At 40.3% G+C, this 72089-nt stretch overlaps 1 protein-coding gene and 1 pseudogene across 8 annotated transcripts; both read left to right on the top strand.

The window, feature by feature from the left end:
* The first annotated feature begins 5395 nt into the window (after window positions 1-5395).
* On the top strand, window positions 5396-6322 carry LOC308610864 (olfactory receptor 1f45-like; annotated as a pseudogene). Its single transcript has one exon. The product of its transcript is annotated as an olfactory receptor 1f45-like (transcript).
* A 20081-nt stretch (window positions 6323-26403) lies between these two features.
* Window positions 26404-48132, top strand: LOC308610866 (uncharacterized protein). Of its 7 annotated transcripts, none has more exons than XM_081259865.1 (5): window positions 26846-26975; window positions 28030-28117; window positions 32007-32133; window positions 33072-33206; window positions 45672-48132. In XM_081259865.1, the coding sequence occupies exons 2-5, from the start codon at window positions 28085-28087 to the stop codon at window positions 46955-46957; spliced, it is 1581 nt and encodes a 526-aa protein (XP_081115991.1). In that variant the 5' UTR covers window positions 26846-26975; window positions 28030-28084; the 3' UTR covers window positions 46958-48132. The 7 variants fall into 7 exon arrangements, with proteins under 7 accessions (XP_081115988.1, XP_081115987.1, XP_081115989.1 ...); XM_081259867.1 differs by lacking the exon at window positions 26846-26975 and adding an exon at window positions 27349-27365; XM_081259862.1 differs by lacking the exon at window positions 28030-28117 and having other exon boundaries at window positions 26404-26975; window positions 33075-33206.
* The last annotated feature ends 23957 nt before the right edge of the window (window positions 48133-72089 follow it).

Genomic DNA, 72089 nt, shown 5'->3' with positions numbered 1-72089 from the left:
TTCTTGATTGTGGTGGTGGTAACATGACAACATGATTTTAAAATTCATCGAAGTGTAACGTAAATGGGTAATGTTTATTATCTATCAATTATAACTCAACCCCCCCAAAATTAATTTCAAAATATGGAAAGAAAAGAGGCATAAAAATTAAACAAATGATGGCCTCCCTGGTGGTGCAGTGGTTGAGAGTCCGCCTGCCAATGCAGGGGATACGGGTTCGTGCCCGGGTCCGGGAGGATCACATATGCCGCGGAGCGGCTGGGCCCGTGAGCCATGGCCGCTGAGCCTGCACGTCCGGAGCCTGTGCTCCACAACGGGAGAGGACACAACAGTGAGAGGCCCACATGCCGAAAAAAAAAAATTAAGCAAATGAAAAAAATAGGCAATTATTAACTTCAGGAACATTCAAAATTTGTGCCAGGATAAACAAAAGGATTAGTACACAAACAGTGTATAACAGAGTCAGAAAGTCAATAATAGATATTGACATACCTCCAAATTGTGATGTGCCTATAATAGGAGCATTTGAGGAAGAGGAAAAGGGATGGTGAAGTGGTATTAACTCATCACCTGTCAAAATGGGAAGACAACATATTGTAAGTCAATGATCAAAAATAGCATTATAAACATATTATTTAGAAATATGTAAAAGTATTTATATTGGGAAGTTGGATCATGGAGTGGAAAGACAGGTAGGGAACTACGTTTCTATTTAAAGAATTGTTTAACTTTTAAAGCTATGCTAATATATTTATTTGACTAAAATAATTTTAAAATAAAAATTCTTGATTAAATACTTGATTTATTCAGTTTTTATATTCCTTTATTATTAATAAGAGCATTTAAGGCTATTTTCCCATAGCTTTTTATATTTTTTCTCTAATTTATGAATCATTTGGTTTAAACTTTCTTTTTGATATGGGGATTATGAAGAACACTGTTTTAAATTTTATCAAATGAACATTTCTTTTTACATTTTGATTTGTGGTTTCTAATTTTTGGCTTTGTGGTGAAGGCCATAAGAGAATATATCCTATGAAATCAATGTTTGATTTCATTGATTCAGTTTTCATTTCAAAAACTCTATTATAAAGTTTTTGTTGTAGTAAAGAAAATGGCCAACATTTGTAATTATTCCCTGGGCTTAAAATAGGAATATATATTCTCTATTTTCAAGGTGGAAATATGTGTATTTTATATGTGTATATATATATACATATATATATATATATTTTTTTATTTTTTTATTTTTTTTTGCGGTACACTGGCCTCTCACTGCCGTGGCCTCTCCCGTTGCGGAGCACAGGCTCCAGACATGCAGGCTCCGCGGCCATGGCTCACGGGCCCAGCTGCTTCGCGGCATGTGGGATCATCCCGGACCAGGGCACGAACCCATGTCCCCTGCATTGGCAGGCGGACTCTCAACAACTGCGCCACCAGGGGAGCCCTATATATATATTTTTAACTGATGTATAGTTGATTTACAATGTGATAATTTCTGCTGTACAGCAAAGTGGTTCAGTTATATATGCATTTTTTAAATATTCTTTTCCATTATGGTATATCACAGAATATTGAATATATTTCCCTGTGTACAAATCAAATTTCTTTGTTGTTTATACAAAATCTCTGTCATATTTTTTAATTAACTACTTGATCTTTCAAATTCTGGGAATCTTATATTAAAGTCCATCATTAAGACATGAATCAACTTCTTTAAAATTTTTTTTAAACCTTTGCCTAACCTATTCCTATTCTACATTGCTTACATTGCTATTGCAAACAGTTGCTACATTGTTTTGTTTGATTTCATAAGTGTGATTAAGTTTTATGAATTTGTCCTTTGTTATCATAAAATATTCCTCTTTTGTGATTTATGCTTTCAGTTGACTTAATTATTGCTTTATCTGTAATTAATAACACCACCAATGTTCTCTAATTTTTGCACTTGCCTAACACATCTTTGCCAAATTTCATATTTGTGTTCTTTCTTTTTTTAAAATTAGTTTTAAAACTCACCTTGTAAAAATTTTGCTATGTATATGCACACAAATAGAAACTTAAAAATACACATCCAAGTTCCAATAGCCCACAGATATTATTTAGATGACCACATATATAACCCACACCCAGTATTCCCTACCCCCGTCCACAGGCCAGCATTTCTAAGTGGTACGTCTGGTTTCCTATGTCAGGGACACAGCAACTATTACAGAGATTAACTGAGACAGAATTGAGGGTCTGTTCTTAGACCTTACTTTCTTACTATAAATTGACAAACCTTTTATTTGAAAGAAGAAAGAGTGCAGAGTCCTAAAGACTTAAGGATTATACAAAAGGGAGTCAGTGTAGAGCAAAGAATGGAGCTACCATGAATATCTGTGGGCCAAGTTCACTGGCTTCACAATTTTTCTTCAGATCCATTATGAGCACAGAGCAAGGGACCAAGTATATTTTGTCTGTGACATGGGTGTGAGATGTACTTGAGGCAATGGGAAGCAACAAGTCTGAACACTAAACTGATTTCCTCTCAGGCTGAGATATCTGTGTCCAGAGAGGATAGGAACAAAGAACCCTTAGTATGTGTGCCTTTAATGAGGAGCTGTGGGGAATCCACCTTAGAGGCACCTGTCTGAATCTAAGTGTTCTCCTCCAGGGAGAAAATCTTTCTGACTCCCCCACTAGCTGTGACTTTCTCATGATTCAGGGTCAGGCAAGCAGCCAGTGGAGACAGGGGTCCCATGATAGCCTCTCACAGCAGCAGAGCAGCCAGGTAAGAAAATCTGGGAAAGCAGGTGAGGACACAGTTATCTCCCACAGAGACAGATTCACACAGACAAAAACACATACATTTACATTTGGAGAAACACACACTAAATGCTTCAGCATCTCACCAAGTTCAAACGGGAAACATCACCTGGTCTAACATGTACAAGCCTTTCCTCTTTCAGGATGTACTACCCATTGCAGAATAGAGCAAGCATGTTTCCAAGGTGGAAATAGAAAATTAAGCAGTGGGAAACGAAAGAGGTAATAACTAAGGGCAGCAGTGCTAAGATCAGTGACGGCCGGCTCTTAGAAATTCTGGCCAAAAGCTCAGAGCCAAGAGCCACCCTCTTTCCTCACAAAGGAGACTCTTCTGTCAGACATTCAAGACCCTCCTATTCTGCCCTTAAGCTCCACCGTTTTATTAGTTGCTTCCTTGTGTACCTTCACTGTGGTCTATGACCACATTAGAGAAGTGTCTCAGAGGGAGGTTGCTTGGATGCCACATGGAACCCCACAGAGGGGGTCAGCTTGAGCTGCGGTCCAAGCACTAAGCATCCTCAGTTTTAAGGTCCAGGAACACAAACACTCAATGCTGCAAAACACGAGATGTCTCAGGGACAGTCACAAACTAAAGAGATTCACAAGGGACTGATGTATGAAACCAGGCCCTCTTACCATATTGACTTGGGGGTTGGGACCAACGTTGCTTGTACTCCTGGTAGGACTATCCCAGCAAACATTGACAGGAAGTGGCTAACCTTAATGCTGGCAGGTCTCTCGACATAGAGTCTGGGTTATTTAGAGCCTCTACACCTGTTTTTGCCTTTGCCAGTTCCCAGACAATAGGAAAAACCCTACACCATCCTGCTATACTTCTTTCACCTTCTACTACCATTTCCATTATGGGAAATAGCTTACAATTAAGACCCTAATATCAACATCTACTCTTTGGAGCACAATGAAAACGTCTGCACAAATATTGTTTTGGTTTTTCCTTGATGCAACCCCTGTACCCCCACTTCTACATTCTACATCCTTTCCCTGAAGTACTTTCTTTCAATAGCTCTGGGTACTGCCAACTTCTGCCTTTCTACCTTTTAATTCTGTGATATAATTTACGAGAAAATGGCTTCAGATCTCAGAATTTTACATTGGTTTTACTAATTTAACTCTCAAAATGCTGGATATTTTATAGTCACCATACTATATACATCCTGCAACCACTCTCCTAAAAGTATTGCCTGTGACACCCTTTATCCCAGTCAGTCAAGACATTTAACCTGTAAATCTCCTCCCCTGAAATGCCATCTCCTCTCCTCTTTACTATTCGAATACTGTGTATTCTTACATATTCAAAATTCTCTATCTGACTCTTTCTGCCTGCATTAATTCCTTAAGGCTGGGATTATCACTTGGATATGCCCCCATAACTTGACTTTCTCTATGAATCTCCTTTTCCTCTTCAAAAATAATACCAAATACCAGTGATCCTGTTTTGGCCAGCACAGGGAGAAAAGTAGTCTCTTCACAGAATGTCGTACATAGCAAACTCACTAGCACGCTTAGCTCATCCAAGCCAACATTTGTGAGCTACTGCAATGACATTTTGATGCTATCCAGTTACAACGTTGAGGGAAAACTGCCAGGCAGATGCTTCAGTGCCTAGAATTAGTATAATCCTGAGAAAATAAGAGAGATCCAGAATGAATTTGAGTGAGTTGTATAAAGTTATTCGGGTAAAAGAACTTATGACTTTAAACAAATAGCTAAATCTCATTGCTTCATTTTTCCCTTCTGCTTAATGAAGCTTGTTATTTTTTAAATTTACATATTTTAAATCTGTAAGAAATGTATGTAAAGCAGGAAGACACTGCCTGGCACTTGGTTATAGTCTCAGTAAATGGTTGATAATTGAAACTTGGAAGTAAAACTAGGGAGGAATATAAAGAAAAGGGCATTTCAGCTGTTTCAAGACTATAAATGTTATGCTTTCTTTCAATCTAATCTGTCATCACCTTAATTTCTCTGAATCCCAGGTTCTTCATCTCTGATTCTTCTTCTCAGGGTCCTCACTTATGAATGATGGATGACAGAAGTTCCTGGTGGCCTAGTGGTTCGGATTCTAGGCTTTTACTGCTGTGGCCCAGGTTCAGTACCTGGTCAGGGAACTGAGATCCCACAAGCCATGTGAGGCGGCCAAAACATATATATATATATATATATATATATGAATGATATGGATTAAAAGAAATTGTGTATGTGAAAATAACTTGTATATACCAGATATTCATTAACTGTTAGTGAAGTATGAATTAAGCTGCATGAAACCAAAGATAATTAAACACAAATTAAAATTATAGAAATTAACCAGCTATTTATTTCATTAAAACTCGCTTCATAGAATTATCTAATGTGAATTAATTCTCAATGACACAACAGTATCATAAAAATTTGCTCAAATGATGACATTATCAATCTCATCTACTTTTATGTTTGAAGTGTTATTAATTAAGAAATACATTTTGGATCTGGTATCATTAAAAACTTGTACTCTCTAAACAATATATGGAGGCTAATTAAATAAATATTTCCTTTTACTTTTGACCACATTTTCTCCCCTGCAGACATGGGCAGAGACAACCAGACTGGAGTCACAGAATTCATTCTCCTGGGACTCTCTGGGCAGTCAGAGCAGGAGGAGGTTCTCTTTGGGCTGTTCTTGTGGATGTACCTGGTCACCCTCATTGGGAACTTTCTCATTGTCTTGGCTATCAGCTGTGACCGTCATCTCCAAACACCCATGTCCTTATTCTTGGCCAACCTCTCCTGTGTCAACATCTGCTTTTCATCAGTCACAATCCTCAAAAAGCTGGTGAATCACATACTGTGAAGCAAGTCTTTCTCTTACATGGTATGTACGACCCAGATTTACTTCATCATTTTCATCAACAGAGATGGGTTCCTCCACTGTGTGATGGCCTATGATGATTATACTGCCATCTGTTGCCCACTCCACTACACCATGATCATGAGGCCCAAACTCTGTGTCCTTCTGGTGGCTGCATCTTGGGTCAGTACAAATCTGCATGCTCTCCTACAGACTCTTCTCATGGTGCAACTCACATTTTGTTCCAACAATGCTGTGTATAACTTTTTCTGTGACCCTTATCCTATTCTAAAACTCTCTTGTTTGAATACCTTTATCAATGACCTGATGGTATTCACTGTGGGTGAACTGGTATTTATGACACCATTTGCATGTATCATCATTTTATATGATTACATCTTCTGTAATGTACTGAAGTTGCCATCTGCCCATGGAATAAGGAAAGCCCTGTCCACGTGTGGATCCCACCTCACTGTGGTCTCCCTGTTCTATGGGGCAATCCTGGGAGTCTATAAGCACCCTTCATCCTCGTACTCAGTGCAAGATGTGGTGACTATTGTCATCTTCACAGTGGTGACTCCTCTCATCAATCTCTTCATCTACAGCTTGAGAAATCATGACATGAAGGGAGCTTTAAGGAAACTAATTTCATATTCTATAATTTAAAACTTTTAGAACTGAGAGGACTCTTGGATAGCATACATTTTTTCATTTTACAAACCAAGAAACTGAGTCCCTATAGGTGTAAATTTAACCATGACTATTCCTGTAATTAATGATATGTGATCATGGTCATGCTTTTAAATATGAGGCTGATAGGTGCTCATAAGTCATAAAACCATTAGTTATGTATAAAAGGTGTGATTTTAAAACACTTATTTTACAGACAATAAAAATTCAGGAAAACACAGGATTGGGTCCAGCAACCCTATGAGACAGTGGCTACTATATGGTCTGAGAGTTTCAGAAAACTTTAGAGTTGGCTCTCCTCAGTGTCACCTGTCCTCTATGGCCTCACATTAGGAGATGTTAAATTATCCCCAATTTACTGAGTCACAGAAAAGTTACCTTTTCCAGGGCTGTACAACGAGCAATTATTGGTTACAAGTGGTGCTGTTACTTTCAGGGTCTTTGGTCATTACTGAATTAGTTAACTTTTCCTCTGTCTTAGGCTCAATTCCTACCTTCTCCTCTCACAGCTCAGAACCTAGCCCTGCACTATTCTTCTTCCCCCACAACCAATCTAACTTTTTGGTGCTTTATTGCCTTGCATGGGTGTCAGGGATGGGTATCAGAGGGTGGCGAGCCTCAGACAGTAGCTAGAATTCCTCATATAAATCTCGGTATCCCTTCAAATTTAGATGGGCTAAGAGAAGCAGAGGTTCCCTTAATGCTAAACTGTCCAGAGTTCCTATAACACCTTAGGAACATGAAAACATGAATTAATTACAGGATTTGGATTAGAACCCAGAACTTCTGACTCCAAGTCCAGAGTTTGTTCCAATCCATGGGGATAGTTTCCAGGAGTCCTTGCCTCTTTTCCTACTCTACACGTGAGGGTTCCCACCTCGTCTTCCCTGGTGTCCAGGGAGCACTCACCTAAATCTCCAGTGGTCATTCTTCAGAAGCCTTCAATTCCTCATTGGACTTCTCTCCTTTCTCAATCTTCTCTACTCTCGTGAAAAATCAGTACTCATTGTCCTCACTATCACCTCCTTTCCCACTTGGTCCCAACACTGACCAGCTCTTACCATGAGCACAGCAACAGGCTTATCGTGGTTCTGACTGCCTCCTGCTTCCCCCTACACATATCTGTCCTGCACACAGGATCAGTTTAATCCTCCTAAAACATTGATGACATCCTGTCAGCCACTCCTTATAGAAATATTGAAGAGGCCAGGATAAATCCAAGTATTACCTTCAAATACAAGCCCAAGATGACTCGGCCCCGAGCCATACTTACAACTTTGTTTGTCATCAACTCACATAATTATATGTTCCATGACTTTCTCCTAATTCTCTTCCTCTTTCTTTCATTCGTCTGCTGAAAAACTCCCTTGATTTTTTTTTTTTTTTGTGGTACACGGACCGCTCACAGTTGTGGCCTCTCCCATTGTGGAGCACAGGCTCTGGACGTGCAGGCTCAGCAGCCATGGCTCACGGGCCCAGCCGCTCTGCGGCATATGGGATCCTCCCGGACCCGGGCATGAAACCATATCCCCTGCATCAGCAGGTGGACTCCCAAACACTGTGCCACCAGGAAAGCCCTCCCTTGATTTTTAAAGACTCTAATAATTGTGCATTCCCCTTAAATCCTTTACTAATTACATCTCACAGACATGTACTGAGCACACAACACAGTTCTTCTTGGTTGTAGTAAATGAACTCCCAAATGTATGTTGGTGCCAGTGGGAACCTGACTACATGTGACAAAATCAATGTAGTGTTCTGAACTGTTAAGTTTTATTTTAGAAGTACTTTAGTGCAAATATTTGAGATATAATAACATGGACTAATGTTGGTGTTTAAGGTTACATGACTCATTTTTGTCTCATCATATTCTTCCTTGCATTACCCATATCTGCATACATGTCTCCTCTGGTTATTACATTACATATTCACTTTGATAAAATACCATAGATTATGCATGGGCACATCCCATACAATGCTCAGTAGAGTTTTGTTCATCCCAAATAATCATGTATTGAAAAATCACTGATGATGTGGTAGGCAAGTCTAAAGGTAACCTGGGAAGTGAACATTCCTAGACACACAAAAAATCAGAAGGGTAAAAATTTAAATCTAGGGAACTAAAGTACTGAGAAGGTTACTCCAGAACACAGAAAGGTTTCACTGCATACTGGACCCAAAGAAGCAGCAGGGTTGAATGAAAAGAGCCATGTTTGGGATATAGTTTTATTGCTCATCCATCTCTCCCTCAACTGTCAGTCAAAAGTTGGCTGTGAGAAGGAGCATGAGGATAGAGAGAAATCAGTGAACTTACAATAGGGTACAAAGTCAAAGGGAAAATCACTCTCTATCTACATGGTCCCCACTCGTTCATCTCAAGGGAGAAATCATCATTCACCAGACAGAAGATCCTGTCTGAAGGGGAAAAGAAATCTCAGCAGTGTGGTGTTAGCAGAAAGAGGAAAGGCCTCTGTCTTGCTCAGACTGGCTGTGGTGTGAGGTTATATGCTGTTTAATTCTACCAGAGCCTCAACTCTTTAAACCTCCTACTTCTGAGGACCACCTTCAACTCCATCTTCACTGGCTCCTTGCATTACTTCAACCACTTAAGGGGAATGAAGGGGAAATAAGAAAAGGGGTTTACTCTAAGGTCCAGGTAGAATCAGCCTCTGTTGTGGTTTCCTGCATGTGAGAGTCACACATGACATGAAGTGGTCATAAATTAAAGCTCAGCCTCATGCAGGGCTTCGAGGGACCTCTGCCCATAGAAGCAAAGCAGTGCCAGGCTGGCACAGTCCCCCCTGGGAGCAGCCAGGAAATCAGGATTGTGTCTGGGAGTTCACCCTCCAGAGCCGGAGTTAGCAGATGCCAGGCCTCTGCCAGGAGCCTCTTCTCTGCAGCTGGGACTCCCTAAAGGCACCACCCCCACTTCCCCACAGGCAACTTCCATCTAGCACTAGTTAGCCAACAGGAACAGCTCTTTGTGAGCCAATTAAAACCATTTGGACACAAACCACCTAGAGGGGTGGGATAGGGTGGGTGGGAGGGAGGGAGATTAAAGAGGGAAGAGATATGGGATCATATGTATATGTATAACTGATTCACTTTGTTATAATGCAGAAACTAACACACTATTGTAAAGGAGTTATACTCCAATAAAGATGTTTAAAAAAACAACAAAAACAAACAAACAAAAAACATATGGAGGGAAAAGTTTGGCTTCACCTCAATGATGTTGGAATAAAGGCTCATCCTTCTTCCTGGCACATTTCCCCAGATACTGTTCTCCCTGGAGGGAGCAAGGATTGTTCCATGTCACGGCCATTGGAGGTCTTTTCAAGTTTCATGGAATCATTTTCCTCTAACTTGTCCTTCAAGTGTCTGTTCCAAGGCCACGGTTTCCATCAGAGTCCAGCACCATCTCTCATGAGCTGAAGAAGCCCTTCCTGCTATTCCCTGGATATTGTAGCCTAGTAGATATTCTTAGTGTTCTGCCTGTAATATCTTGTCTCCTTGTGCTTGAGGGCAGAAAGCTAGGCTTTATATGAACTTTCTATCACATTGTCAATTGGCCTTCAAGTAGATGACTTTGTTCTCGGCATTGACCTTTTGTCACTTGAATATTGAAAGCTGGCTATGTCTAACTTATAAACTCTGATTCCAAATGAATCTGGTTTTCTAGATTAACTTTTCATTTGTGAGCCACACAGAGGTACCCAGTGTATTGCCAAGCCCACCGTCAAAACAGGCCAACTTTTATTCATTCTAAACTTCAGGCATATCGTGTTGCTCATCAAAAACTACTGGTTCAGGTTCATCATGATTTCTAAATGTGAGATACAACTGATATAAAGGCACAAACTTGCCCCTGTATTGTGGATGGATATATTTGCCAAGAAGGATGTGAGGTTATCTTTGTTGCATGAAAGTAGCTGCAGATGTCCCTTAAGAATTCAGACTTGATGATGCAGATCAAATCCCACAATACAAAGCCATGATTACAACACAAACTCCCTATAGAACCTAAAAAGACCAAAGAACTGCCTAGTGATCCAGTTGTTTCAAGAAATTTCTATCGTAAACAAATTCAGCTTATATCCTTAAAAATTGTCATAATGAAGCCAAAAGTAGTCTCAAGAAATCATATCTAATATAATATTTTGGTAAAGAAGTTATTCAAAGCCAAATAGGTAAATAAATTACTCTGACTTTACTACATGAAGTGGGGAGGAGAGGATCAGGAAGGAGGGAACAGGGACATGGTATAATACTGATGACATTTATATGGTCAGGCCACTCAGGATAGGGGTTCTCTTCCTCTCTGAACATCCCCTGCTCAACCACTGCCTGCTTCCCCTATACCCTACTCACACGACTGAACTTCCTACATGCTTGCCCCAGGCCCAGGCTACTGATTGTCCTTATCAAAGGGGTAGTATGGGTCCTGGTAACTAATGCGCCAAACTGATGTAATTCCCTCTATAACTGGCAATCTACACCCCCTACCATCCATTAAGCCACTGATGTCTCTGTTGCTGACTCCAGGCTTCTTCTTTGGTCTTAAACTGGGCAAATGTAGGCCTTATAGGCCTGCTGGGTGCAGCCCAACATTTGGCAGAGCCAGCCAGGAGAACAAGGAAACTCCAGTGAGCACTGAGATGTTGGGAAATACAGGATGGGGAATGGAATGTTGCAGGGGTTGTCCACTAGCTTGTGGGGCCTGAAGGTTGTGGGTTTTATCCCGGGGTGGCCGGCCATTCACACGTGGGGTCCAAAAGTTGAGGGGGTAATCCTGAAAGTTGCAGGGGTAGTACAGCAGTGGATGTCTACTAGTATGTGGGACCCTGTAGTGGCTGTGCATGATGAATGGGGGCTGCCAAGAGATCTGGAGAACAATGGCCCCTCATGGCTCTGCTATTGTATCAAAGTGAGCCTTCTGTAATTGGTTAAGCTAGCTCTCTGGAAGGAATTGGTATTTCTCTTCCTGTACCTTTGAGATGTATATGATCTACCTGGGTTCTCAGGAACTTTAATCTAATCATATGTGATCTCTAAGAGTACATGAACAAAAAGGAGCAAGGTTTTTAGAAATCTTTATTGGAATAATTATGCTTTGGGAAAGTCTATCTAAAATAGTCTCTCAAGATTTTTGTAACTTGAAACTAAACTAAGTTACATGAAGAGAATTCACTGACTAAGTCATTTCAAAAAAGGTAAAATGGGCCTCCCTGGTGGCGCAGTGGTTGAGAGTCCGCCTGCCGATGCAGGGGACGCGGGTTCGTGCCCCGGTCTGGGAGGATCCCATATGCCGCGGAGGGGCTGGGCCCGTGAGCCATGGCCGCTGGGCCTGCGCATCCGGAGCCTGTGCTCCGCAACGGGAGAGGCCACAACAGTGAGAGGCCCGCATACCGCAAAAAGAAAAAAAAAAAAAAAAAAAAAGTAAAATAATGGAACATTAATTCCTGGGCAGGTCTAAGTTTAACTACTTTTGCCTGCTTAGGAGAATAAGACTAAAGCATTAAGCTTTCCAACCAGGAAATGCACAATTGTTTCTTGGTTTTTGCGAGAGATTAAGGTTTTTTAGGGTTAAGATTATACTCAGTCATAATTCTAGTTACTATAACCAAGATGCTTTATCGCATACATTGTGATAATATGTTTAACTGTGACTTTTTAAGTCTTTTGTCTTTTGTAGACAGTTATTGTTGTACTCTGATGCTTTTGCAAAAGTGCTTCATCTTCCAGATTCATAGGAACGACCTTTTGACAATAACAGGTCTCTGATAAATTTCAGATTACAGTTCAGAACTGGGTAAGAACTTAAATAATCCTAAAGGAAAACCTGATGGCTTCTTAAAAAGTTAATGGAAGGATTGGTTACTGAGTGAACTGGCGAATATGGTCATAATATTTATGGGTTTTGTCTGGAAAGTTTTGATCTGTGTTTTCCAGATAGAGGGATGCCCTTCCCCTCAAGTTAGTTGTGACTTACAGCAATTGGGTAAACTACTTCTGAGGGTAGAATTGAAACATTTTTCTTTTCTCTCTGCCCAGTCCCTCCAAAAACTGGGACTCTTGGTTTCTGAGCAGCCTTATCAGGTGAATGGGAAAGACTGTCTCCTGGCATGTGCAGGAATCTTGATATTTGGGATACCTCTAGAAGACAGAAATCCACTGAGGTGGAGGCTTATGGCAGTGTTTTGTCATGGTGTTCCTGGCCTTGAGAGGCCTTTGGGGAATTCAGTCTGAGACTTCTGAGGACTTATATCTCAGCCAGTTTGAAGGAGCTGATATGATCAATTACACACAAACTAGTTTTGATTTGCTGTGTTTGGTGGAGATGAGGGTTATTTCAGAGAGAAAAAAGACTATATTTTAGGGGATGTTAAATTCTAGTTCTGTTAGGTAAGGTCTGTATTTATGACGGTTATTGTGTCTGATGTTATTGCCCTGATGTTCTGAATGGAAAGAAAATTATCTAGCGAAATTTTCACAGATTATGACTACTCATGAAATGTGACACTGCTTGCTTTAAGTCTGCTGCTAATAGCACATGTGCAATGCTTGTGTGACAATTGAGTGTAAGTGATAAAACGTATAGCATATATAGTGTTTCCTCATTAACATATCTCTGAGCCTGTTCCTGAGATCAGCTTAGTTTTCCTCCAATGTGAATGAATAGGTGAATATAAAGGAGACCTAACAGCGAGGGACATGATCTGAACCTGAGGTAGGAGCCAGCACCCCAGCATTGAGGGATGGATATTTTGAGCATCATTGCTTTCTATCAAGATTTGCAATCAAAAGGGGAAATGATGGAAAATATGCACATATTCAGGCATGGGGGAAGTCAGAGGGCTTATGCATGTTTTAACTTAAATTTTACCAGCCATTTATGATAAAAATCCTGCAGAAAGTAGGCATAGAGGGAACTTTCCTCAACATAATAAAGGCCATATATAACAAACCCACAGCCAACATCGTCCTCAATGGTGAAAAACTGAAACCATTTCCCTAAGATTAGGAACAAGACAAGGTTGCCCACTCTCACCACTCTTATTCAACATAGTTTTGGAAGTTTTAGCCACAGCAATCAGAGAAGAAAACGAAATAAAAGGAATCCAAATCAGAAAAGAAGAAGTAAAGCTGTCACTGTTTGCAGATGATAATGTACTCTACATAGAGAATCCTAAAGATGCTACCAGAAAACTACTAGAGCTAAACAATGAATTTGGTAAAGTAGCAGGATACAAAATTAATGCACAGAAATCTCTGGCATTCCTATACACTAATGATGAAAAATCTGAAAGTGAAATTAAGAAAACACTCCCATTTACCATTGCAACAAAAAGAAAAAAATATCTAGGAATAAACTTACCTAAGGAGACAAAAGACCTGTATGCAGAAAATTATAAGACACTGATGAAAGAAATTAAAGTTGAAACAAATAGATGGAGAGATATACCCATGTTCTTGGATTGGAAGAACCAACATTGTGAAAATGACTCTTCCACCCAAAGCAATCTACAGATTCAATGCAATCCCTATCAAACTACCACTGGCATTTTTCACAGAACTAGAATAAAAAAATTCACAATTTATATGGAAACACAAAAGACCCCGAATAGCCAAAGCAATCTTAAGAATGAAAAACGGAGCTGGAGGAATCAGGTTCCCTGACTTCAGACTATACAACAAAGCTACAGTAATCAAGACAGCATGGTACTGGAACAAAACAGAAATATAGATCAATGGAACAGGATAGAAAGACCAGAGATAAACTCACACACATATGGTCAACTTATCTTTGATAAAGGAGGCAGGAATGTACAGTGGAGAAAGGACAGCCTCTTCAATAATTGGTGCTGGGGAAACTGGATAGGTACATGTAAAAGTATGAGATTAGAACACTCCCTAACACCATACACAAAAATAAGCTCAAAATGGATTAAAGATCTAAATGTAAGGTGAGAAAATATGAAACTCTTAGAGGAAAACATAGGCAGAACACTCTATGACATAAATCACAGCAAGATCCTTTTGGACCCACCTCCTAGAGAAATGGATATAAAAACAAAAATAAACAAATGGGACCTAATGAAACTTCAAAACTTTGCACAGCAAAGGAAACGATAAATAAGGCAACTCTAAGAATGGGAGAAAATATTTGCAAATGATGCAACTTTTTCAGTTGGATTAATCTCCAAAATTTACAAGCAGCTCATGCAGCTCAATAACCAAAAAGAAAACAACCCAATCCAAAAATGGGCAGAAGACCTGAATCGACATTTCTCCAAAGACATACAGATTGCCAACAAACACATGAAAGAATGCTCAACATCATTAATCATTAGAGATATGCAAATCAAAACTACAATGAGGTATCATCTCACTCTGGTCAGAATGGCCATCATCAAAAAGTCTAGAAACAATAAATGCTGGAGAGGGTGTGGAGAAAAGGGAACACTCTTGCACTGCTTGTGGGAATATAAATTGATACAGCCACTATGGAGAACAGTATGCAGCTTCCTTAAAAAACTACAAATAGAACTACCATATGACCCAGCAATCCCACTACTGGACATATACCCTGAGAAAACCGTAATTCAAAAAGAGTCATGTACCAAAATGTTCATTGTAGCTCTATTTACAATAGCCCGGAGATGGAAACAACCTAAGTGTCCATCATCAGACGAATAGATAAAGAAGATGTGGTACATATATACAATGGAATATTACTCAGCCATAAAAAGAAATGAAATTGACTTATTTGTAGTGAGGTGCATGGATCTAGAGTCTGTCATACAGAGTGAAGTAAGTCAGAAAGAGAAAGACAAATACCATATGCTAACACATATATATGGAATCTAAGAAAAAAATGTCATGAAGAACATAGGGGTAAGATGGGAATAATGACACAGACCTACTAGAGAATGGACTTGAGGATATGGGGAGTGGGAAGGGTAAGCTGTGACAAAGTGAGAGAGTGGCGTGGACATATATACACTACCAAATGTAAAATAGATAGTGGGAAGTAGCCTTATAGCACAAGGAAGTCAGCTCGGTGGTCTGTGACCACCTAGAGCGGTCGGATAGGGAGGGTGGGAGGGAGGGAGATGCAAGAGGGAAGAGATATGGGAACATATGTATATGTATAACTGATTCTTTTCGTTATAAAGCAGAAACTAACACACTATTGTAAAGCAATTATAATCCAATAAAGATGTAAAAAAAACAACTAAACATAGAATTATGATATGACCCAGCAATCCCACTACTGGACACATACCCTGAGAAAACCATATTCAAAAAGACACATGCACCACACCCCAGTGTTCACTGCAGCACTATTTACAATAGCCAGGTCATGGAAGCAACCTAAATGCCCATTGGCAGATGAATGGATAAAGAACATGTGGTACATATATACAATGGAATATTACTCAGCCAGAAAAAGGAACGTAATTGGGTCATTTGTTGAGACATGGATGAATCTAGAGACTGTCATACAGAGTGAAGTAAGTCAGAAAGAGAAAAACAAATATCGCATATTAATACATGTATATGGAACCTAGAAAAATGGTACAGATGGACTGGTTTGCAGGGCAGAAATTGAGACACATGTGGAGAACAGATGTATGGACACTAGGGGAGGAAAGTGGCAGTGGGCAGGGTTGAGGTGACGAATTGGGAGATTGGGATTGACATGTATACACTGATGTGTATGAAATGGATAACTAATAAGAACCTGCAGTATATAAAAAAAATAGTGAGGGAAGCTGTGTATGTGGATAAGGTAGGAGGTATATGGGAGCTCTCCGTAGCTTCTGCTCAGTTTTTCTGTGAAGCTAACACTGATCTAAAAAAGTAAAGTCTACTAAAAATGTTGGTAAAACTGGTTTGGGAGAGAAGATAAAACATCCAATTTAAAACATACTAAGTTTGAGATGCCTAAAAGAGACACTTGCTGAGAGAGTGAAAGAGATACTGTTAACTCTGTCAAATAACACTGTTTGGTGTGTTAAATACTGTCATACTATTATTTGGTAGAAAATTTCCTATAAAAATTCTATGGATACTAAAAAGTTATTTTGATCAAAAGAATCACCTAATTATTTAATAAATAAATTGGTTGTTAATGGCCCATTTTATAATATAAGTCCTGGTGACCAGGTATATACTAACCTGTCTTCTTTTCTGTATTAAAAAAGCTAACAAGCACATTATTGTACTATAGTTTTGCATGATGTTGCCACTGGGGAAATGGTAAAGTATACACAGGAGCCCTGTGTGTTATTTCTGACAACTGCATGTCAATCAGTAATGATCTCAAAATACAGTTTAATGAAAAAAAAACAATTAACCAAAGAACAAGGGGATGGGTGATAGGTAATAAGATAAGGAAATCCTTTCTCTTTCTCTGTGAAAGAATTTGACCTTGGAATAGCATTTTAGCTCTGTTCCCCTGGTAACCACCCAAGAAAGTATGTCAACTGTGTTTCTGAACAATCTTATTTATGTTTCTGACTGCCTTGGTAACATGCTCAAAAGATTCATCAGCTGCATGATGAGGCAACATTGCTTAAGATAAAAATGACTCCTGATTGGTAAAGTGTATTTACACTGGGCAAGTCCCTTGCAGGAACCTTGGAAACTCAGCTGTTCTCATAGGCTGTTACAAGATACATTAGATCTGATAGGGCCTAGGGCTTCAAAGCCATCATGAGTCTTGCTTCCTTGTACCTGAGCTATCATTTGAAACATCTGAGGAGACAGCTGCTGAATAGTTGTATGCACCTCTGGAAAGACCACTCCCACTGAAGGGAAATATCTGACAAAGACCAGCTGGCACACTGCACTCCTTGTATCTATTCAAAACATAAATGAAACAATAAAATGGTGTGAAGCCAGCTGAAATTATGGCTGCTGGGCCAGAAGATACTTCTGGATACTTGGAGGATGTGGAGGATAATGGCCCCAAAGTTACACCTATCTAATCTTAGCTATATATTCTTGGATAGAAGGTATAAGATCTAAATTTTTCTGTATGTTAAGATGCATGGGTACGTTTATTAATCATAATTTTTTACCTTTACCTCTTGGGACAGAAAATGCTCACTTCAACTTAAAGACTATTCTCAGATTTGTCCTTCTGTGTGGGCCATTGTTACCTGGTGTCTGGAGGCCTTGAGAACACACAGAATCACATGCCTTATGAGCATAGTGCTTTAGACACAGGAGGAAATCTGTAAGGGGTATCTTGAAATCTTTACAAAATATATTCTATGCTAGCAAGAGATTAATATGCCACAATTTGCTAAGTCACATTTCTTGGGCTGATGTATTGCTGAGCCAAGAAATGAAAGAAAGTATTAATGTAATGTCATAAATAATGTGAATGAGAATAGAATAAGTGTGGATTACTTGTTAGAACTGGATCAATTTTAAATGTTTCAAAATATGTGCTCCTTAAACCTAGCCAATGATTTTAGCCCTATAGCACAAGATTAGATTTGGGTTTCAATGTTATTAATTGGTATAGGTATAATGATATGCAGTACTGATTACCATGCATGTTGTTATGTATTAGACAATTCATTAATTAAACCTCTTATAGGAAAAATTTTAAAGATGATGTAAGGATTCGAACCATGGGGATGACGTGCAGTGTGACCCATGAAGTCTACTGGTGGTAGAGCAAGCAGTGTGCTTCCAAGTGGGGTCATCTGAAGACACAAAGCTGTGCCACAGCTCTGGTACACAGCTGAGCAACGATGAACATAGCATATAGCGAGAATGTAGAGTCTGTGCTCAGGATAAATTTTTTTTTAATTAATTTATTTTATTTTATTTATTTTTGGCTGTGCTGGGTCTTCGTTGCTGTGTTCAGGCTTTCTCTAGTTGCAGCGACTGGGGGCTACTCTTCGTGGCAGTGTGTTGGCTTCTCATTGTGGTGGTTTCTCTCGTTGTGGAGAACAGGCTCTAGGCATGCGGGCTTCAGTAGTTGTGGCTTGTGGGCTCTAGAGTGCAGGCTCAGTAGTTGTGGCGCACAGATTTAGTTGCTCCGTGGCCTGTGGGATCTTCCCGGACCAGGGCTGGAAGCCGTGTCCCTTGCATTGGCAGGCGAATTCTTAACTACTGTGTTACCAGGGAAGCCCAGGATAAAAGTTCTTAACAGCATGAAACAACTGAACTGAGTTTTATATCGTTTTTTTTTTTTTGTGGTATGTGGGCCTCTCACTGTTGTGGCCTCTCCCATTGCGGAGCACAGGCTCCGGACGTGTAGGCTCAGCGGCCATGGCTCACGGGCCCAGTCGCTCTGCGGCATGTGGACCAGGGCACGAACCTGTGTCCCCTGCATCGGCAGGCGGACTCTCAACTACTGCGCCACCAGGGAAGCCCTTATATCAGTTTTGATATTAATTTTATCAATTTGAGTTTGATGAAATTCAGCCAGTCCTTTCAGAGGCATTCCCTACCTACAGAACCATTGTTTGACACACCTAAATTCACCAAGGAATGTTTAGGAGCAGTTACTGTGACCAAAAGGCTAAGGGATAGTTTAAAGCATCTAGAGGTTTAGTAAAATTTAATTTATGTTTGGGAGAATAAGAAAAATAGCTCTGATGGAGGACATCCCACATCACTGCAATTCCTGACTCCCTTCAGATCTGCTTGTGTCCTTTGGTACCAAGTAAATCATATTTCACAGAGACCTTGAAAACTGTGATAGTGACTTGAAAGAGACTTGAGCTGATACTTCACAAAAGAACATATACAAGTGGCCCATGAGCACCTGAAAAGGGTCTCAAAATCATTAGTCTTCTGGAAATACGAATTGAAAGTACAATGAGATGCCATTATGCACTCAGTAAAAGGCTAAAATGAAAGAGATGACAGTGCCAAGTGTTGGTGAACATGTGGGAACTCTCCTGCATTGCTCCTGGGAGTGTAAAATGAGAAAACCACTTTGGAAAGCTAGTTAATAGTTTGTTATAAAGTTAAACGTCACCTACTGTTATGGACTGAATGTTTGTGTTCCTCCCAAAATGCATATGTTGAAGTCCTAACCCCCAGTAGATGGCATTTGAAAATGAGGCTTTTGGGAAGTAATCAGGGCTAGTTGAGGTCACGAGGGTGGGGCCCTCATGATGGGATTAGGGCCCTTATAAGAAGAGATACTAGGGAGCTTGCTCTCTCTCTCTTTCCTGCACTCACAAAGAGATCATGTGAGCACACAGCAAGATGGCAGCTGCCTACAAGCCAAGAGAAGAGGCCTCAGAATAAACCCTACCTTGCTGGTGCCTTAACCTTACACTTCTCAGATCAGACTTCCCAGGTCTTTTTAGCCTCAAGAACAGTGAGAAATAAATTTCTGTTGTTTAAACCACCCAGTCTGTGTATTTTGTTATGGCAGCCCAAGCAGAGTAATACACCTACCCCACAACCAGTTGTTCTAGCCTTAGGTATTTACTCAAGAGAAATAAATCGATGCCCACCAAAACACTTGTGCACCAATGTTCATGGCAGCTTTATTCATAATAACTTAGAAACAATCCAAGTGTGCATCAACAGGTGAATGCATAAATACTGTTGTACATTTGTGCAATGAAATACTACACAGTGGGACTTCCCTGGTGGTCTAGTGGTTAAGAATCCACCTTACAATGCGGGAGATGTGGGTTTGATCCCTGGATGGAGAACAAAGATTCCACATTCAGCAGGGCAACTAAGCCCGTGCAGTGCAACTACTGAGCCTGCACGCCACAACTAAGAGAGCCTGCACACAGCAACTAGAGAGGAGCCCACATACCACAATGAAGAGCCCACATGCCACAACTAAGACCCGATGAAGCAAAAAATAAAATTAATGAAATAAATATTTTTAAAAGAATGTAAATTCTATTGATATTGGGTATTTTTTAAAAAAGAAAAAAATACTACACAGTAATGAAAAGAAGTATCGATACATAGACCATAATAAATTAATCTCATAAATAATATGTTGAGGGAGAGAAGTGAGACACAAAAAAGTACATACTATAAGATTCCATTTATATGAAGTTTTAGAACTGGCAAAACTAATATACAGCAAAAAATATCAGAAGAGTGGTTGCTTCTGGGTGGGTGGTTTTGAGTGGGAAGTAGTTTGAGGGAACTTTCTGGGATAATGAGAATGTTCCATGTTTTATTTGGGGTCAAACAAATTTATCAAATTTGACGAAAATGTACACTTACAAATCTGCATTTAAAAAAGAGAATAAATGAAAAGACAAGAAGCTTCATTAACATGACTGTTTCAAGTTGTTGTTTTGGCCAGTTTGTGATATTGTGATTTATAATAAGAAATATATATATGATCTTCAACCAGTTTCTGGCACAGAGCTCCCAAAACCCTTGGGATTTCCTAAGTGGTAAGAGAGATAAATGTGTCTTTTGATATTCATAACAAGCTCTTGTCAACCACACCAGACCTTATGTTAATGAACTAATTTTTGGAAAACACCTAAAGATGGGGGCAGGTTGCCAGGGAACAACCCATGTTATTAGAGGGTTGAAGTAGCCCCATCCCTGCTCCCCAATATCAAGGGAGGGAAGAGGGGCTGGAGAGCTGGAGATTGAGTTCAATCATCAATGACCAATGATTTCATCAATCATGCCTATGTAATGAAGCCTCTATAGAATCTCAAAATGACTGGGGTTCAGAGCGTCCAGGTTGGTGAACTTGTGGAGGTGCTGGGAGAGAGGTGCTGAGAGAGAGCAAGAAAACTCTGCATCCTTTCCCCATACCTTGTCCTATGCCTCTCTTCCATTGGGCTGTTTCTGTATTATATCCTTTTATAATAAACTGGTGATTTGGTAAGCAAAATGTTTTCCTGAATTCTGTGAGCAGCTGTAGAAAATTAATCAAACTTGAGGAGGGGGGTGCATAAACCCCTGATTTATAGCCAGGTCAGAGTCACAGGTAACAACCTGAACTTGAGATTGGTGTCTGAAGTTGGGGTGGAATTTGGGGTGGTGGACAATCTTGTAGGACTGAAGCCTTAACTTGTGGCATCTGATATCATCTCCAGCTAGCCTGTGTCACAATTGAGTTAACAGCTTGGTGGTGTTAGAAAAAATACAGGTTGGACATTTAATGCGCCCTCCTGTGGATGAATATGGAGCAGAGCTGAAGACAAAGTTGACGTCAGTGAGTAAGCCCAGTAAGTTTCTCTGGTTGGTATCGATTTTGAAATACTTTTCACATCATCTCTTGCAGAACGGTGCTTGCTTTAAAAAAAAAGGTGTGTGTGTGTGTGGTGTGTGTGTGTGGCATTTTAATCATTCAATATTTTCTTTACCAGCGCCTTAATTGCATTGTTCTCACCATACACTCTTTCTTGAAAGCAGTACATTATTTGACAGTTTGTTGACTAGATGAGAAGGGACAGTGAAACTACCACGACTCTCCAATTGTAGAAGTATCTGGTCTCAGAGACTGCTAAGGGCCTATATACCCCATTTCTAACAGAAATGTGACTAACGACAGGGAAGCCCCATGTGTGGGGTCTTTCATTAATCAGAAAAGAAGTCTTCCTAGAAAAGATTTGTTTCAGTAGTCCTAGACTGTGGTACTCCAGAGAGTTTGACACCATTGGGCACTGAACCATTTTAAGAGTCCTCTGGTGAGTGGGAAGAAGGTTATTTGAAGGGAATGGAAATAGGAGAGAACCTTCCTTGCTCAAGAGAACACAAATGGAAATTGTGGCCTAGACATTCATTCCCTTACAACTATCAGTAACTATGCACTCTTGGGAAAGTCTTAATTAACCACAGGTACCTGCAAACTCTAGAAAAACTCATAAAAAGGTACATCAGCATGTACAGAGTATGTACAGCAGCATTTTTTTTCCAAGAAATTTTATTGTGGTAAAATACACATAAAATTTACCATCTTAACCATTTTCAAATGTACAGTTCAGTGGTATTAAATATATCCACAGTCTTGTGCAACCATCACCACCATCTATCTCCAGAACTCTTCATCTTGTAAATCTAAAACTCTGTACCAATTAAACAATAACTCCCCACAGCACCTCCCCCCAGCCCCAGGCAACCACCATTCTGCTTTCTGTTTCCATGATTCTGACTATTCAAATAACCTCATATAAGTAGAATAATAGAGTATTTGTCTTTCTGTGACTGGTTTATTACAGCAGCATGTTTTTTAAAGCTACTATTACTCTTACTTGAAAATGAAAAACAAACAAATAAATCTTGAGATAGTCTATCATGAGTCATTTGGTTAACGAGAGAGAAAGGATTTTGTTTAACCTTGTTTTCTGTTTCATGTTTATTGTTCTGCTTCTCTTCTCTGGCCTTCTCGTATGTTACTTAAACATTTTTTAGACTTCCCCCTTGATTTATATAGTCTTCTTCAGTATATCATTTTGTATAATTTTTTAGTGGTTGCTCTAGGCATACACACATAACTTAGCAAAGTACAGAAAGCTTAATTCCACTGAGGTCCCTCTGTCTCCCCACTTTTTAAAATATAATTGTCTTAAGTCTTTCCTCTGTATACATTGGGCACCAATCGTGCTATCATTTTACTTCAACCATCACTTCTGTTTTAAGAAACTCATAGTTAGGAGAGTCTGTTTTAGTTATCCCTATTTTTACCCCTTCTGATGTCCTTTTTTTTCTCTCTCTACAGTTCCAAGCCTTCTTCTGTTATCATTTACTTTGTTTAGAATACTTCCTTTAGTTATTCTTTAAGGGTAGTTCTGCTAGCAATGAATACTCTTGGTTATCCTTTGTCTGAGAATGTCTTTATTTCCCTTTTACTCCTGAATTGTATTTTCACCAGATATAGAGTTCATGGTTGACAGTTCCTTTTCTTTCCATTTGAGAAAAACATGCTGCTTCCTTTGGCTTCCACAGTTCAGATGAGTGGGGGGTGGTTTCCCACTGGTGTTTGGTTACAGTAAGGTGGGTATTACCAAAAAAGTTCTCTGTGTTAGGCCACCATTTTCCCCAGTTTCAACTAAGGCAAATAGGCTTTTCTTAGAGTTTTGTTTTTTTCTTGTCTGGGTCTGTTGTTGGTTCTGGCTTGTAAGCTTCTGCAACACCCTAGCTGAGACATACAGGAGGTGATAAGGAAAACAAGGGAATTTACCACATGTCCTTCCCTGGCTCTAAAGTTCTCAGTTTGCCTTCTTCCTTCCACATTTCAGTCTTCCTGTGCTTGCTTGTTGTGTTATGTCCATGGATATTTAATTGTAAAAGGGATGACATGGGAGGAATGGGGCTACTCCATTTTGGGTCAAACCCCAGGTATGGAGTTTTCCTCAACATTTTATTATGAAAATTTTCAAACACAAAGTAAAGTTGAAAGAATTTTACAGTGAACACCCATATACCATCACCTAGATTCTACTAATAACATATTACTAAATCTGTTTTATCACGGTTCCTAAAAGATAAAACTTGGAAACAACAAAAATGTCCGTTGACAGTATAATAAGTAAAGCTACCTGCAATAATGGGGATAAATCTGACAAAATGTTTGGAGAACAAAGCACACAAAAAATATGACTATATGACTCTATTTTATAAAGTTAAAAACAAGTAAAACTATTACATAAGGATGTATGAGTAGGTAGTAAAACCATAAAGAAAAGCACAAAAAGGTCTATCACAAAAGTCATGATAGTATCTGATTAGTGATTAGGAAGAAGGCACTGAGTGTTAGTAGGGGGCTACCTCTCAAGTTGGATAGATGTTTACAGGGGTGATCTCTTTATAATCATGTGTTACACTGGATTATATGTTCTAATTGGCTTTCTGTATGTATATTTCACATTTTTTAATGTATGAGAAATATGACTCTATTTTTGTTTCATACTCACAAATGTGTATATGCACATACAACAGCATATATAAATAGCATATAAACATGTAACCAATGTTTCTGATGGATTTATTTCTTTATTACATGTTTCTTCATTCCATATACTGTGTGTAAATTTTTTTAACAATGAATGCATTATTTTCATAGACAGGATAAACAACAAAGCACTTTTCTCTTTAAAAAAATGTGCATATACAGTATTTCAAAATGATACCAAAAGTTTTAACATTTCAATAGGAAATGGGCAAAGTACATATACAGGCAATAATATATCTGCATGGTTCAATAAATATGATATTATATTTAATTTCAAATTAAATATAAAAATTTTGCTCTATTAAATAAAAAAAGAGCATTTTTTAAATCGTTAAAAAGAAAAAACCCAGAGTGGGCATGGGTGTCAGAAACTGCTTATGGAAATATAAATTGTAAAATCTTCCTGGAAGGCAACTAGGCAATGTACTTAGAATTCTACCAGTCCTTGATCCAGCAATTCAACTTCAGGGAATTTAAACTAAAAAGTAATTTTCGAGCTTCCCTGGTGGCGCAGTGGTTGAGAGTCCGCCTGCTGATGCAGGGGACACGGGTTCATGCCCCGGCCTGGGAAGATCCCACATGCCGCAGAGTGGCTAGGCCCGTGAGCCATGGCCACTGAGCCTGCGCGTCCGGAGCCTGTGCTCCGCAACGGGAGAGGCCACAATAGTGAGAGGACCGTGTACCACAAAAAAAAAAAAGAAACGAATTTTCGAGCTTCCCTGGTGGAGCAGTGGTTGAGAATCTGCCTGCCAACGCAGGGGACACGGGTTCGAGCCCTGGTCTGGGAGGATCCCACATGCCATGGAGCGACGGAGACCTTGAGCCACAACTACTGAGCCTGTGCGTCTGGAGCCTGTGCTCTGCAACAACAGAGGCCGAGATAGTGAGAGGCCCGCACACCACAATGAAGAGTGGTCCCCGCTCACCGCAAGTAGAGAAAGCCCTCGTACAGAAACAAAGACCCAACACAGCCAAAAATAAATAAATAAATAAATAAATAAATAAATATATAAATAAATAAAAATAATTTTAAAAGATATAGCTACAAGGATATTAATGGAGCAAAAAACTAGAAAAAATATAACTAACAGTAGGGTAAAATATTAGGTAAATACATTTAAATAAATAAGTTTAAATATGTTTAACAAAAGAATTTATTTAAATGCAATGGTTTGTACTGAAGTCACTGAAAACACTACTGACGGATAATATTTATTGGCCAGTTCAAATATTCAAGGCATATTCTTAAGTGGGGAAAAAACCCACACATAATTGTAACCAACATAGGTTACAATTGCTATCTGCAATATTCCATTTTGTTAAAAACAGATTGGTGTGACTATCAGAGAGATTAATATGGAGTTCAAAGGGCTGCTAAAAGATGTTCACCAAAATGTTAACCATTTATTTTTGTGTGGTGGCATCAAGTGCATCTTTCTTTATTTTATTTATCAAACCTTCTAAATGGGCCATGTGTTTCTTTACCAAAATAAAAATTTGTTGGTTTCTCGGTGCCTGAAATGGCCCTCCTCTCCTGCACTGCCTCTGACTCTTCCCTCCATTCTCACTCTCTCAGTGAGGCCTGCGAGGAGCCACCCTACTCACTTTCCCAAATGAGCCCCAAATCCCCACCACACTGCTCTTCTTTCACTTTTTCCCATAACACTTATCTCCTAAAATGTTATATAATGATATTCATGGCTTATTGTCTGCTCTCTACCTCCTTCCCCCACCCCCACCTCCAAAAACTCTTCTCCAGAGCAATGATCTCTCTTTTGCCCGCTGAGGTATTTCAAATCCTTTACAATGGGGCTTGGCACATAGCAGGTGATCCATACATTTTTTTTCGAATATAAATTTCTTTCTTTATTTTTGGCTGCGTTGGGTCTTCGTTGCTGCTCACAGGCTTTCTCTAGGTGTGGTGTGAGGGGGGCTACTCTTCGTTGAGGTTTGTGGGCTTCTCATTGAGGTGGCTTCTCTTTCTTGCCGAGCATGGGCTCTAGGTGCACAGGCTTCAGTAGTTGTGGCACATGGGCTCAGTAGCTCTGGCTCACCGGCTCTAAAGCACAGGCTCAGTAGTTCTGGAACACAGGTTTAGTTGCTCCAAGGCATGTGGGGTCTTCTGGGACCAGGACTCGAACCCGTGTTCCTTGCATTGGCAGGCGGATTCTCAACCACTTAGTCACCAGGGAAGTCCTCCATACACTCTTGTTGAAAGACTTACGGGGAAATAGGTTTGTTCTTGGCGGTTGTCTACTTGCCTTGCTCTCATTTACGCAGATGCAGAGCTACAAGTGACTGCCCTGTAGGAACCTCGGTTTCCTCCTGGAAGAACCGGGAACCCAGGAGCCAGCAGCCCAAGGAGCTCGACCACGAACCCAGAATGGGGTCTGGACAAGTGATAGGCTCAGCCAGGGCTCTCCTCGCAGACAAGCTCGAAGAACTACATTTCCCAGAATCTTTTGTTCTCGCATGGACTACATTTCCCAGAGGGGCTCGCGACTGTCCCTGCCCCGCCCCTCCCGGAGTTACGTGGGGCGTCGGGCGTCGGGCGTGGGCCGTTGGCTTGAGCTGATTACCCGCCAGAGGTCCGCCAGGGCGGCACCGCGTGGAGTCCCCAGCGGAAGCTTCTGTCCGGCCGTGGCAGTTCCGGAGCCTCCAGCCTGCGGCCCGCGGAACCCCCGATGCCTGGGCGAGGTGAGCGGCGGGGGGTAGGCAGGATGCGGGAGGGAGGACCGGGCTTCGGGAGGATCCGTCGCCGGGGCATGGGGCACAGGCCCAAGAGACGCGAGCCGGGTCTTTGTGGGCGCCGGCGGGCCGAGAGCCGGGCACCCCTGGCTCTGTTCGCCTGCCGCACCCAGCCATCCTACTGACGTGCCCCTGAACGAGACAGGTCGGACACATCGTCCCCATTGGCTGGACCCAGCCACCCTCCTGCTTCTTCCCAACCAGTTCCCAGCGCGCTACCTGCTCAGCGCCTGCCAGCATTTGAATTTGTTTCAGGCTGGCAGTGAACGTGAGAAAATTATTTCCTCCCCTTACCATCACCCCTGCACTCCCGAGTGACAGGCTTGTTTTACGCGAGAAGTGAGTCGCCAGCTTCTCCCAGTGGCAGAGCCAGGACTGGACCCAGGTCTTTGGTTTAATGTGCCCTTTCCTCAAGACAGCAGCCCCTCCCCGCCATAGGAGAGCTGATGTTTTCCCTTTTCAAAGCAGCTTTCGCTAGAAATCTGGAAATTGTTTCCTTGACAGGAGGGGGAGGAATTGGGTGGGAATGCTTGAGGTGGAGAAAAGTTGTCACATGCACGCAGGGAGGTTAGAGCAGGTGCTCTGGAGCCCGCGGTGCTTGGAACCCTGGTGCCACCCTCCCTGGCTGTGTGGACTGGGACAAGTTGCTCCCACTCTGCCCTCAGTTTCCTGATCTATAAAATGGGGTGCTGACAGTGCCAACTGTGCTGTGGGACTCGATGATGTATTGATAGGTAGTGCCTGGCATGCGGTGAGGCTCAGGGAGTTGCTGCTACTGCTGATAGAGTCCTAGGACTTTTCCTCTGAGCCAGGGAAAGAGCTGGGCCTGGACCAGGATGACCCAGCCCTTCTCTCTGGTCCTGTCTAGCCCTCGTTCCTTCTGACTTCCTTCTCTGGGGGCACTTGGCATCATTTTCAAGTGGTATAAAGGTTTCAGAGCTGCTGATTCTGAGGGGTGGAAAGCAGAAGGGGCTTCCTCCTGGTTCCCTTTTTCTTCTCTCAGATCTGGCTTCTGGAGACTTCTCCCATCCTAAGGTGAAACTGCCCAGAAAGAGGACATGGCTACTGAACAGAGGGAAGCAAGGTCTCAGGTGAGTTCATTGCCATCTCAGGTCTTAGAGATAGATGGGTTGTTTTTTTGTTATTTTACACTTAAACTGAAGTTTTCTCCCCAATACAGTCTTCACCAGGATTTGGAGCCCATGTCCTTCTGCCTTGGAAGAGTTGGTCCACCCTGGTGGATGTTGGATTGCATAGGGAATGCTTGCCTCCAACCCCCCAATCCATGGCCTGTGTTTCTCTTTTTTTTTCTAATAGACATTCTTTTATTCATTAATCTCAATTCACTGTATGATTACTGAATTGATAGGTAAGATGTCACATGTCTTATACCACATGGGGTCAGAACAAACAAACATGCACACTTGGCAGAGTTCCTTTCTGGCCTGTCTCCTTTGCTCAGTCGTGTCCCCCTCCCTACCCTTGGCCAGAATGCTTTTCTTTTTCTTTCCGCCCCTGAGAAATCCTCATGATACCTTCGCCAGGCTTTTCCCAGTCCATAGTTTTTAGTTTTTCTCCATCTTAACTTTCTGGATCATGTGCCTTGCTTCTGTCACTCTCTTGAAAACTGATGTTGACCTGCCATTTTCATCTTTATGTTGTGAGAATGAGGGTGGGACCCCATCCAGGTGAGCCACTGTGTGAACAAAGGATAGCCATGCTGGTGGGGATGTAGATGGAGAGGTCTCTTGACTCCAAGAGCAGAGAGAAGACTCCTCAGGAAGCAGCAGTGAGAGTTTCATGGGATATTGGTAGTGGAGAGGCAGTGTATACAGTGATTCCTCAGTGGGGCTTTTGAGCCAGATGGCCAGGTTTGTGCCCATCTCCTCTGTTGCTGTTAATGGGTCTTGGGCAAAAAACTCCACCTCTCTGTGCCTCAGTTTCTTACCTCTCTGTGCCTCAGTTTCTTCACCTGTAAAGTGAATACAACAACTGGGCCTACCTCAGAGGGTAGATGAGAGGATCCTGGGAGTTAGTGCATGGAAAGCATTCTTATCAGGGCCGGGCACATAGTAGATGTTCAATATGTGGTGGTTGTGGTAGCTAAACGATATTATTTTAGTTCATGATGTCTATCTATCTACTGTTGGTAGATAGAAATGACTATACAGTGTCCTTCCTTTACTCATCCTCATCTAACAATAGTAGTTAACATTGCTGGGGAATATCCTGAGGGCTTCACCTTTGTTCTCACTCTCATAGCGAAGCAGAAGTTATTACCCCCATTTTACACTTGAAACTGAGGCTCAACGAAGTCAGGTAACCTGAAATCAAACCCAGGTATGTCTGGCCTCTAAGTTCATGTTAGTTATCATCCAGCCTTTCCTCTGGTACATCTTTCAGAACACAGGGCAGGCCTGGCTCCCAAATGACCAGAGTTCTCTGCAATGTGATGTTGTGTATCTTTTGGACCCATGAAATGTGGTAGTGGTTGATCTTCTGAGACTGTGGCTAGGACCTGCCTCTGCATATTTGGGCTACTGTTTTCTAAGCCCTTCCCATTCCATTCCAACAGAGCCAGGCTGCTCTCTTACCCAGAATCTTCTCCATCCCTGCTTGTGAGTCCTATGTGACATTTCTCCCTAACCTCACCTGCTGCCGATACATCAGTACTATGTGGAATTGTGTGTAAAACTCAGTGACAGGACGTTTAAGACCAGAGAGAGAATATACCTACCAAGTGCTGGGTTAAAAGAAAACTTCAGTTATCGTCTTGTCTCTGCCATTGGTAAAGTATGTGACCTGGTGTCTTAACTGCGCTGGACCTTGTGTTTCTCATCTCTAAAATGAGGATTGAACGAGGAAATAGTATATGGTCCTGTCCAGCGACACTTTTCTTGTTCATATTGTTTCACGTGTTTTTCTTGTCTGCCAGTTGGATTGTAAATTCTTTTGAGGGCAAAGATCATTTCTTGTATTCCCTGCCATGTGCCAATAAATTATCTTATTATACATGCACTGCATGTTAATGTTAAAAATCTCAGAGAATAAAAAAGTAAAATCACTCTTACCCCAACATCTTGAGATAATCATGGTCATACCTTTGGTATGCAGCCCTCAGAATAATTGTCTGTGTACCTTTATTTATTTATTATTTATTTATGTACATGTGTACATATGTATGTATGTATTTTTTATTTTATCATGTTAGCTTTTTATTTTGATAAAATATACATAAGATGAAATTTACCACTTTATCCATTTTTGAGTATATTGGCATTAAGTGCGTTCACAGTGTTGTGCTACCATCACTACTCTTTACCTCCATTGTATGGATTATCATTTATTACTTAACCCTATGAGATAGGCGTTGAGAGGCAGTTCCTTGGATTGGAATTCTACCTCTACCACTGACCAGCTGTGATATTGTGATTTATAATACGAAATATATATTTGGTCTTTGTCCCTGTTCCTGGCACATAATTTCCAAAACCCTTGTGATTTCCTAAGTGGTTAGTAATATGTGCTTTTTATCCCTGAAATTACTTCAGAGCCATGAAGGCACAATGGGTGTGTTTTGTATCCACACCAGAGTTTATGTTAATGAGGTTACTTTTGTACCCCACCGAAGGATGCGGGCTAATTGCCAGGGGAACCAACCTTGATTAAAGTGTTGGAATTTTCAGTCCTGCCCCCCAATAACCCCTCTTATCCATCTGTCACCACCCTAAGAGATGAAAGCTGAATCAGTCGCCAATGGTCAGTGATTTAATCAATCATGCCTATGTAATGAACCTCCATAGAAACCCAGAAGGGTTCAGAGTTCTTCCAGGTTGGTGAACATGTAGAGAGTCAGAGAGAATGGTGAATCCCGAGAGAGCATGGAAGCTGTGCACCCCTTCCCTGTGCTGCTCTTTCACCTGCCAGTTCCTATATCTTCTTTTATCATAAACCCGTAATCTAGTAAGTAAATGTTTTCCTGAGTTCTGTGAGCCACTCTGGCAAATTAATCAAACCTGAGGAGAGGGTTGTAGAAACCTCCAATTTATAGCCAGTCAGTCAGCAGCACAGGTAACAACCTGGACTTGTGATTGACATTGAAAGGGGGCCAGTCTTGTGGGAATCTGACACTATCTTCAGGTGTCAGAATTGAGTTTAATTGTAGGACACCCAGCTGGTGTCCCACAATTGCTTGGTGTGTGGAAACCCCCCCACATCTGGTGTCAGAAGTGAAGTAGTGTTGTATTAAGAGTAGCGGAGACATGCAGGAGGAGTGAGTTTTCCCTTCATACCAGCTGTGTGACTTGGATAAATTTCTCTTTGTTTTCTCTTGTGTAAAATGGACACAATAATAGTACCTTCTTCATAGGGTTGTTGTGAAGATAAAATAAAGATATACACTAAAGGTTAATATAAAGCTCTAAGAATAGTACTTAGCCTGAAAAAAAGCATTCAATAAATTATAGCTATTTTAATTTCCATTATTACTGTCCTCAAGCTTTAGGGAGCACAGAGTGCCTTCAGTTATTTAAACTAGCTCCCTCAGTGATTATTGAGGTTGTTTCCATTTCTTTGCTGTTACTAACACCATGATAAATGTCCTTGCATGTGCATTTTTGTTCAGTGTTCATTATCAAACAAATATAGTAATTGGAGAGTTAAAGAGTATGCACATTTTAAAGCTTCTAATGTATGTTATCAAATTGCCAACAGGAAGATTATTCTAATTAACACTCCCACTAATGGCCTTAATACCTCCACCCATCTCTTGTAGCAGTTAACTCGGGGCCTGGTTCATACTTCCTGCTACTCAGTATCTATTTGTCATGGGTCAGTTGTTCATTAAGCAAATGACCTGGAACCTTCAGAACCTAGAATAATATAGAAGCATTTCATGGTAGCCCGTCTACTCCCCACTGCCGCCTTTTTCACCCTGTGTGATGGGTAGTCCTGGGTGAGCTGAGATGCTTGTCTCTACAGGTGTCAGTGACGTTTGAAGATGTGGCTGTGTTCTTTACACGGGATGAGTGGAGAAAGCTGGCTCCTTCTCAGAGAAACTTGTACCAAGATGTGATGCTGGAGAACTATAGTAACCTTGTCTCATTGGGTAAGGAAATTTTCCCTGTAGATACAGAGTTCAGAAATTGGGATACCTCAGCATCTGATTTCCTGGGTAAAAGTCCTGGGTCATTAAAAACTTTAGCTGAGTTTTGCCTTAGCACTGTGCAAACTGGATCTCCATAAATAAACCTGAAAACCTTTTTCTCCCTCGTAGGTATGGAATTGCCCCATGGATGGGACAATCTACAGAGCTGCACATTAGAAATTCCCTCACTGCAGGCAACATTTTCCCACTATGACTGAACTATGATGTGTTTGCTCATCTCTTAACAGAGAGCATCCCTCAACCTTTTTCTTTGACCCAACACTGGCTTTTTTCAATTCTCTTTTACAGGGGTCAGCAAACATTTTCTGTAAAGGGCCAGGGAGTAAATATTTTCAGCTTTGTGGGCCACATATAGTCTCTGTAACATATTCCTTTTCTCTTTTTTTTTGAACCATTCTTTGCTCAAGGGCCATGCATAAACAGACAGTGGCCTAGATTTGGCCTATGACCCATAGTTTGCTGACTGCTGCCATCTTTCAAAGGGAGTCAGATAGTGTTTTCTCATTTTAAACAAGCTACTTGGTACATAATCCTTTCCACAGATACCTGTTACAAATATTAATTTAATCTGTACATTTAACATACATTTAACAGTATATACATATTCCCTCTTGTATAGAAAGCTATTAGCACCCTGTTAATCAAGTCTGCATGCATGTTTATCATACTTCACTAACATATAACTAAATGTTACATTGCCCCTTGCTTTTACCCTAACACACCCCTCACATTGTGGGGGCACAACTGGAGAATCCCACAGAAGTTCTCTGTATCATCCTTAGAGTTTTCCGCTCAGATCTCAGATACCTCTTTGTGTCAAGGCAAAATCAAGTCTTTTTTTTCTTTTTCTTTTTTTTTTCTTCTTTTTGGTCTATGAGCAGGACTCCCATATTCCAAATCCGAGGTGATCTCCCTGTTGCAGCAAGGAGAAGATCCCTGGAAGGTAGAGAAAGAAAGCCCTGGAGGCTGCTCTCTAGGTGAGTGGGTGGGGAATGTCTGCAGGCAGCAGTCTGGTAAATGAGTGCATGTGCAACTCGGAGATGTTGGTCAGGGAATTTTCTGCACGTTCTCAGTCCTCAAGAAGTTTTGGAGAAGGGATGCTAAGGCCCCGAGTCACAAGCTTCCTCTTCTTCTCTGATAATTACTGCACAAGTGAATCTCTCAGGATCTTTTCTCTTGTTATTTCCTGTTGTTTCAGAGGAGGGCTACATTGTCATGCTTTCATTCAGCAAACTTAGTGCATTTAAGGAACTGCAGATAATTCATTCAGACTGAAGCTCAGGGTATATGGGAAAAGAAAGAGATGAGGAAGGAAATGAGATTAGAGAGCCAGGTGGGGACCACACTATGAAGTGCCTTGGTACAGTTCTTAGGGATGGGAACTGTCCATGGTTGACTGGAGATAATTCAAGAGTTTCAAGCAGAAGAGTTGTATGGTTGATATTTTAGAAAATATAGTCTGAGTCTGAGATACTTTAAACGTACTTCAGTAAAGGCTAAAGAAGCTGAGGTAGGTCCCTACACTGGCACACAACACCACAGTCAGAAAGCAGCAGCACTGGTGTGGGCGGAGCTCCAAGCTACGTGAAGGACTAAAGCAAGTTTCAGTGCATTATTATGACATATCGCCATTTATGTGTAAAGAAAATTACATGGGTGTTTGTCTATATGCATTATGTGCGTGTAAGTGCCGAGAGAAAGGTCGGGGAACACCTAAGCTGGTAACTAGTTACATTTGGATTGGGACTGAGAATGGGCATTGATGAAAGGGGACTTTAGTTACATGCAATGTTATTAAAATTTTCACAGAGAATATATTCATGAGTCCTTATTACACAGTTTCAATTAAATAAGAATGGTTACTTTGGAAACACTGTTGGTCCTAGATTTGAAGTGAGGAAAAAGAAGAGGTGGGAACCTTCTGGAGATTATTCCATAATGTAGGCAAGACATTACCTGGAGGAAGGCATGTGCAGTGAGTTCAGGAAAGAGGAGAGGTCCCTTTATTAAGGGTATAGGACAGGTTCGGTGTGGGATGGGTTTCATTTGAAATGTTAGTGAAATATGGGTAGAGGTCACCAGTGGACAGCTGTAGAAGGTAAACAGGGTCAGAACTCAACAGGGACGTCAGGGAGCCATCAGTGCAAAGGTGGCATTTGAAGCCTTGAGCTGAGCAGATGAGGGAACGGAGGAGAGGACAGAGTCCCAGGAAACCTCAGTGTTTATGAGGTGGGTTAAGAAGGAAGAATCTGTGGCTGAGCCTGAGAAGAAGTCACCAGAGGAGAAAACGGGCAGATTCGGCTGTCATGGAAGTTGAGGTCTGAGAGCTGTTGACCTGGGGAGGCCAGGGCTATGGGGGAGCAGGTTCTAAGCCTCGCTCACTGCTTTCCTGTCCCGTGATAAACAGCAGTGCAACCTTGGACAGAAGGATGCAGGTCCTGCCCTGGTGGAGCTCAGTGGAGGGGGAGGCTAATCGCACACAGGGCTGTGGAATGACAGCCTCCGGTGAGGACCTTGGGGGAAGAGCTGCAGGTGCTGTGAGAACGTGGAACAGGAGGGGTGCTGTGGGCAAGGCTTCCCAAGGAAGGGCCGGATCCCACATTGTGAGAAGCGTTCAGGCACAGGAAGAGCATGTCCGAGAGTCCAGACAAAGGAAGCCGGCATGTGGAGACGGGAGCAGGGAGAGGGGGCCGGGACCTGAGAGCCAGGCATAGCCTCTGAGGAGTTGAAGTACCCTGGCCACGAGCCCAGGTTTATATTCTGCAAGGATCAGCCTGCAACCAATGTGGAGCCACCTGGCATAGACGTAGTAGGACTTGTCTGAGGTTGCTGTCGGGTCCAGACGGGTCACTGATGACCCCTCACAATGCGGGCCCAGCAGAAGGGCTGTGGGACAGGCTGTCTTGATCCCTAAAGCACCCACACCTATAGTAGAGCTCGTTCTTCCCCGTATAATGTGAGATCTTTTGAGGTGGGAACCACACTTATCTCTCCTTATATCTTTTAACTGTCACTTGGGAGAAATATTCTAATTTTGTGGGAACTGCTAGAGACCACCACAAAGTAAACAGAGAACGCAGGCAGCAGGAAACCAGTGGAGAGTTTAGGAGGGGCGTCAGGTGTGGACTGAGTATGGCGTGGAAGATCAAAGGAAGAGACGGAAGAATTGTTCCCTTTCCATTTGCCTCGGGAGCCTCTGATCCATGAGGAGTCCCCCTTCCTGAGTGAAGTGTTAGTTGGATTAAACTGAATAGAAAGTATGACTGGAGTCGAAAGCTGTCCAGAGAGACCCTGAAGACACCTAGTGGTGATGTCAAGTCCTTCTCAGGGTTGGGAAACTGTCCCCAAAGGAAAACTCTGAGTGGGTGTCTGGAGGAAGTAAGGCCATCAGAGCCAAGCATTGTGTGCATTTCTCTTGATGGGATGAACCTCCTCTCTTTGGTCAAAGGAGACAGTCAGATGGGGCGTCCTGGGTGTGCTGGCGTGTGGTTGTGTCTCTCCTGCACCCCTGGCAAGTCTCCCATTTGCCTGGACTAAAGTGCCCTTGGAACAGTTTCCCTTCCAAGGGGAGCTCACTTCCCTGTGAGCTTAGGTGAGGGACCTGGATGTTCTTGGAAGTACCTTGATCATTAACTCTAGACCAGAACTAAAAACCAACCCTTTGAACAGCCGGTGACAGAAAAGCTTATGCTTCCAGGGTAGGACTCCTAGAACCTCTAATTGCCTCCAAGTGTATTTTTAAAATATAATTTTCACTTCAAAACTACTCACAAATAGGAAAAACAAGACAAAAAGGGAAAACAAACTGTCATCCCTGGATCTGTATGTTTCATGTTGAGAGATGGGAGGAAATGGCTCAAAGGGTACACGTCTCATCTGAATCTGTTACTTAAGAAATGAGTCCAAAGTCTAATCACTATTCTGGCATATTATGTATATAAGTTATATATATATAAAATAAGAATAATGTGATTCAATCAACTTGAAAGTCTCATGAGTTTGATTTACTCCTAACATGAAAATATTCTTTTATTAAAAAAATTTAAAATCCAGGGATGATCTAGGTAAACAGTTACCCCCAATGAAAAGGTGTTTTTCTTTCTTTGTCTTTTTCTCTTCCTTTGTTATATTTATGCAAGAATTCAGGGCAGACTGAACCTGGAAGGGTGGTCAGCTAAGGGGTTGCTTGTGGACTGCCTTCCACTCACCGAGACTTGCTGGGGCTTCATCTGCACAGAGAGTAGGGGTCTTTTTCTAATTTGCAGAAAGGTGCTGTAGGGGTTATAGCGGCAGCCTAATGAAACAACATGCAGTGATTTTAAGGAGTGAATTTCTTACAAGGTGAAAGTTGAGCCCAAATGCTCTGTAGCCCTGTTTACTATGTTTGATTTAGTCTTGTTCTCATCCCCTGCGGTCCTCTCCTGCCACCAACATCTACTGTCCTTGTAGCTGCCAGAATGGTCTATTTAAAAGATAGATCAGGTCATCTCACTCGCATGCTCAAAACCTCTAGTGGCTTCTATCACATAGAACACAATCCAAAGCCCCCAGCGTGGCCCTCAGAGGCCTTTGTGGTCTGGCTCCAGCTACCTCTTCGCCTTCACCTCCTTCCTCTCTGCCCTTCATTGGAGAACTCTAATCACCCTGGCCTCCTTGTAGTTCATCAGGAAGGCCAAGCAGGCTCCCACCTCAGGGCCTCTGCACTTGCTTTTTCCTCTCCTGGACCATTCTTCTTCCTGATGGACAGGAGCCCACTTGACTCACTTCCTCACACTATACAGGTTTCTGCTCAGATGGCACTTTGTCAGTTAGACACAGCTCATCCTTTGTTCTTTGTCCTCCACAGGACACAGGTCCTTTGTCCTCCACATTCTTTATCCCCTCACCATGCTTCATTTTCTCTCAGAGTACTTATTACTGCAAAATAGTACATATTTATTTATTATCAGCTCTTCCTCTGGATTGTAAATTCCCCCATGCTGGGTTGTCTGTTTCATTTGTTCCCATGTCCCCAGTACCTAAAATAGTGTCTGGTCAGAGTCAGCTTCCAGTTAGTGAATGTATGAATGACTTGGTTAGGTAGTCGTGATGGAGACAGAAAAAAGGGAACCAGTTGCAGAGATATTTGGCAGATAAAAGCAACAGGACTTGGAGATGGTTTAGATATGGAAGATAGAGGAGATGGAGTTGTCAAGGATGCGTGGTTGTTTTGTGGTTTGTTCTGGGATGGACAGTGATATCATTCACTGAGATAGTGGTGCTAGGAGATCAGATTTGGGGGATGGTATAAATATGGTTTTGGATGACTTAAATTGTCTTTGGTTGACCCAGTTATTCAAGTGGAGATGTCAAATAGCCTGTTTGATTTGGAGTTTCACACCTTATAATATACCCTGGGCATTAAATGTAAATTTGGGAGACCCTGTCACTAAAGATAATTGAAACAGTGGCTGAGTTTGAGTTAGCCTGTGGAGTGGATTCAGAGTACAGCAAGAGCAAGAAAGAGCCTAGGACTCAATCTTGAGGAACTCTGGCATTTCATGGCTAGGCAGAGAGAAATGAACCCATAGGGAAGACAAGGATAAGGTGTACTATAGAAGGAAACTCGGGAGTCTAGTGTCATTGAAGTCAAGTCTCATAAAGGATGGTATCAGTAGAGGTAGGGAAAAGTAGATGAACTTGAGACATATTTAGATGGCAGAATAAACAAGTCTTGGTAATTGATTAGCGGAGGGAGAGGTGTGAAGGATGCCTTTTAAAGTTTTGATTCAGAACTGGTGCCAATTACAGACAAAAAGGTTGTACAGGTTGGGGGGAGGAAATAATCATAAATTCAGTTGAGCTGTCTTTGAGACACTCAAGTTGCTGTTTTGAGCTGGGTTTTGTATAATTAGGTATGGAGAGTAGAGAAGTCTTGCCTAGAGTATGTTTATAGTTGAAGCTGGCCTGTGGAAAGAGTACAGAGTGAAAAGAATCAGGGGCCTAGCACTCAAACCTATGGAACTCCAAGGATTAAAGATCAGGTAGAGGAAAATGAGCACACAAAGGAGATTGAAGCTGGTGGAACATGAGAAGAATTTGGAGTTAAGTTCAGGGTCACTGTAGCTTAGGTAGTGAGCATCTGAAGGAAAGTGAGGGGTCACTATCAGATGCTGCTGAGAGGTAAGTTAGGTGGGGACTGAAGAGAGCATCTTGCCTTTGTCACATGAAGGTCATGGTTGCCTTAGAGTAATGGTAAGGACAGAAGCCAGAATGGAGCCCATGAGGGGTGAGTGAGCAGGAGGAGATGAATATGTGTGGGATACGACAAGGTGAGATGTGACAAGGAGGCAGTAGCTGGAGAGCTCTTCTATGCAAATATAAACAAATATTTCTTGTTTTTCTCTGTCCACTCAAATTATATTATACAGCACACATTATTCTGCCCCTTTCTCTTGATATATATTGAAACTCTTTCCATGTCAGTACATAAAGAGCTTCCTCATTCTAAGGAGTAGTTCTACGGCCTTCAGCTAGCTCTCTTCTTGGCTGGCAGAAGAGGTGATTTTGGTTGTATGTGGCTTTGGATAATGTTAGCCCATTGGGTCCAGTTTGGGCTAGAATTTTATAAATGCTATGGTTTCTAATTAGCAATATGGATATTGGTTTAAAGCTGTACCTTTATCGTGTACCCATATGATGTCCTGGTGTATTACAGTTAGAGTTAATCCAACTGTCCATCAAAGGAATCTGGTTGAATAAGCTGAGGGACATTCTCATGGTGGAATTCTCACTGTAAATAAGAATGAGGAAGAATTCTGTAAATTCCACTGTGGGGTGATAATATTACTAAGTAGGGGAAAGTGCAGAACAGAACAGTGAGAGTAGGAGTTTTATCAAAGGAAGGAGGAGATACCAAAAAAGAAAAAGTGTATATTTGCTTATATTAAAAAAAATAGAGAAGCCAAATAAAAAAAGGATAAAAGCAGATCTATAAAAATGGTTACCTATAAGGTGAAGGAAGGAAAAGAAAAAGTATTGAGAGAACAAGGATAGAATGTAGAATTTTTTTAGGTATCTTGTTTTTATAATGTTGACTTTGGAACCATAAAAATGTTTTATAGGGCTTCCCTGGTGGCGCAGTGGTTGAGAGTGCGCCTGCCGATGCAGGGGTTCGTGCCCCGGTCCGGGAAGATACCACATGCCGCAGAGCGGCTGGGCCGTGAGCCATGGCCACTGAGCCTGCGTGTCCAGAGCCTGTGCTCCACAGCGGGAGAGGTCACAACAGTGAGAGGCCCAAGTACCGCAAAAAAATAAAAAAATTATAAATTATAAAACAAGATTAAACAAAAATGAAAAAGTGTTCCATAAATATTGAAAGCAAAATGAAACAAATGACCCTAATTGTGTTTCAGGTTGTTGGCTTAGTCACAGAGAAAAATAATCTCAAATGCTTTTAAATCACAGCAGCTTGAATAAAGATCCTTAGTGATTTATATAAATATTATGGTTTATAATAAGACATATATATTTGGTACAGAGCTCCTAAAACCCTGGGAATTCGTAGGTGATGAGAGCCACAACGGTGTCTTTGTTATGTTAATGAGGTTTCTTTTGGACCCTATCTTAGGATGGGGCCTGGTTGCCAGGACCAATCATGTGATTAGAGGTTTGAAAGTTGACCTCCAGGGAGGGGAGGGGGACTGGAGGTTGAATTAGTTGCCAGTGGCCAATGATTTAATCAATCATGCCTTTATAATGGCGCCTCCATAGAAACCCAAAAGGACAGATTCAGAAAGCTTCTGGGTTGATGAATATGTGGAGATCTGGGGAGAGTGGTGTACTTAGAGAGGGCTTAGAAATTCCATGCCCTTTCCCCATACATTGACCTGTGCATCTCTTCCATCTGTTCCCAAGTTATATCCTCTTATAATTACCTGGTGATCTAGTAAGCAGAATGTTTCTCTGAGTTCCATGAGCCACTGTAGCAAATTAACCAAACGTAAGAAGGGGGTTGTGGGAACCTCTGATTTATAGCCAGTTGGTCAGAAGTACAGATGATAACCTGGGTTTGTGACTGGTGTCTGAGGGAGGCAGGGGGCAGTCTTGTAGGACTGAACGCTTATCCTGTGGGATATGATGCTATCTCCAGGTAGATAATGTCAGAGTTGAGCTGAATTGAGGACACCCAGTTGGTATCCAAGAATTGCTTATTATTGATGTGGAAACCGCCCCCCCACCACCACATTGGAATTGGGTGAAGAACATGTAATTAATGCCTTACAGGCAAAAATAACTTCAAACAATAATGTTGATTTTGGTGGTTATAATAAAAATATGTGGTTATGTTTACAAATAGAGTTCTTATCTTTGAGAAATGTGTCTGAAGTATTATTGATGAAATGATATAATACGGAGTTAGTGTACTTGAGCATATGCTAATGAAAGAGATGTAAGGGAGTTGTATTAATTTTCTCACCTGCTCCAACAACGTGCCACAAACTGTGTGGCTTTACACAACAGAAATTTATTGTCTCACAGTTTTGTGGGACCATGCTCCCTCTGAAACTCCAGGTAGAATCCTTCCTTGCCTCTCCCTACCTTCTGGATGTGGCCAGTGGTCCTTGTTCCTTGGCTTGCAGCTGCATCACTCCAGTCTCTGCTTCTCTTGTCACTTGGTGTTCCCCTGGGGTATCTTGACATGGTCTTTCTGTGCTTGCCTGTGTCCAAATTTCCCTTTTATAAAGACACCAGTCATATTAGAACCTACCCTAATCACCTCATCTCAACTTGATTGAATCTGCAAAGTTACTTAACCTTACCAAATAAGGTTATATTCTGAGTTATTGGAAATTAGGACTTCAACATATCTTTTTTGGGTGATGCAATTCAACCCATAATAAGGTAATAGATGAAACAGCATTAGTGATTGTTGATGCTGGCTTGGCAATTCATTGTACAATTCACTCTACTTTTGTACATGCTGAACATCTTCCATAATAAAAAGCGTTAAAAATCAGAATTACCAACAACAGAATTTCTAAAACAGCATTTCTCTTTTTCACCAACACAGGCATTCTGGAATACATTTACAGATGTGTAGTTCTGCCCCCATCGTGGTGTTGTGTGTAATTCTCAGCATATAGCTCCCTCAATTCTCTGACTCTAGAAAACCTTATGAGACTGCAAATGCATGTGACATTTTTATAGGAATAATTTTGAATCTGACCACCTGTAGGATAAGGTGGGAAGGATATAGGTCTGGAAAGTTGGCTTGGGTTCAAAGATTTTGATGCTGCCTTTAGCCCTCACACTATCCCTCCATCTAATCTATGGCTAATCCTTTAAAATCCCATTTTAGACATTTCTTCCCCCAAATTCTGGCCACCACTAGTACGCCTTCCCAGCTTGTACTTGCTACTATCTGAGGGTAGTTTGGATGTTGTTGTAAGCTCACATTTTCATCCATTTCTGTCTTGTGTTTTTGTTGTATAAATGACCACACTTCTCCTTTTTTGTCTCTAATGCCAAACTGGGAGCTCCTTAAAGAAGTTAACTGTTTCTTTTCATTACCAGATCTGGAATGTCTTGTGGATCACATGCCTAAGATAGAGCCTGACATGTTGTAGGTGCTTTTTAAGTATTTGATGAATGAATTAAATAAGGAGCAGTCAGTGCTTTTTGAAATAATAAGAGGAGTTCTATAGAGTAAGAAGGTTAAGTTCAGTGGGAAGTAATACTAGAAAGGTGAGAAACAGGTCAGAGGATCAACTTGAAGGTCAATAGCAATAGTCACTATTGAGTAAGGAGATCCTGAACTTGGATGTATTAATGATGGTTGTTAGAGACATCTTAGTGAAGAGATTCAAGGGAATTTGATGACTGACTAGACTTGGAATGCAGGGGAGAGAAGCTTCTGAGATGAAACTAAGAATTCATTGCAAAGGAGCTGAAGAAGTTATGATATAATTCAGAACTTGGAAACACAAAAAGAGTTTGAAAGGAATGCACTGGATTCGGATTTGGACAAGCTGAATTTGAAGAAAAATACTCAAATGAAGAGTCTAGCAGGCAGCTGGAAATACCTCTGTAAAGTGTTTTGAGGCTCAGGATAGTCATTCAGATAGGAGGTGTGGGAGTGGATGAAATCATCTAGGGAGAGCAGGTTGAAGAGAGACTCACAGAGATTCATAAGCACCAAGGGAGGAGAAACTAGACCTAATGACAGGAACTAGTCAGGGCGGTGGTCATTGGCAAAATCACCTGTACTCTAAACTTCTGACCTAAGTCATAACCTTGTTCATGAGTTAGCTCAGGCCCAGGCTTGATTCTGGGAGAGAGCAAAAGTTGAACTGCGCTTCAGGAGACACATCTTAGACCTACAGAAAACTTTAAGCAGACCATAAAGAACAGTTAGGATGTCCATAATCCAGGACTCATGTCCCCTTCATTGGGAAACATGACTGTTTTAAGTTATTAGTCCCATTCTGGACTAAGGCATTGGCACTTGAAGTAGAGTCGAGGTGAGTTTCCCAGTATTGGTATGGACCCTTGTAGCTATAATTACTTCCATTAAAAAATAAAAACTCCCCATGTCCTGTTTCTCTATTCTCCTTTAAACAGAACTTTTCAAAAGCATTTCTATACTTGATGTGTCCATGTTCTCACCTCCCATTGTTTCTTCTGTGCACTCCACTAGGGCTTTCTTCCTTACTATTCCATGAAAAGCAGTTATTAAATCACAAACAGTCTCCATCTTGGCACAATCAGGGTTAAGTTTTTAATTCTTAAATTGTTTAACAAAGTTGATCATTGCCTCCTCACTGGAGTACTTTCTTCCTTTGGCTTCTGGACCACCATATTCTTCTGCTTTTCTTCGTTTTCTTGCCCTCTAGTATTACAATGCCTAAGTGATTTTTTCAGTTCTTCAGCTTTTTTGCTTTTTTGGCTGCGTTGAGTCTTCATTGCTGCGCACGGGCTTTCTCTAGTTGCAGCAAGCGTGGGTTCTTTGTTGCGGTGTGTGGACTTCTCATTGTGATGGCTTCCCTTGTTGCAGAGCACGGGCTCCAGGTGCACAGGCTCAGCAGTTGTGGATCATTACCTGGTCCATAGTAGGCAGTTAATAAATATTTGTGAATGGAAAGGATGTCTCCAGCATATGCAAAGATAACAAAATAAGAAAAAAACATGTAGTGCTCCAGAAACTGCATGTAGTTCAGCATACATGGTAAGAAACCAGGGGAGGGAGATGAGTACCAAGGTGAATGAAGATCAGATCATGAAACACCTTGTTGACCATGTTAAGTACTCTGGACCTTACTTATATACAAATCATTGAAGATAAGTTGGAGGATCTTACAGAAGTTTGCAACATGGTAAGATGTGGATTTTAGATTACTGTGGCTACAGTGTGGAGACTGAATTGACAGCAAGATTTGAGGTGGGGAGACTTGTTAGGAGTCTATGGTGGAACAGTAAAGCATGAGAAACAGAGTACCATTTAGGTACCCGAGCCCAGTGCTCAGGGCTCTAGTAAAGTTGTTGGTTGTAAAACTGCAGTCTTTACATACAGACCTAAGGCAGGGTCTCTAACTTTGCCTTATAAACTACAATCCAAAATTTTGGAATCTTGCTATCTTCTTCCCAGCTCGTGTAGTAACCTAGAACCAATGACTGATGAAAGTACTCCATTTTTACCACTGCCTCCCACACTTGTGCCCAAATAATGTTATTGAAATTTGGATCACTTAAGCAAGACTTAGATGGAAAAGGAAATTGAAAGGTGTTGAACAGAAAATAAAGAACTCCTCTTTCTGTTACAACAAATAGTAAAGATTAGAGAGCAGATAGGTTTTGTGATTGGCTAAGTGAAAAAGAGCTATTACACAAAATGCACATTATGGTCTCTTCCAGAAGATGTGGTTCCTAATTTAATGAGTGATTTATTGATACTTATCTATATATGTATTTTAAAATGAGTGTTATTCTCACTTGCTCGGCTTGGCAAATATCAGTGCCTTAAAAAAATAGTAAAGATGGGTGCATATAAAATTAGTCAGAGAGGGTGTGTAGAGTTGGGGGGAAAATCCCAAACCCTAGGGAAAGCAGTTTTAAAGTGGAAATAGAAAGTTACTCATGAAGGAAACTGAGAAGTTAACACTGGTAGAAGAAAAGAGAAAAGCAGAATATATTATGTTCACCAAGCAGATAGAATCTGTAAACAGGTGAGAAAGTGAATGTCAGATAGGAATCTCAAAATACAGTGAGTTGCAAAGGAGCCCTTTAAATGGTTACTCTAGCCCAGGAGAAAATGCCAAAATATATGTATACCTATTCCCCACCAGAATTTAATATTCAATGAATTGTGTCCTTACCCAACTTTAAAATTTATTGAATTTAATTCTGTTTTTTACCACCTTATCATGTTAGCCCTTTTTACCTTTTTATGTTTATTCCTGTCTTATTGATCTTTGACTCTTTTCTGTGCTGCTTGCATAGCATCTCCTGCTTGATAAATGAGCAAGGCTGCTTTCTTATCTTGCAACTTTTGGCTTCATGCCTACCTGTTGGCACCTCTGTAGATTAATTCAGTAATTACTTCCTGTTTGAACTGGCTCTGAAACCCTCCCACTGCTTGTATAATGTACTGTCCTGGAAGGCAACTTCTCATGCAAGTCTTGAATCCCCTGTGTGTGTGTGTGTGTATGTGTGTGTGTGTGTGTGTATGAAATTAATATATAAATAATTGAGATTATTTGACATTGTTCAAATTAGGTATATATAAGTTATTAAGGAAGGTTAACAAAACAAACATTTTGTGTATAGTTCAGATGCCATTAGGAGGATCTGTAGGTTAATAGGGCATGCTAATCTGCTTGCAGAGAACATTAGGGTAGAAAAGGAAAGTGAAAAATATTTAGATATAGATATATATAATTACATATATAGAATATATAGATATATATTTTTAACACTGTGGTGAGTGCCTATAATAACAGGAATGCTCTATGGAAACTCACAGTCAAGAAGGGGCTCAGAGCTAACTTTTGAACTGAATCTGAAGGATACAAAGGAATTTGGCATGAGGGAAAAGGGATGAAGACTTTCCAGGTTAGGAATGATTACACAAAGAAGAAAAATGTCATGAAGATAATTTAGGATTCTATCATAGGCTTTGGACTCTGATCCCAGGCTGCCTTTTCCAATTCATGGCTCCCCTTTGAATCCCTCTTCTCCATTTTCCATTAGCCAATTCTTCTGATCACTCTTACACTCACCCTCTTTAAATGTGTTGTTTAATCTTTTCTCCACCCTGTTGTTCTCAACTCCTGTTGATTGTTTCTCTGTACTGCTTAAATCTCCTAAGTTTTTCTTCTTACTGTTTTTGGCCATATACCAAGACCTTATTTAAATACCATCATTATTCAGTCTATACATTAGTCTCAGTAGCCAAATGCTGTATCACATGGAACATCTTCAGTTTTTTCTTTCCCTTCCAGGATGGAAGAACAGTTATAAAACCAAAAAGTCAACTGAAACACAAGGTTCTTCATTTCAGGAGCTGATAATGAAAAGATCCAAAAGGAGTGGACCCTGGGACTTCAAATTAGAAAACCCCTGCAAATATGAAGACAGATTAGAGAAAAAGCAGAAGAAAAAAGAAAGTGTTCAGATAGTTTCAGTCGCTCACAAAAAAATCCTCACTGTAGAAAGAAAACATAAAAATTCTGAATTTGGCCAAAACTTCAGCCCAAAGTCAGTCCTTGTTAGGCAACAGATGGTTCCCAGAGAAAAAAACCCACCAAAATGTGAAATACAAGGAAACAGCTTCAAACAGAATTCCAATTTATTTAATCAACAAAAAATCAACACAGCCAGGAAACGTTATAAATGTAGTATGTGTGAGAAAACCTTCACTAATACTTCATCCCTTCGTAAACATGAGAAAAACCATAGTGGAGATAAATTGTTTAAATGTAAAGACTGTTCAAAAGCCTTTAACGAAAGTTCAGCTCTTATTCAACATCAAATAACTCATACTGGAGAGAAACCATATATATGTAAAGAATGTGGGAAAGCCTTCACTCTCAGTACATCCCTTTATAAACACCTAAGAACACACACTGTGGAGAAATCCTATAGATGTAAAGAATGCGGTAAATCCTTCAGCAGAAGGTCAGGCCTTTTTATACATCAAAAAATCCAGGCTGGAGAAAACCTCTATAAATATAATCCAGGTAGGAAGGCATCTAGTTGCAACACATCCCTTCCTGGATGTCAGAGAATGAATTCCAGAAAGAAGTCCTATTTATGTAATGAATGTGGCAATACCTTTAAGTCTAGTTCATCCCTTTGTTATCATCAGAGGATACACACAGGAGAGAAACCTTTTAAATGTAGTGAATGTGGGAGAGCCTTCAGTCAGAGTGCATCTCTTATTCAACATGAAAGAATTCACACTGGAGAAAAGCCTTATAGATGTAATGAATGTGGAAAAGGTTTCACTTCTATTTCACGACTTAACAGACACCGAATAATTCATAATGGTGAGAAGTTTTATAATTGTAATGAATGTGGTAAAGCCTTAAGTTCCCACTCAACACTTATTATTCATGAAAGAATTCATACTGGAGAGAAACCATGTAAATGTAAAGTGTGTGGGAAAGCCTTCAAAGTTCAGCTCTCATTCAACATCAGAGAATGCATACTGGAGAAAGACCCTATAAATGTAATGAGTGTGGGAAAACATTCAGGTGTAACTCATCCCTTAGTAATCATCAGATAATTCACACAGGAGAGAAACCATATCGATGTGAAGAATGTGGGATATCTTTTGGCCAAAGATCAGCTCTTATTCAACATCGAAGGATTCATACAGGAGAGAAACCCTTCAAATGTAATACATGTGGGAAAACTTTTAGACAAAGCTCATCACGTATTGCCCATCAGAGAATTCATACTGGAGAGAAACCCTATGAATGTAATACATGTGGGAAACTTTTCAATCACAGGTCATCTCTTACTAATCATCATACAATTCATATTGAAGAGAACCCCTAGAAAGTAGGTTTGCATGTGTGACATTCTGAAAGCAAAGCTCATCAGAATACATGAAAGTGATGTAATAAATGTAATGGATATGAAAAGCCATTCTACGATTTAGTCATCAAATAATAAATTCCAAGGATAAACCTATGTAATAGATAATGAGAAAAGTGGAAATTGTTCAGTCCTATCAGACACTTTATAATAACCTAAAATGAAGAATTCCTGACTGGAGACATTGACTTTGGGCATTTGTAAAGTAATTGTTTTCTCTACAGCATCGCATGCTGCATATCATATGTCATTGTTGTAAACATCTGGGTGATGAGGGGAAGTGTGCACTGGATTTCCTGTTAAACTGTAAACTTAATACTTTTTAAAAAATAACTGACATTGTAATAGTATATAAAAGATGTGGTCAAAGAAATTATACATTTTTAGAGAAAAGGACCAAATGAAAGTTAAAAATGAATTGTAAACTACCTCTGACTTTCTGGGGTTTGTCCTTTTCGTGACTTGATGTCATACTTTGTGTCTGGATTTCATTTAAAAGTAGAAATAAAAGTCTGTTCTCTTCCTTTGTTCTAGTAATTGCTGTGAATTGGAAATTTTCTACACAATTTTTAATTCTGTTCTCAGAATTATTTTTTTCTCTGAAGTCATTTATTATGAAATTATACATGCTATATACTGTGAGCTGTCATCTTAAGTATATTAAATGGAAAAATAAGCAATTTTCAAGTTTAAAGCTATTAAATTATATTTAATATATATTATACATATATATTTAATAACATATATTCTAAATTCACAGCAGAAGGGGCTGTCAAAAGTAGTTTAATGAATCTAGCATATGTGCCAAAATATTGAAAGGTACATCAATCACTTCATGAAATAAAGAGTATGTTTTTCCTACTTGGTGTTCTCTAGTGTCAAACAATTTTAAGAAAACAAAAGGAGTAATTTATAAGCAACTCAGTAGTTTGGTTGGTTGGTTGCTTGAGTCCCAGCTTTGGGACTGCACACTGGGAATTTTAAGAAAAAATTAACAGGCCTTCAAGAAGCCATGAATGGAGGAAAGGGGATGGAGGACTATCAGATGAGTAAAGCAAATTATTATGTCACTGTATGTAAGTGTGGTTGTTTTAACAGGCAGATAGATAGGTTGTGACAATATGTTGCAGTGCAAGAAAGTTGTAGAGATGTGGACATGATGAAGGAGAGATTGAATGTAACCAAGGAAACCTGGTGACATCAGAGAAAGCTTTCCAGAGGCAATGATGCCTGAGCCAGGTTTTGAAAGAATAATAAGAACTCTCCAGAGGATGAGATAAGCATTCCAAATAGGAGAGGTAGAGGTGAGTAATACCATGACACCTTTATGGAAACTCAAGTATAGAACTAATGAGCAGGAGAATGGCAGATGTTAAAGTCTGAGTAGAAGGCAGAGGCCAGATAACAAAGGGCCTATTTGCCATGAAAAGTAGTTTGGATTTTATCCTGAAATTGATGGAGTCAGTTAAAAATGTTAAGCAAGGAACATTGTTCTGGCAACGATGTATAGAGGGTGAATTTAGTATGTATTAAAGCTGTATAGACTGATGCCTAGAAATCTGGGCTATGGTAATTCAAGTGATAGGTGAATGAGAGTCCAAACTCAAGCAGGGATAGCATATATGGAGAACAGGAGACAAGATAATGGATTAGAAACAAGTCATGGTGTTCACAAGCAAAGAGATGAGGTTGGTGAATGAGAAGGCTAAGCTGACTCAAAGGTAGGGTTGCCAGGTATCCTGTGTATACTGGATATGTCTCGTATTGAATGATTTTGAACTGCATTCTGTATTGATTTTGTCAGGTCACCCTTATTGTAATAAGTTGTGCTTTTTCCCAGTAATGAAAATCGAGCAGTTGAAACTATTTTTCTGCTTCAGTAATTGGCACTTAAATGACTTAGGTGGCAATGCTAGCTGAAAATTGTATCTCCACAAAGACCAAAACAATCCCTTATAGTCTCTCTCGTATTTTTGGCTGAGGAAAGACCAAAGTTGGGGGGGCGGGGTGGGTGTAGGAGAAGGTAAATAAGAATTGAGAGTCTTTTCTTTTCCATATTAAAGAAAGGAAAAGACTTCTTTTTGTCAAAGTCTCAAGTTGTAAGCAAGTAATCACCATTAATTAGAGATTACTTTGGATCAGTACACATGCTCTGAAAATCAACAGTGGCCATGCTTCTGACAGTTAGCAAGTTAAAGAGACTGCAGCTTCTGAAAGTGAGCCAATTTGTTACTATCCCATGCCTGTAGACAAGTCAGTCAGCAGATACCTCAGTCTAGTGACCATACTTCTGAAAGTTTGCCAGGCAATAACCACATTATTTCAGTGATCACACTAACATAATTGAAAGTCTGTCAATCAATAAACACCCCTGCTTCTGAAAATCCACCAATCCTTGAACCAAGCTTCCCAAAACCTTGTATGAGATCAGCTGTGGCTTTCTTTGGGAAGGTTCTTCCTTGCGAATACAGCTCTCGCTTGCAGCCATACATGATGTCCACCTTTTCCGCATCACATATCAAAATTCAATTTATTGTTAGTTGGTAACAACTTCTACAGTTCAACCCCAATTTACTGTTATAACTTTAGCCTCATCAGTGACAAACATAATCATGGTGCCATGAGACTATCAAATTCAATATTTTCAATTTCTGTGGTGTTTGCTATCATCTAGTATTTGAATCCCAAATGCAAATGTAAATTCATGATTAATTTTCAGAATATTGTTTTTCTATTAAATGAGGGAAAAAATCCTTTTGAACCTTTTCCACAGCATGAAACTGTTCATTCAATATGAAAAAGTGATAGAAAGTCATTTATAAACCAGTATCTATTAACAGCTAAACCTAAGAGATATAGGATTATCTCAGCTATAAACAGATAAAATATATTTTCTAATTAAAACAAATTCGCATGAAAATAAAATTATCACAGCAGAAGTTGTAATGACCGTCCACCTTGTGTATCATCATTATCAATCTTTTCAGCACAAATGACTGGTCAAACATACCAGGAGTATTTTCTGATTCTAAAATTGCAAAAAAAATTTAAGTGCCAGGATAAAATGCTGCAACAATTAAAAAATGTAATAGCTCTATTTACTATTACAGAGATTATTAAAGATCTAAAATGCCTTGTCTTTTTACAACACAGCCCAAGGTGCAAGTAATCACAATACTGAAAAATAAATCCCTTTGCTTGTATGTTTTTCTCGTGAAAAAGGCTTGCTTAGAAGGCTGCTGCTCACTTATTGAGTTAATGAGAAGTGTACTGCTTTTCATAGAGATAATACAAATGCAAATTATGGTGGATGTGCAAAAGTGCAAACAAGTTATTCAAAGTTGAATCAAAGTGTAATGGGTTCTATGCAGGGTGTTGGCTATCTTGCCCATATTCTGCATTCCTGCATAATTCTGCACAGACAACACCTGATATTCTTTCTGTTGACACTGGAGTACTTATTGTGAAGCTGTTGCATTACTTCAGCATTTAAACATTTGAGCAGTTAAAGAATTTTTGTGATTTTGTTTGCATTTCATAATCTTCAACTTTCTAGCATTCAAAAACTTGTTTGGAATTCCTGTTTCAGCTATGACATGTAAACAGCATGCAAGTGATCGCTTGTATCCTTACAACAAGAAAAATTTGGGCAGGCTGAAAATCAGTGACTTTTCTTTTATCTTCCTGAGAACTGAGGTTGGTGGGCAAATTGCAACACTGAAATCTGGAGAGACAGGCATATCCAGAAAGATACAGCCGAGATCTGCTTACCTGGAACAGAAATTACTGAAGCCATAAACTGGTAGAAAGATTTAAATGCTCATTTTGATAAATTGCTGAATGTTGTGTGGACTGTCTTGAGAGTGAGAAACTCCTGGGGGGGCCACAGTCTTAAGAGTCCACCACATTTCCATTGTCATTAGATCCAGAAACCCGGTTGGATTTGCATGGTGGCAACCTGAGGAATATTCCCTCAGGGCTCTAGTGGAAGAAGAGTAAACATTGTGAAATACACCCAGAGCCTTCTCCACCAAAAATGCCTACTCTCCTGGGGAAAAGAGTTTCTAGAGTCTTATGCTAGCTGAGGTAAGGATACTCCTCCCACTTTAGCCCCCTCTAACCTTCCTGTCTCACTAAGGAGGAGAAAACAGTCAAACAGATGGGGTTGGGGGGGATTCAAGGAAAAAGATTGGGAATGCTGCAACTAGAGGAGGGAGTATAGGGCAAGGAACTTGGGAAAAAGCTATACCACCCGATAAACATTTGCCCTAGACATAGGCCTACTAAAACAGAGATTTAATTGGAAGATTATAGAATCCTCCTCCCCCATCCCTACTCCCACCCTTACCCCACAACTTGCCAACATACCAACAACACTGGATTACAGCAGAAAGAGAGATACAGACTCTCCTTGAGGAGGAGTGTTTAGGGAGTCTTTAGTGTTTTGCCAATAGTGGAGACAAAAACAAGGATACTAGAGGAATTTGAAGTCTCTGGCACCTATGGCTGCCTAACTCCTAGCCAAATTAACATAAATCTAGCGGGATAAAGCACCATGACCATGTGCGCTTTATCCCAGAAATTGAAGATGTGTACAGCATAAAAAAAGCAACCAATATAATACATTGCATTAGTAGAATGAGAGCAAAACACACACACACACACACAACCATCTTAATGCAGGAGAAACATTTCACAAAATGCAAAATCCAGTCATGTAAAATTACTGAACAATTCAGGAATAGAAGGGAATTTCCTTAACATGATAAAGTACAGTGATGAAAAATCCACAGCTAACATCATATTGAATAGTGAAACACTGACAGCTTTCCCCCTAAGATTAGGAGCAAGACAAGGGTGCCTGATTTTGCCACTTCTATTCAACAGTGTACTGGAAGTTGTAGTCAGAGAAGTTAGGCAAGGAAAAGAAATAAAAGGCATCCCAATTAGAAAGGAAGAATTTCTCAATTTGCAAATGACATGACTTTATATATAGAAAAGCTGAACAACTACCAAAATTCAATTAGAATTCATAAATGAGTTTAGCAGTGTTTCAGGATATAAGGTCAACATGTAAAAATCAGTTTTATTTCTATATGCTAGTAATAGAAAATTTAAACGGAAATTAAAGCAATTTCATGTATAATAGCATCAAAAATGATAACATACTTAAGGAGAAATTTAACCAAGTAGGTCCAAGACTTGCACACTGAAAACTACAAAGCACTGTTGAAATATATTAAAGAAGACCTAGACCTAGACCTAAATAAATGGAAAGATATTTGATATTCATGGTTTGGAAGACATAGTTAAAATGACAATACTACCAAAATGATTTACAAATTCAATGCAAATCACTATCAAAATTCCAATAGCGTTTTTGCAGAAGTGGAAAAGCAGGTCCTAAAATTCATATGCAATTGCAAGGGATCCCACATAGTGGAAATAATTTAGAAGAACACATTTGGAAGAAGAACACTTCGCAGGTTCAAAACTTACTACAAAGCTACAGTAATCAAAACAATGTGGTATTGGCATATAGAAAAACGTATAGCTCAGTGGAATCCAATTGAGAGCCTACGTATCTATGGTCAATTGATTTTTGACAAGACTAAAAAGACCATTCAATGGGGGAAAATATAGTCTCTTCAATGACTCGTGCTGAGACTACTGGATATCCACATGCAAAAGAATGAATCTGACCCATACCTCACAACACATACAAAAATTAACTCCAAATGAATCAAAACCTAAATGTAAGTGCTAAAACTATTTTAAAAACTATAAAATTCTTAGAAGGAAACATAGGTGAAACTCTGCATGACCTTGAATAGGGCAACATTTTCATGGATATGACACAAAACACAAGCAAACAAATTCAATAAATTGAACATCATCAAAATTAAAACAAAAAAATTTAAAACTTTTGTGTATCAAGACACTATCAAGAGAATTAAAAGACAACTCACAGAATGGAAAAAGATATTTGCAAATATTTTCTAAAAGCCTCATGTCTGAAATATTTTTTTAAACTCGTAATTTGACACAATCCAAGTAAAAAACAATCCAATTAAAAAGGGGCAAAGTAATTGAATACACATTTTCCTAAGGAAGATATACAAAGAGCTAATAACCAAATGAAAAGATGTCTGACATCATTAATCATAATGCAAGAAATGCAAATCAAAACCACAACGAGATATCATATCACACCCATTAGGATGGCTATTTTTTAAATAACAAATGTTGGTAAGGATGTGGAGAAATTGAACCCTTCGGCATTAATGGTGGGAATGTTAAATGGTGCAGCTGCTGTGGGAAACAGTTTGGTGGTGTTAAATACAGAATTACCATAGACCAAGAAATTCAACTCCTAGGTATATACCCAAGAGAATTGAAAACTTTTGTTCACACGAAAACTTGTTCACTACTGTTCATAGAAGCACTATTCACAATAGCCAAAGGATGGAAATAACACAGTATCCATCACTCAATGAATGGATAAACAAAAGGTAGTATATCTATACAATGAAATATTATTCAGCAAGAAAAAGGAATAAAATGCTGATACATGCCACAACATGGATGAATCTTGTAAACATTATGCTAAGTGAAGGAAGCCAGACACAAGACCACGTATGATTCCATTTATGTGAAATATCCAGAATAGGGGAATCCAAGAGACAGTAGATTAATGGTTTCCAGTGCTGGGGAATGGATGAATGAGGAGTGATTGCTTCATTGGTACAGGGTTTTCTTTGGGGGATGATGAAAATGTTCTGGGGCTACATAGTGTTGAGGGTTGTGCAAAAGTGATTGTACTAAATGTCACCAAATTGTGTTGACTGAAAACAAATAGACTGCCAGATATTTCTCCAGAAAAAAATAGGTTTATTCAGCAGAGAATTACAGTTCAGGGTCTGCAACCATGGCAAGTCACATGCAAGTCCCCCAAATAGTGAGAGAAGTAGAACTCAGACATCATCTGCTTCAATTCTGGGAAATCTTTACTTTCAGGTCACCAGATGATGTACAGGTCCAGTCAGGGTGGGAATTTTAGAGTCTTCAGTAAGACTGGGTTGTTATTTGGTCCAAACCAGAGCATTCTCTTGTTATCAAAAAAATAAATATTGAATTTCCAGTCTTGTTTTTCCTTTTTTCAGGCCAATTGTTGAAATTCTCTGGTCCAGTTTTCCTCAGTTATCATTTGGGGAACTATCCCTTTGGACCATGACAGAGGTTTGGCTGGTTTTGGTCCCTTTAATAGCAGCATTCCTTGTGGAAATGTCAGTAAGATAAATTTCCCTTAGCTTCTAGAGAGTCAAGTTTAGAATGTCCTGAAATCTTAATGGCTAAAGTGGCAGGTCAAAGTGTTGCATCCAATAACACCTAAACATAGGGACCATTTTAAATTTTATTTCAGCTGGAAGTAAGGAAACCATGTTGCTTCTACCACATTCCAAAAGCATGAGCTACACCAAAAGCATGTCTACTATCAGTATAAGTATTGGCAGTTTTGCCCTTGGCTAAAGTACAGGCCTGGGTAAGAGCTGAAGCCTGTGTAGGCCTATTAGGCTGAATTACCCATAAGTAAAGATGCTGCCTCAACAACCTCAAAGGAAGTTGCAGTAGAATACCCAGCACGATATTTGCCACTGTCACCTTTTAAATAAGAACCATGGGTGAACCATGAGAAACCACTGTTACCCAAAGGAATTTCCTGCAAATCATCAAGTGGAGTCAAGAGGAGGTTTTTCAAGGCTTCCCTGGTGGTGCAGTAGTTAAGAGGCTGCCTGCCAATGCAGGCAACATGGGTTCGAGCCCTGGTCCAGGAAGATCCCACATGCCACAGAGCAGCTAAGCCTGTGTGCCACAACTACTGAGCCTGTGCTTTAGAGCCAGCGAGCCACAACTACTGAACCCGTGTGCCACAACTACTAAAGCCCACGCTCCTAGAGCCCGTGCTTCACAAGACAAGCCAGCACAATGATAAGCCCGTGCACCGCATCAAAGAGTAGCCCCCGCTCGCCAAAACTAGAGAAAGCCCTTTCACAACAATGAAGACCCAATGCAGCCAAAATTAAATAAATAAAATGAATAAATTTCTAAAAAAAGAGAAAGAGGAGATCCTTCAGCGTTAAGCAGTTGTGAGGGACTTCATTGGTGATGGAGGGGAAAAGAGTAGTAGTGCTAAGGTTATTACAACATAAAAGAGTTATATGAGGAGCAGTTAACAAAAGGACTTCATAGAAGGTGAGGTGGCTAACTGAGAAATGTTGAGTGTGATGAGAATTCAGGAGGGTTTCTACTGCATGAGGTACAAGGATGATTAAAGGGAATCCCACAATGATTTTCTTGGTGGCCTCAACCAAAAGGACAGTGGCTGTAATGGCTCTAAGGTGTACCACATGGTCCACCTGCTGGCTTTAATACCCTATGGGTCAATGGTATCCCAAAGGCATTCCCTTCCTTTTCATATACAAAAAAGAAAAAGAGGATCTGATAACTGGGATTCCCAAGGGCAGGTGGGTTTCTCAAGCTCTCATTTAAGGCCAGAAAGTTTGTTTATGCTGTTTGGCTCTTCCCATAAAACTGGGTCAGAGTTGTTGTTGTTGAGTAAGACACACAGAGGTTTGGCTATAAGAGAGAAATTTGACTACTAAGAACCTGCTGTATAAAATAAATAATTAAATTTAATTTAAAAAATAGAGAAATTTGGAATACACTTTCAGCAATAACTGACTAGCCTGAGAAAACCTTTCAGTCAATGCTTAGATTGGGGTTTTGGGAAACTCAGGACACCATGAAAGCTATCTGGAACTAGGTATAGCTTTTGTTCTGATATCAGATGCCCTAAATATCAAACCTGGGTTTGGGCAAATGGCCATTTTCCTTGGCAAGCTTGTGTCCCTTTAAGGCTAAAAGCTTTAGGAAGTGGGTGCTGTCATCCTGTGAAGCGGTCTGAGGAGAGCAAAGAAGCAAATCGTCCACATGTTGCAACAAAATAGAACTTCTGGGAACTTTACATTATCCAGATCAGCCGGAGAATTTTTGAGAAATAAGAGCTCAGTAAAACCCTGAGTCATTACTGTCGCAGTGGATTGTTTTTCTTCCAAGTGAAGGCAAAAACGATAGACAAGAGTCCATCTTCATCAACTGGAATACTAAAGAATGTACTTCATAAGTCAAATGACAGTAAAAAATTTACATCCAGTGGGAATGGATGTTAGTGAAATAAGTGGATTAGGAACAACAGGGTGTGGAGGGATGACAATGTTGTTTATTGCTCTGAAGTCCTGAACAAACCTCCACCCTCAGCCCTTGGGTTTCTTCATTAGTAAAATAAGGGTATTGCAGGAACTCTTACAATAAATAATGAGTCTTTGAGACTTGTAATGTCCTATCATGGGTTCTATGCCATGAAAGGCTTCTTTACTTATAGCATGTTGATTAATTCTGGGAGAGGTTTTGAGGGATCTATTTGAATTGATGCACTGTGAATTTTGCCAATATCAGTTGGAGATTTTGCCTATAAGGGAGGTGGTTGTTGATTCAATAGGGACAAAGGATCAGTGTTTCCAGAATCAGCTCAGAGACAGATCTGATAAAAGATGTCAGAGTCATTTAATTCATCTGGTTGGCTGCTTTGATAACTACTGTCAAATTCCAAAATTATTTTCCCCTTTCAGGGGAGAGAAATTTTAGCATGATGCTTCTGTAAGAAGTCTCAGCCTAATATAAATGGATAGTGGCAGAGGAACTAAGGAGAAAAGAGTGTGTGTTTCTCAAAGGGCCTAAACGAAAGGGAATCAGTTCACAGGCAGGAACCTCTTGAGGTTCATTAAAGATGCCCACTGTTGGGCCTCCCTGGTGGCGCAGTGGTTGAGAGTCCGCCTGCCGATGCAGGGGATACGGGTTCGTGCCCCGGTCTGGGAGGATCCCATATGCCGCGGAGCGGCTGGGCCCGTGAGCCATGGCCGCTGGGCCTGCGCATCCGGAGCCTGTGCTCCGCAACGGGAGAGGCCACAACAGTGAGAGGCCCGCATACCACACACCAAAAATAAAAATAAAAAAAAAAAAAAAAAAAAAAAAGATGCCCACTGTTTGAACTGTATTAGTACTTCGAGGCAGGGGCTGCTTTATAGTAGTGGGGTTGAGCACCGAGAGGGTGGCTGCAGTGTCAGTTAGGATGAGAAGAGACCCATCCCAAATCTGAAGGAATGTTTCTCCAAGCTGATTAAGAGGGAGGATTGGGAAGAGCCCCTGTAGTTCCTTGGAGCCCCACAACTGGGAATTGGGAGGAAGTTGGAAAGCCTGGTTAGAGGGCTGATGGTGACTGAAGGGCTTGTATCTGTAACAATCTCTTTTCCAGTGCCCTGGCTCTTTGCTCTAATAGCAGAAACTAGGAGAGTTTTTGTTTCATTTAGGGAACTTTATTTGCTGAAGTTTACGATTAAGAATTTTGGCAGTTTTCCTTTTAGGTGACTCATCTAGAGTGTGAGAGAGCTGGTTTGTAAGATTAACTAAATCTGGAGTGGACATCATTTCCTATTCCATCCTGTTCTTTTTTACTAGTAAGGAAAGACCCTGGTTCAGACCATTAATAAACAGAGTTAAATCTACCTGGGTGGGACCAACATCTGAAGGAAGAGCAGACTTTTCTTTAAAATAATCTGAAGTTGATTGTAATAGCTATGAACAGATTCATCAGATTTGTGTGTGTAAGCCTGAATTTTATTCCAATCAATAGGCTTTGGAAAAGCCCTAGGAATTGCCCGATGAAGTCACCTAGAAATTGCCTTGGCCTGACCATATAAGTTAGCAGGTTGCTCTCCTGCTTTTAATTCTAGAGACCTTTCAGGGCTTTCCCAGTCAGCGATTTTCATCCAATGCTGGGCCTGACCTTCACCAACAAGCATAAGACCTAGCTGATGTAAGAGCACAAGATTGGTAAGATTGTTATATTAAATTCCTCAGTAAATCTGTGAGGATCTTTGGTTACTTTGGGACACTCTTTAACTATGGCTTGCAATTCAGTTTTAGCCCAAGGAATATTTAAAGTTAAGGGTTTAACCTCTGGATCCTCAGAAAGCTAAATTCTAAAGGGACAGGTTCTGATAGATTCAGAGGAAAATGGGGTGAGGAGATTTTCAGGGGGAAAGGGAAGTTCAGCGAGGGAGTTAGTGTGGAGGAACTGAGGGTACAGAGGAGGAATAGGCAGTATAAAGGGGAAGGAAAAAGATGGCCCTGAAGGCAAGGCCTGAGCCCAAGGTCCCAGAGGAGGGGAACAAGATGGCGCTAAAGGCAGAGCCTGAGACAAAGAGGCTGCAGAAGAAGAACGTGAGGCTTCAGAAGCTATTTTTTCCTTCTTTAATCATGTGTTTGCCTCAATTAACCTTAAAATCTTATTTTGCAGAGAGGCAATTTTAGGCTCCTGCTAACATTTGGAAGCCTCAAAATACCAATAAAAATAAGCGTTTTGTTCAGTTTTAGAAGTTTTATAGGTAAGGTTGTTCAGTGGGGTTTTAAGAAAAGTAAGTTTGGGGATTTCAACGGTTTCCCGTAATTGCCTTTGGTTAGGTTAGTCTAATTTCAGAGTGCAGTGAGAAGCATCTGGAAGCAAGACCATGATTGAACCCTGATTGCAGCAGTGAGAGTGCCAGATCTTAAGCACTAGATCAGGAGGGCCAGTGGATAAATTCTGAGCCCCATTTCTTGTCTGCCTTGAAAAAAATTTTGACAAGGAGACAGAAGGTAGAGAGGAAAGTAGGCATATATTAGAAAAGCAGAGTACATGCCAACTCAGGCAAGGTTGAGTTCAGAGAAATGTCACGCCTCTGGGAAGTTTAAATCATTTGTAAGGGGGCAGTCTTCCAGGTCTTTGTTTTTCTCTGGCCAATCATCTTGCTTTGTCCTTTGACTCAGGGCCCACCCCTATGTGCACCCCTATGTGCACACGCATACTTTAGCCAAGATGGATTTTAGCACAAGGACCTTTGGGAAGTTAGTAAAACTTAGTATAGTCTGGTGTCCCCTCCCTTTTTGACCCCCGAGGATCCTATCTGCACATGCGCAGTCAAGATCTCCCTGACCCCAAGGATGAGAAATATGTGACCTCTTGATCTTTTGCCCAGGCAGTGCTTAGCCTATTCCTGTTGTTATTTCTATCTTGAAGTATAAACAGGAGGCTGGCTGTAAATGTCTAATCTGGAGCCCATCTATACCCTGCCTCAAGAAATATGTACAGGAGGCTAGTTGTAAATGTGTGGCCTGGGGCCCATCTATCTCCTGCCTCAGGTCCACATAGAAATGCACATGAGGAAGGACCACAGATTTTAAACATAAAATCAGCCAGGGCCCCTGTGGTTGAGGGGGGGGGGATTGCTCCTTCAAAATGTTTAGATAACTGGGATCCTATTTTCCAGAGGTCTTTCTCTAGAATAGAAGGATAAATGACAAAAAACCCTAACAGCTCAAACAGCCTGTAGGCCTAACACCAGCCAGTTCCAAGGGCACGGCCTAGCTCTGAAAGACTCAGGCCAACTGCTTAACAGCACAGATCCAACAGAAGAGCCCCTGTTCCAATGGGAATCAGGCTGAAGGCAAGGGAATTCCAGTTGGAGCAGCCTGATTGCAAAAGAGCCGGGTCAATGTGCCAAATAAACAAGGCTTTAATCAGAGAGGACAAAGCCTTAATATAGATCCTGAATAAAACCTGGAGATCCTCAAAGTAAAGAGGGCGGAAGCTCAGATCCAGGAGAAAGACTTACCCTCAAACCCCAGGGTCCCAGCAAGCATCAATGAGGTTAGTGTTGGTATCACACTTGTTTGCTTGCCCACCTTCCAGTTGTCGGGGGTCTTCTCTGGGTCCCTGTGTGGGCCAAAATTGTTGACCTAAAATAGACTGCAAGTTATTTCTCCAGCAAAAATGGGTTTACTCATGATCATCAAAGAACTGCAATTTGGCGTCTGCAACCATGGCAAGTCACATGCAAGTCTTTCACATAAGGAGAGAGGGGGAAAGGAAGTTGGGAGGGTTTTAGTAAACAAAGAGTTCCTTAGAGGGATTGAGTATTAAGAGTCTAGTGGCTTCTCATTTACTGAATTGTGACAATCGTTCGTTGGCTGAGCTCTTGCCAGACAAGAGGAGGAAGTCTTCTTCCTTTGGGGTTCCACTATGGTTGTAGAGTGTGAGAGCTTCCCTTTCTGGCCCCCTGGCTCTATTTTAGTTGAGGTTTCTGTTTATTAATTTTTTTTAAGATTTGTTTATTTTTGGCTATGTCTGGCCTTAGTTGTGGCACGTGGGATCTTTGCTTGGGGCACGTGGGATCTTTCGACGTGGTGTACGGGCTCTTCGTTGTGGTGCGCGGGTTTCTCTCTAGTGGCGTGCAGGTTTTCTCTCTCTAGTTGGGCTCCAGGGAATGTGGGCTCTGTAGTTTGCAGCATGCTGGCTCTAGTTGAGGTGCACGAGCTCAGTAGTTGTGGCATGCGGGCTTAGTTGCCACGCAGCGTCTGGGATCCCAGTTCCTCAAGCAGGGATCAAACCTGCGTCCCCTGCATTGCAAGGGGGATTCTTTACCACTGGACCATTAGGGAATTCCCCTGTTTATTAATTTTTACAGGCATCATCATCCTTTGATTGAGCATTCCTGGGCCTCCTGTCCCTCCTGGCAAAGTTGCAGCAGGTGCTTCTTCCTTCACAGTTTCTTTGACCATCATAACATAGATACATGTTATTATCTCTGTGTCTCTTTCATTGCTTCCTGCACATGTCCTAGGAGATATTTGTCAAAAACAAAACACTTCTCCTCTGTGTCGATCCCACTTTCACAAGTCTTCCTCTTAAACAACTTTTACTGTCATTCACACACACACACACACACATGCACACACACAAACATGTCACTTTATTTTCACTTTCCTAACAATAAAGAATATAAGGCAAAAAATATAAGAGAATTGTATCACTTGTCCAATATTGCTTTTCAGGGGGAGATTATGAGCTTTGTGAGAATTTCACTTGAATGTGTGGCCAACTATAGGGCTCCATTCACTAGTCCTGAAGGTGAAAAATCCTTCAAGGAGGTCGAGACTTTGGGCTTGTTTGGGAAATCCCAGGTGATTGCTGGGGCTCTGCCAGGTCCCTTGGGTGTGTACCAAGGACACATTGTTAGGCCACATAGGAAGGTGTAGTCACTGGCATACCAGGATGTGGTTGTAGCACTCCAACCTGGGCTCAGTGGCCCTTCCCCATGGGACTAACTCTTGGTGCTGAAGGGAGCCATTGTGCCCTGAGGAAGATTCCCAAGAGCTCCAGATCCCCCAAGGATGCCAAGACCTTCAGTGGCTCTCCTCCAGAGAGCAGACAGAAGAAGCAGACCCAGGCTCACCAAGGGCTCTGGGGGCTGCCACTGGGGTTTTCATCTATAGGCTGGGAGCTTCCTGGGACGGAATGACCCTAACCCTCATCCCCCTCTCCCTGTTCCACATCTGCCACAGGATGCTAGCAACAACCTCACACTGTTTGAGGGCATGGAAGTCTCCATGAGTCTCAGTGGAATACCATGATGCCCTGTTGGCATGATGACCCAGAAGCCAAGGGCACCTCTTACCCCACAATCTCCCAGAAACCAGTCAGGGGAGTCAAGATGCCCTAGATTTTAGGATGTGTCTCAGGAGCACCTGACTTATGCTCATAATTTCCTCTATCTTGTACAAAGGAAATAGTATATTTATAACTGATATATAAGGCTCTTGTCTAATTTGGTCATCAGTGTCTTCTCTGGATATGCTTCTATTGATTAATTTATTCTTGTTATTGTTGGAACTGAAGTATTTTATTTTTGAACTGAGAGAAATGCTGTCAAATTAAATTATTTTTTAAAAATTCATGTATAATAGCTCAGAGGAAGAAGGTTGTCATCATGAACCTTTATATACGGTGAGCCCTCAAAACAACCATTGAACTTGGGGAAATAATTTATTTGTCCATTTTTTAACAGAATTCAGGGAAAAAATAAGACATAACTATATATTTTTTTAATCCTCATTGCCCTTTGCCTCTAGGTTTCTTTCTATACATTGAACAGATCATCTTCATACCACTTCAGGACCTAGGCATCACCTGTCCTTGGAATGTTCTCCAACAAGAAACTTTTTTTTGTCAATTTGTTTGGTTATTTTTTTAATTTTTTATTGGCGTATAGTTGATGTAAAATGTTGTGTTACTTTCTGCTGTACAGCAAAGTGAATCAGTTACACATATATCTGCTCTTTTTTAGATTCTTTTCCCATATAGGTCATAACAGAGTACTGAGTAGAGTTCTCTGTACTATATAGTAGGCCCTTATTAGTTATCTATTTTATATATAGTACTATGTATGTGTCAATCCCAATTTCCCAATTTGTCCCCTCCCCCATTTCCCCTGGTAACCATAAGTTTGTTTTCTACATCTGTGACTCTATTTCTGTTTTGTAAATGAGTTCCTTTGTACCATTTTTTAGGTCCACATATAAGCACTATCATATGATATTTGTCTTTCTCTCTCTGACTTACTTCACTCAGTATGACAATCTCTAAGTCCATCCATGTTGCTGCAAAAGACATTATTTCATTCTTTTTCATGGCTGAGTAATATTCCATTGTATGTGTGTATATATATATATATATATATATATATATATATATATATACCCTATCTTCTTATGCACTCCTCTGTCGATGGACATTTAGATTGCTTCCATGTCTTGGCTATTGTAAATAGTGCTACAATGAATATTGGGGTGCATGTAGCATTTCAAATTATGGTTTTCTCCAGATATATGCCCAGGGGTGGGATTGCTGGATCATATGGTAGTTCTATATTTAGTTTTTTAAAGAACCTCCATACTGTTCTCCATAATGGTTGTACCACTTTACATTCCCACCAACAGTGTAGGAGGGTGCCCTTTTCTCCACAACCTTTCCAGCATTTGTTGTTTGTAGACTTTTTGATGATGGCCATTCTGACTGGTGTGAGAGGACACCTCATTGTAGCTTTCTTTTTCAATTGGGGTCTAGTTGTTTTACAATGTTGTGTTAGTTTCTACTGTACACAGTAGAAGTGTAGAGTTCCCTGTGCTTTACTGCAGGTTCTCATTAGTTCCTCATTGTAGTGTTGACTTGCATTTCTCTTAGAATTAGTGACGTTGAACATCTTTTCATGTGGTTTTTGGCCACCTGTATGTCTTCTTTGGAGAAATGTCTATTTACGTCTTCTGCCTATTTTGTGATTGGGTTGTTTGTTTTTTTGACATAGACCTGCATGAGCTGTTTGTATATTTTGGAGATTAATCCCTTGACAGTCACTTCATTAGCAAATATTTTCCCCCATTCTGTGAGTTATCTTTTCATTTTGTTTATGGTTTCCTTTGCTGTGCTAAAGCTTTTAAGTTTAATTAGGTCCCATTTGTTTATTTTTGTTTTTATTTTCACTACTCTAGGAGGTGGATCAAGAAAGATATTGCTGCAATTTATGTCAGAGAGTGTTCTGCCTATGTTTTCCTCTAAGAGTTTTATAGCCTTATATTTAGGTCTCTAATCCATTTTGAGTTTATTTTTGTGTATGGTGTGAGAAAATGTTCTAATTGCATTCTTTTACATGTAGCTGTCCAGTTTCCCCAGCACCACTTATTGAAGAGGAGTCTTTTCTCCATTGTATATTCTTGACTCCTTTATCAAAGATAAGGTGACCATATGTGTGTGAGTTTATCTCTGGGCTTTCTATCCTGTTCCATTGATCTATATTTCTGTTTTTGTGCCAGTACCATACTGTCTTGATTACTGTAGCTTTGTAGTATAGTCTGAAGTCAGGGAGCCTGATTCCTCCAGCTCCGTTTTTCTTTCTCAAGATTGCTTTGGCTATTCAGGGTCTTTTGTGCTTCCATTAAAAATTGTAAAAGTTTTTGTTCTAATTCTGTAAAAAATGCCATTGATAATTTGATAGGTATTGCATTGAATCTGTAGATTGCGTTGGTTAGTATAGTCATTTTCTCAATGTTGATTCTTCCGACCCAAAAACATGGTATATCTCTCCATCTGTTTGTGTCATCTTTGATTCCTTTCATCTTGTAGTTTTCTGAGTGCAGGTCTTTTGCCTCCTGAGGTAGGTTTATTCCTAGGTATTTTATTCTTTTGGATGCAACGGTAAATAGGATTGTTTCTTTAATTTCTCTTTGTGATCTTTCATTGTTAGTGCGTAAGAATGCAAGAGATTTCTGTATGTTAATTTTGTATCCTGCAACTTTACCGAATTTATTGATGAGCTCTAGTAGTTTTCTGCTGCCTTCTTTAGGATTTTCTATGTTTAGTATCATGTCATCTGCAAACAGTGACAGTTTTACTTCTTCCTTTCCACTTTGTATTCCTTTTATTTCTTTTTTTCTCTGATTGCTCTGGCTAGGACTTCCAAAAGTAGGTTGAATAAAGTGGTGAGAGTGGACATCCTTGTCTTGTTCCTGACCTTAGAGGAAATGCTTTCAGTTTTTCACCCTTGAGTAGTATGTTATATAATACATAATTTTTAAGTATGGCCTTTATTATGTTGAATTATATTCCCTCTATACCCACTTTGTGGGGAGTATTTATAATACACAGATTTTGAATTTTGTCAAAAGCTATACCTGCATCTATTGAGATGATCATGAGTTCTTTATTCTTCAGCTTGTTAATGTGGTACATCACATTGATTTGTGGATGTTAAAAATCCTTGTATCCCTGGGATAAATCCCACTTGATTATGGTGTATGATCCATCTGATGTATTGTTGGATTTCGTTTGCTAATATTTTTTGAGTATTTTTACATCTATGTTTATCAGTGATACTGGCCTCTAATTTTCTTTTTTTGTGTGTGATACCTTTTTCTGTTTTGGTATCAGGGTGATGCTGGCTTCATAGAATAGGTTTGGAAGAATTCCTTTCTCTGCAGTTTTTTGGAATAGTTTGAGAAGGATGGGTGCTAACTCTTCTCTAAATTTTTCATAGAATTCACCTGTGAAGCCGTCTGGTCCTAGAATTTTGTTTGTTGGAAGTTTTTTTCTTAAAATAAATTTATTTATTTATTTTTAGTTGTGTTGGGTCTTCGTTGGTTCATGCGGGCTTTCTCTAGTTGTGAAGAGCAGGAGCTACTCTTCATTTCAGTGCATGGGCTTCTCATTGCAGTGGCTTCTCTTGTTGCAGAGCATGGGCTCTAGGCACATGGGCTTCAGTAGTTGTGGTACGTGGGCTCAGTAGTTGTGGTTCCCAGGCTCTAGAGCATAAGCTCAGTAGTTGTGGCACACGGGTTTAGTTGCCCTGCGGCATGTGGCATCTTCCTGGACAAGGGCTTAAACCTGTGTCCCCTGCAATGGCAGGTGGATTCTTAACCACTGCACCACCAGGGAAGTCCCTGTTGGGAGTTTTTAAAATTTTTCTTTATTTTTTCAATTTCATTAATAGTAATTTGTCTGTTCACATTTTCTATTTCTTTCTGTTTCACATTGTACATTTTGGTAATTTGTCCATTTCTTCTAGGTTTTCCATTTTATTGGCATATAGTTTTTCATAGCAGTTAATTATGATCCTTCGTATTTCTGTGGTTTCAGTTTTAACTTCTTTTCTTTTTCTGATTTTATTAATTTGAATCCTCTGTCTTTTTTCTTGATGAGTCTGGCTAAAGGTTTATCAGTTTTGCTTATCTTTTTGAAGAACCAGCTCTCATTTCATTGATTTTTTGTTTTGTTTTGTTCTGGTTTTTTAGTCTCTATTTCATTTATTTCTGCTCTGATCTTTGTAATATCTTTGTCTCTGATTACAGTCTTTGTTCTAAACTCTATTTTTATTATATAAGTATTGCTACAACAGCTTTCTTTTCATTTCCATTTGCAAGGAATACTCTTTTCCATCCTCTCACTTTTAGTCTATGTGTGACTTTAGATCTGAAGTGAATGTCTTGTAGGAAGCATATTTATGGGTCTTGTTTTTTATCCATTCAAGCCACTCTATGTCTTTTGATTGGAGCAAAAATTCATTTACATTTAAAGTAATTATTGATAGGTATATACTTATTGCCATTTTAATTGTTTTGGGGTTGTTTTGTAGTCCTTTTTCATTTATTTCTTCTTTTCCTCACTTCCCTTGTGATTTGATGACTATCTTTGGTGTTATGTTTGGATTCCTTTCTCTTTTGTGTGTGTGTATCTATTATAGATTCTTGGTTTGTGGTTACCATGAGGTGTATATGTAACAACCCATATATATATATATATATATATATATATATATATATATATATATATATATATATATATATATGATTATTTTAAGCTTAAAATCTCTTAAATTCAAACACATTTAACAATGCTGAATTTTTACTCCCCTCGTCCATTTGTACTGTTTTCTGCATCATATTTTACATCATTTTGTTTTGTGTATCCCTTAACTACTTATTATGGGTATAGATGATTTTACTACTTTTGTCTTTTAACCTTTCTAGTAGCTTTATAAGTGGTTGATCTACACCTTTACTGTATATTGCCTTTACCAATGAGGTTTTTCCTTTTATAATTTTAATATTTCTAGTTGTGATCTTTACTTTTCCACTTAGAGAAATCCCTTTAATAATTCTTATCAATCAGTTTTGTGGTGCTGAATTCTTTGAGCTTTTGCTCATCTGTAATATGCTTTATCTTTCCTTCAAATCTAAATGATAGCCTTGCCAAGTAGAGTATTCTTGGTTACAGTTTTTTTCCTTTCATCACCTTAACTATATCATGCCACTCCTTTCTGCCCTGCAAAGTTTCTGCTGAGAAGTCAGCTTGTGGTCTTACAGGAGTTCCCTTGTAGATATCTTGTTGCTTTTCTTGATTATCTCTTCATCTTTAATTTTTGCCATGTTAAGTACAGTGTCTTGGTGTGGCTCTCTTTGGGTTCATCTTGTTTGCAACTCTGTGCTTCCTGGACCTGGATGTCTGTGGTCTTTCCAAGGTTAGGGAAGTTTTCAGCTATTTTGTCTTCAAATATGTTATCAGTCCCTTTCTCTCTCTCTTCTCCTTCTACGACCCCTATGATGTGAATGTTAGTATATGTGACATTGTTTCAGAGGTCTCTTAAACTATCCTTATTTCTTTTAATTCTTTTTTTTCTGTTCAGCTTGGGTGATTTCCACTATTCTGACTTCCAGTTCACTGCTTCATTCTTCTGTATCATCTAATCTATTGTTGCTTCCTTCTAGTGTATTTTTTATTGATTGTTGTATTATTCAGCTCCATTTGGTTCTTTATATTTTCTAACTCTTTGTTAAATTCTCACTGTGTTCTTCCATTCTTCTCCCAAGTTCGTTGAGCATCTTTATGATTATTTCCTTGAACTCTTTATTGGGTAGACGGCTTATCTCCACCTCACTTAGTTCTTCTTCTGCAGTTTAGTCTTGTTCCTTTGTTTACAACACATTCCTCTATCTCCTCATTTTGCCGAATTCTCTGTGTTTATTTCTGTGTTTTAGGCAGTTCAGTTATGTTTCCCAATCTTAAAGAAGTGACCTTAGGTAGGAGATGTCCTATGGGGTCCAGCAGCACCCTCCCCTCTGGACATCAGATGTATATGCTCTAGGGGTGCCCCCTATGTGGGCTGAATGGGCCCTTCTATTGTAATGGGGCTGACAACTGTGGGCATGCTGGTAGGCAGGGCTAGCCCCTGGGCTTACTTAGCTGTTAGGCCCTGCTTTGTGTGGAGGCTGCCAGCTTGCTGATGGGTGGCATCAGTTCACAGTGTGGCTGGCTGCATGGCCTGGGGGAACTGGAGTTGTGGTGACCCACTGGTGGAATGGGCTGGGTCCCAGCAGCTGGCTGTGAGCCTTGAGGGACAAGGCCCAGGACTGGAGCTGGCCCACTGGTGTGCAGGGCTGTGTCCCTCATGGCTGAATTCTGAGCCTGGGGAGTCCTGGGACTGGTGCCAACCAGTTGGTGGACAGGTAAGCTCCCAGCACTATTAGGCCTGAGGGAGGACTCCAAATGGGGTTTGCCTGCACCAGTGTCCTCATGGTAAAACGAACTTCCATAAATGGCTCTCACCTGTGTCTGTGTCCCCTGAGGGAGTCCCAGTTGCCTCTTGCCTCTCCAGGAGGCTCTCAAAGATCAACAAGTGGAGTTAACCCAATCTCCTTTCAAATTACTGCCCCCACACTTAGTCTTGAAGCATGTGAGATTTTTCATGCGCTGTATAAGAACAGAGTCTCTGTTTCCTACAGCTCTCCAACTCTTCCATACACAAGCCCCACTGTCCTTCCATGTCAGGCATTCTAGGGGCTCATCATCCAGGTGTAGGACCCCTAGGCTAAAGAGCCTAATGTGGGGCTTGGACCCCTCACTCCTTTGAGAGACCCTCTGCAATTATGATTATCCTCCAGTTTGTTGGTTGTGGATCTTGACCATACCTTGTCTCCACCCCTTCTACCCATCTCATCGTGGTTCCTTCTTTATATATTTTGTTATGGAATATATTTTTTGGCTAGTCTTTAGGTCATTCTCATCAATAGATTCTCGGTAAATAGTTGTAATTTTGCCTTTCTGGCAAAATATCTGTCTGGCAGAACATCTTCTGTCCATCTGTCCAAATATCCAGTCATCTGAGGTTTGTCCTTCTGTCTGATCATCCATGTGTCAGAACAGCCATCTGTTATTATGTCTGTCCACCGTTTGGAACATTCATCTGTCTCAACATAGGTCTCTGTGTTTGAATACAAGCATACTGTGGAGATATTGTAGGTTCAGTTCCAGGCCACCACAATAAAGCAGACAATGCAGGAGAGTCACATGAAGTTTTTGGTTTTCCTGTGCATATAAAATTACATTCATATTGTACTGTAGTATATTAAATGTGTAATAGAATTATGTCTAAAAAATAATGTATATACCTTAATTTAAATGTACTTTCTTGCTAAAAATTGCTAACCATCATCTGAGCCTTCAGCAAGTTAGTTGTAATCTTTGTGCTGGTGGAGGATCTTGCCTCACTGTTGATGGCTGCTGACTGATCAGCATGGTGGTTGCTGAAGGTGACTGGGGTGGCTGTGGCAATTTCTTAAAATAAGATAATAATGAAGTTTGTGGCATCGATTTACTTCCTTTCACGAATGATTTCTCCGTAACATACAATGCTCTTTGGTAGCATTTTACCAAGAGTAGAACTTCTTTCAAAATTGTAGTCAATCCTCTAAACCCTGCCACTGCTTTATCAACTAAGTTTATGAAATATTCTTAATCCTTTGTTTTCATGTCAACAATCTTCATAGCATCTTTACTAGGAGTTGATTCTATCTCAAGAAACCACTTTTCTTGCTCATCCATATGAAACAACTCCTCCATTAAAGTTTTATCATGAGATTGCAGCAATTCAATCACATCTTCAGACTCCACTTGTAGTGCTAGTTTTCTTGCTATTTCCACCACATCCGCAGTTACTTCTTCCACTGAGGTCTTGAACCTCTCAAAAAGTCGTCCATGAGGGTTAGATTCAGCTTCCTCCAAATTCCCGTTAATGTTTATATTTTGACCTCTTCCCATGAATCATGAATGTCCTTAAATTTACTTTGCCAAGATCCATCAGAGGAATCACTACCGATGGCATATATAGCCTTACAAAATGTTTTTCTTTCTTTCCCTTTTTTTTTTTTTTGCTGCGCTGCATGGCTTGTGGGATTTTAGTTCCCCAAAAAGGGACTGAACCCAGGCCCTTGGCAATGAGAGCATGGAGTCCTAACCACTGACCACCAGGGAATTCCCAAAATGTATTTCTTAAATAAGAAGACTTGAAAGTCAAAATTACTCCGTGACCCAGAATGGATGCAGCCATGAAAACATTAATCTTGTTATACATCTCCATCAGAGCTCTTGCATAATCAGGTGCATTGTCAGTGAGCAGTAATATTTTGAAAGGAGTCTTTTTTTGTGAGTGGAAGGTCTGAACAGTGGGCTTAGAATATTTAGTAAACCATTTGAAAACAGATGCGCTGTCATCCAGGCTTTGTTGTTTCATTTATAGAACACAGGCAGAGTAGATATAGCATAATTCCTAAGATCCCTAGGATTTTCAGAATGGTAAATGAGCATTGGCTTCAACTTCAAATCACCAGCTTCATTAACCCCTAACAAGAGAGTCAGCCTGTCATTTGAAGACTTAAAGCCAAGCATTGACTTCTTTCTAGCTGTGCAAGTCCTAGATGACATCATCTTCCAGTATGAGGCTATATGAAATTCTGTTGTTTGATATAGCCACCTTCATTAATTATCTTAGCTAGATGTCCTAGATTATTTGCCGTATCTTCTACATCAGACCCTGTACTTTGATGTTATAGAGACAGCTACTTTCCGTAAACTCATGAATCAACCTATGCTAGCTTCAAACTTTTCTTCTGTAGCTTCCTCACTACTCAAAGCCCTCATAGAATTGAAGAGAGTTAGGACCTTGCTCTGGACTAGGCTTTGGCTTAAGGCAAAGTTGTGGCTGGCTTAATCTTCTATCCAGACCACTAACACTCTTTTCATATCAGCAATAAGTTTGTTTCACTTTCTTATCATTCATGTGTTCAAAGGAGTATCACTTTTACTTTCCTTCAAGAACTTTTCCTTTGCATTCACTACTTGGCTAATTATTTGGCATAAGAGGCCTAGATTTTGTCCTATTTGGGCTTTTGATATCCCTTCCTCCCTAAGTTTAATCATTTCTAGCTTTTGATTTAAAGTGAGACACATGTGATTCTTCCTTTCACTCAAATATTTAGAGGTCATTGTAGGCCTCTAGATCGACCTAATTTAAATATTGTTGTGTCTTAAGGTAGAGAAAGGCCCAAGGAGAGGGAAAGAGATGGGGGAGCAGCCTGTCAGTGAATCAGTCAGAACACACACATTTATTAATTAAGTTCACCATCTTGTATGGGTGCCACTCTTGGCACCCCAAGACAATTACAATAGTAATATCAAAGATCACTGATCACAGACCACTATAACAAATTAAATGATAATGAAAAAGTTTGAAATATTGCAAGAATTACCAAAATGTGATACAGAGACACTGAGTGAGCAACTGGTATTGGAAAAAATGGCACAGATAGACTCACTTCATGCAGGGTTGCCACAAAACATCTGTCAGCACACCTGTCTGCTGAAATGTCTGTCAGAAGAATTGTTTGTCTGAACTTCCCTCTCTGTGAATAACTGTTCATCTGCCTAACTGTCCGTTAGTGGGAACATCCATCCATCTGAATACTGGTCTGTCTGAACACCCATCTGTCCACATGCCCATCTGTCAGAGAGTCTGTCTGCCAGAAAGGTTCTCTGTCAGAATGTGTGTCCATGTGTTTGAATGTCCATCTGTAAAAATGTCTTTCTGAATATTAATCTGTCTAAATATGAATCTATCAGAATATCCATTTTTCAGAAAGTCCATCTCAGAACATCTGTGTGTCAGAACACCCATCTCTAAGAATGCCCATCTGTCTGAATGTGTATCAATCTGTTCCAATGTCCATCTGTTGGAATGTCTATCTTTCTTAACTTATGTCCACCTGTCTGAACACCCACCGTCCGAACATCAGTCTGTCTGTGCGAACATCCATCTGTCTGCATGCTTATCTGCAAAAATGGCTCTCTGTCTGAACATCTATCCATCTGTCCAACCAACCATCTGTCTGAACATCTGTTCATTTTTCTGAATGTGAGTCTGTTCAAACGTCAGTCTGAACCCCTGTCCATGTGTCTGATAATCGTGTTTCTGAATGTCCGTGTGTCCAAAACTTGTCTGTCT

Source organism: Mesoplodon bidens (genome assembly GCF_964165515.1).
Source record: "Mesoplodon bidens genome assembly, contig: HAP1_SCAFFOLD_320, whole genome shotgun sequence".
In the NCBI taxonomy this organism is placed as follows: Eukaryota; Metazoa; Chordata; class Mammalia; order Artiodactyla; family Ziphiidae; genus Mesoplodon; species Mesoplodon bidens.
The sequence above is the reverse complement of the archived record's forward strand: the minus strand, read 5'-3'. Positions and strand labels throughout refer to the sequence as shown.

Coding starts and splice junctions, on each gene's coding strand:
- LOC308610866 (XM_081259861.1), top strand. CDS start 26,751: ATGGACTACATTTCCCAGAGGGGCTCGCGACTGTCCCTGCCCCGCCCC. Junction 26,976..32,006: donor ACCCCCGATGCCTGGGCGAG/GTGAGCGGCGGG, acceptor TTGTCTCTACAG/GTGTCAGTGACGTTTGAAGA. Junction 32,134..33,071: donor TAGTAACCTTGTCTCATTGG/GTAAGGAAATTT, acceptor TTGGTCTATGAG/CAGGACTCCCATATTCCAAA.